The following is a 72089-nucleotide window of genomic DNA, read 5'->3' as shown; positions in this document are numbered from 1 at the left end:
GGGGGGGGGGGTGTGACAGAACACAGTGCAGTGGAGGAAGGGTGGCGGTGGGGGCGTGGTGGGCAGCGGGGGTGCAGCGGGAAGGGAGCCTGCTTGGGGCGCCATGTGCCCTAGTGCTGGCACTGAACACATAGGGCTGCCAAGCCCCTGGGCTGGGTGGGAAATCTCCTGCCCTGGAGGTCCCAAGCCTGGCAGCCCACATTGGGCCGGCGGGGGGAACCTCCCCTGACATCGCTGGTGCGATGACATCACCCAGAAGTGATGTCATCATGCCAGTGACGCCACACGCCGGCCGCTCTAGGCGTTTCTGGGGAAACTATGGTATTTCCAGACGCTCTAGCAATTTGGGAGGGAAAACTCTAAATTGTTCAGGGTGGTAAGAACCAGAGACGATTGTGCGGCACTCCAAAGGGATCTGTCGAGGCTGGGCGAGTGGGCACTAACATGGCAAATGAGTTTCAACATGGCCCAGTGCAAAGTAATGTACACTGGGGCCAAGAATTCTAACTATAAATACAAGTTGATGGGGTGTGAACTGGCGGAGACTGACCAAGAGAGAGATTTTGGGGTCGTGGTAGATAACTCACTGAAAATGTCGCGACAGTGTGCGACTGCAATAAAAAAGGCCAACACTATGCTGGGAAGTATTAGGAAGAGAATTGAAAACAAATCAGCCAGTATCAAAATGCCCCTATATAAATCGATGGTGCAGCCTCATTTGGAGTACTGTGTACAATTCTGGTCACCACACCTCAAAGAAGATATTATAGCAGGGGTGTCAAACTCATTTGTTATGAGTGCCGGATCTGACATAACCGAGACCTTGTTGGGCTGGGCCATGTTGGGTTGGACTGAGCCATGTTGGGCCAGGCCATGTGTGTACCTGTTTAAAATTAGGTAGCAGAGATATAAATTTTATAAAGGACACAAACACAACTAAATATATATTTTTAAAAAACTTAAAAACATGCTTAAAACATTAGCACTCGTTGGTCTTAAAGGTGCTTTCTTTGTATTTCTCCCATGGGATCCAGGGAACTGGGCAAAGGAAGCTGTGGCTCTTTCCTTCCTTCCCCAGGGGACTGGGGGGGAGCCTCAGCTAACAGAAGGAAGAGAGGCTTGGCTCAGTAGCTCTGCTTGCAATTGAGCAAGCCTTGCAAAGCAAGCTGTTATGCAGAAGGAAGCAAGCTATAGGGAGAAGGAAGCAGATGACAGCCAGTTGCTCAGGGGCCTGACAGGAGTCCACCAGGGGCCTGATTCAGCCCCTAGACCACATGTTTGACAGCCTTGTTTATAGCACTGGGAAAAGTGCAGAGAAGGGCAACTAGAATAATTAAAGGGTTGAAACACTTTCCCTAGGAAGAAAGCTTAAAGGGTTTGGGGCTCTTTAGCTTGGAGAAATGTCAACTGAGGGGTGACATGATACAGGTTTACAAGAATATGCATGGGATAGGGAAGGTAAAGAAAGAAGTACTTTTTTCCCTTTCTCAAAATGCAAGAACTCATGGGCACTCAATGAAATTGCTGAGCAGTCGGGTTAGAACAGATAAAAGGAGGTACTTCACCCAAAGGGTGAGTAATACATGGAATTCACTGCCACAGGAAGTGGTGGCTGCTACAAGCATAGCTACAAGCTTCAAGAGGGGACTGGATAAACATGTGGAGCAGAGGTCTATCAGTGGCTATTAGCCACAGCGTATTGTTGGAACTCTTTATCTGGGGCAGTGATGCTCGGTATTCTTGATGCTTGCTGCTTGTGGGGGGGGGGCAACAGTGGGAGGGTTTCTAGTGTCCTGGCCCCACTGATGGACCTCCTGCTGGCACCTGGGGGGTTTTGGCCACTGTGTGACACAGTGTGTTGGACTGGATGGGCCATTGGCCTGATCCAACATGGCTTCTCTTATGTTCTTAACATAATTTCAGGGTCCAGATAATTTCAGGGTCCAGATAATTAGGCTGAGCAAGTCATATTTTAGGAGCTTTGGAGGGCAGATCTCATCAGATCTCAGAAGCTAAGCAAGGGTCAACTGTGGTTGGTACTTGGATGGGAGACAACTTTGAAATATCCATTTGTGAGGACAGGAGGAGACTCTATTCAGCCACCTCTCTGAATATCCTCCAGGCCCCTAGTAGGGATCGGTCACCAGAGGTTGACATGACTTCCAGGTGCAAACACACACACACACGCATGCAAACACAAATATACAATTTTTTTAAAAAAGACTAGACTACTACATAGGTCTCCTCTCAAAGTCATTGTAGAGGCTGCAGTTGGTGCAGAATGCCACAACTCAGCTCTTACTGGGAGCTAAATGAAACATGCATATTATTCCAATAGAGCAGTCACTCTATTGGCTGTCCAACAGTTATTGGGCTCAATATAAGGTATTTGCTCTTACATACAAAGCCTTTCATGGTCTTGGTCCCTCATATCTGTGCAACTATTTCTCACCCTCTGCTGCTACACCACCACAACCAGAAATCTGAAACAGAGGTGAAGCAAAACATAAATATTAACATAATGCAAAAATTACATAGTTGGAACCTCCTTAAAGCAAGAAATATTATGAACCATACATAGTGGTATAGTCCACAGTCCCTAACCCTTTACCCCAGCCATCTTTCTGAACCATCTTTTTACAGTACAGCTCTATTTCCTGGGTAAAAAGCTGTCTTGAATAATACAGTTTTGCATATTTGATAGAAAAACCAGAGACTGGAAGCCTTGACCTCATCAGGCAGGCCATTCTATAAGGTGGTGGCCACAGCAGAGGATGCTCATGTACCGGCAGTTGTTTTGAACCATTCACCCGGTGGCATCATGTTAATACTTATGCATTGCTTCACCTCTATTTCAGATTTCTGGTTGGTTCCAGATTTCTACAAGTCTAATGCTATTGTGTTGTTGATTGGATGTCCCATCCTGTTGATTGTATTGATTTATTTGGTGCAATCCACCTTGAGTCATAGTGAGAAAGGCAGACTATAAATAATGTAAAAAATAAAATAAACACTACCCATCTTTCCATTACAAGGAGACCAAGATGTAATCTTTTGGTTCAGTGTGATTGCTATATGGAATAAAACCTGAAACCTTAGTAGCCTGACTTTGCTCAGCATCTGGGAATAGCCTTGATCCATCATGCCTCTTTTGCTATTGAGCTTTGACTTTGTCTTGTTTAGGGCCTGCACAGATGATACATTTTCAGATATGGGGCAGCGCTTTCATCCTTCTTGTGTTCTCATTGCACATTATTGCTTTGTTTCACATTAATATTGCAGGGCTAGTGCTAGTGGCTATGTAACAGTAAGATGAAAACAGCTCCTAGTATTTGGGGAGGGGGGGGAATCTATAGAGTCCCCAAAAGGTAGTAAAGTAGACTGTTTTTGACAAAACCTTGTGTTACTGACTCACTCGCACTCTTGGTTGCTCACACACACACTTCATCTAAAAGCGCTACTTCATGTACTACATGGATCCACATAATGCACACTTTTGGGGAAAACAAATCTGCATGTAAAAATGTAATGTGTGTTCCTAAGTTGCGACAGTCATGACTAGGGCTCCTCTGCCTGAAATGAAGCTGGCAAAGAATAGCTATTAGTAGTAATGGCACTAAGTAAGTAACAGCCATTAACAGTAAATCACTGCTTTAAATGGCTGTCTCCTTGCACTAGGAGCTGCCTGAAATAGATAGTCCTCCTGGCTTTCATCTCTAGGTCTTCAGTCTCTCAGGAGCTGGCTGTAATTGAATTAATCAGTATCTCACCTCTCACAGTGTAAACATATACAACAGCTTGTTCCTAGGACATATTTCATTGCAGTGGTTTTACTGTTGGTCTGTTGAATTCAAGGCTGTGCTTCTAAGTTCCTAGCACTGGTCCAAGCTGTCTCTATTCAAAGGCTCACAGCTGTTAAAATCCACTTATGCCTGGAGGTGAACTACAGCAGTGACTCCACCTCTGTTTCACTGATTTATTCTGAGAACAATAAGAGCTGGTATTATCTTTATAGATTTTTTTAAAGGGAGTCTTTCAGGGTAAAGGTATCTTTTATTCTGACTATAAACATTTCTTATGCTTTAAAACAGTAAGATCCATAAAATAGGTATTTAAGAATATTAGCTCATGTTTCCAAAACACATTGTTAGCCAAATTGCCCTCAAACGAGGTATGGGGGAATTATTTAGGTGGGTAAAGATGGCAAACTAAGTGGGATCAATAACCATGCCCTACTCAACTGATTTAAGTATGGAAAAAATGGTGTATTGGGTTTTACTGATAATTTAGTTAGTAAGATAGTACTGACGAGAGGACCTGTTTTGTCAGCTTTTGGATATTTGTGTATAGACGTTGTCAAAATCATAGTCTGCTTAATGCTAATATTGGCGGGCAAGGGGGGAGTAGGTTTTTTAATATTTGAAAACAGTTTCTTTTGGAACCTCTCTTTAACATAGGAAGGTTTCTATATAGGGAGTGCAGGGTAAGTTTCACTTACTATCACCTCCTATGGGTAGGGGTTTGGGAACCATACTCAAAATTTCTTGGGGTTAATGTAGGGTTAAAACATGTAGGTTTTTGAAACATATATCCACCTGACTCTTCTTCCTAGCACTTATTGTGGGTACATCTCAGAGCTACAAAGTTTTTACATGGAACTGTAGAGGGTTTAAAAATCCAATTAAAAAACACAGGCGACTCTCTAATCTCATTGAGAAGGAAAACCCCAATATATTATGCCCTGCAGGAAACCCACTTAAACAAACTCCACAAACATTAAATCAAATTGGTTCTGTCAGAATTACCAGGTTTCTGGAATGTCAAAAGCAAGGTGAGTGGAGATCATCATATCCAAAACAATACCATTTACCCGCCAGCTAACAAAAACGGACCTTGGGGGCAGGTACTTATTTGTCAAAGGAGATCCTGATCCATTTATGCACCAAACTCTGGACAACTTGAATATTTAGCTAATTCTTTAAAAGAGCTGCAAAACTTCTGCCATGGTGAGATTATCATAGGTTATGTTCTTAAGTGTATTTTAGATCCAAATTATGACAAATCTCATAAAACACCAAGGAAAAGAACCAATTTGATACCCATGGAATTAGAATCATTTCAGTTAGTAGATGTACGGAGGCTTTTAAATCCAGGAAGCAGAGAGTACACAAACTACTCAACAGCACATGACACATATACAAGAATAGATTACTTTTATCATCAAAATGTTTATTGAATAATATGGGATCAGCAGATATTGGTAGTAGAACAATATCAGACCACTCATGGGTGACTTGCAAATTTTTTATTCACGAAGGAAGTGGTTCTCTTTGGACACTGAATAAATTACTTCTGACTAAGGAATCCATTTGTGCAGACATTATGAAAAACAAGAATATTTTGATCTAAATTCCAAGTGTGGTGTTTCTCAGGAGTACGTATGGGATGCTTTTAAGGCAACCTTAAGGGGTAGGTGAATTGTCACTGCTTCAGCCTGCAAGAAAGAAAGAAAGAGATAAAACACTTTTAGAGCTACAAGCTAATATAGCATTGTGGGGGGGGGGGGCATGATATATGGGGGTAAAAAGACCATGAGGGCGTTAAAACAAGAAAGGAAAAAAACAGTTATTGGAAACATCTTCCATTCAAAATAATTTGATAATTTTAAAACAAGAATGTCAGGTAAATCTCTTAAACTCTTAAAGCATAGAGTGGCAAAGAAGAAGTCAGATACTTTGGTCCATGCTATAACAACACCACAAGGGAACACTGCCAGCACTTCTAAAGAGATCACTGAAACATTTTATAAATATTATCAGACTTTATATACTTCTGATAATCTGCAACCTAAATTGATACTGGAATACTTAACCTCAACAAAATTTGATACATTACTTACAAAAGAGCACTCAGATGTTTTTAGATCAACCTGTCACAGCTATTGAATTAAAAATTGTGTTAACCAACATTAAGAATAATAAGGCTACAGGTAGGGATGGGTATCCTACTGAATTTTACAATTAATTAAAAGACATTTTATTGCAACCCCTTATTACAGTTTGTAACCATGTAATGACCACCAGATCCCACAATCTTGGCAAGAATCAAATATAATTGTAATACCCAAACCGGGAAAAGACAAGTTAAACCCAGCTTCCTATCGCCCTAATCAGGATTTCAGGGTTTTTTCCCTTATTTTTTTTTAGCAGGATGATTAAATAAAATAATTACAACCTATATGTGTGAAGATCAGGCAGGCTTTATTCCAGGATGTACTCTGATAGCATCAGGAAATCTTTAAATGTAATCCATTATTGTAGAATCAACAAAATTCCTTCACTCCTATTTTCACTTGATGCTGAAAAGGCTTTTGACAAGATAGAAAAATCATATTTACAAACTGTATTGGAATATATGCAATTTGGACCTAATTTTCTGAGATTGTCTTCTCCACTGCCCCACTTGGTCACCAGGAGGGCCTTTTAGGTAGTGGCCAAATCCACAGGCACACTATGTAAGGAGGACTCAAAACATCTTTATTAAACTCCCGAAGTCACAGCAGGTTATTAACTCACTGTAATCTAACGCATCAAGTAGGACAATTCATGCTAAATCTCATTCTTAAATACTTAGCGTTGGAAAAGATTCTCTCATACCTGATACTGAGAATACTACACAATTGGAGGAAGACGAGCAATAAAACAATAAATCATGCTCTCCCAGGCTTATTATGCAACAGGAAAGACTCTTATGTGTACCAACAGGTTGTTTTTTTTTAAAGAAAAAGCCCAGCAGGAATTTGCATATTAGGCCACACCCCATCACCACCATTGTTTCAAACAGGGCTTTTTTTGTAGAAAAAGCCTACCAGTAACTTAGACCACACCCCCTGACACCAAGCCAGCTGGAACTGCATTCCTGTGCGTTCCTGCTCAAAAAAAGCCCTGCTTATCGATAAAAAAGGCTATTCTCAGGACATGTGACTTAGAGTACCAAAAACTACATATCCTATGGTTCCTACATTTAAAGGTACATAAATATTTTCCTACTTCATATATACTGCTAGTTATCTGCCCTGCAAAGACAGCACAGGGATCTATCAAAGCCATATATCAAAACAAATTAGTTTGACACCCCTGCTCTAGCCTTAGTAATTTTAGGGTTTCTGTCACATGCTCTCCATAGAAATGTGACACACTTAATTATTCTATGGGTGAGCTATTTGGCTTCATGCTATTTGGCTGAGCTATTTGGCACCCCCTTGCCCCAATCTGTATTATTTTATGTTTTAAGGTACCAACAGATGTTTTGCTGATTAACACAGCGACTTCTCTGAAATTCAAATTTATATTGATACAATATAAATAACACAATGACTATAAATACACATAAAAGACTACAATTTAATTTTTTAGTTAGGACTGTCAAAAGATAAAAACAAAATTAGTCAAATGCAGTCCTAAAGAAAACTCTCTAACTGCCTCATGAAGACTGAAAGTGAGAGGGCCAGGCGCACCTTCTTGGGAAGGGTGTTCTATAATCATGGGGGTGCCACCAAAAAGGCCCTTTCTTGTGTGCTTGCCAGGCAAGTGTATTTGATTTGTGGAACAGTCAGGAGGTCCTCTCCCTGTGAACTTAATTCCTGGGCAGAAACCCATGGAAGATGGGTCCTTCAAATATCCCAGCACCAAACCATGTAGGGGTGTCAAACTCATTTGTTGAGAGGGCCAGATCTGACAGAAATGGGACTTTGTGGGGCCAAGCCATGCACATCCTAAAATGTAATGCCAGATAGAGGAGATATAGACTTTATAAAGGACAGAGGCAAACACAATTAAATATATTATTTTTAACTTAAAATACAAACATGCTTAAAACTCTTGCAATAATTTGTTTAAAATGGAAAGATAGGGGAATAGTGGGATTTTACAATGCAATTTTAAAAATAAAACATCAAGGAAAAGTGCAAGGATCACACAGCAGAAAAAAAATGCTCTCAGCCTGGGAAAACATGAAATGGCAAGGCATTGCAAGCTCCCTCCTCCGTCTACTTAGATTAGCAATGGCTCTCCTGTGTAATATCCCTTTGGTTGTGGGTTCCCTAGTTAGCATACTCACTAGGCACTAGTTCTCACTCCACTAAGAAGAGACAAAGCTGACTCAAAGCATGGACACTTGATTTTCAAGCACGCAACTCCAGAAAGCTTCAGCTGGCCATAGGAATGTTAAACCTCTCCATTGAAACAAAGTTGCAAGGAAACATGGAGTAGATTTATCATTCCAGTCTCCTCTGCCAGTGGTCGGAATGGGAAATCCATTCCACATTTTCTTTGCAGCTTTGCTTCTGTTTTAGCCTTTGCAAAGAGAAGGCAGAAGGAGCTGGAAACATCGTTGGCAGCATCGGAACTTTGCTGGGTGAGGACAGGAGGGGGGGAGGGGGAGGGGACCTGATTGAAGTCCTTGGGGGGCCAGTTTGGCCCGTGGGCTGCATGTTTGACACTTTAAAGGACAAATCCCAAACCACTTTAAATTGGGTTCAAGAGTGGATCAATTGTCAGTGTAATTGCTATAGTATTGGGGTGACATGCTTCTGGGACCTGGCACCAACCAGTAGTCTAGCCTGAGCATTCTGCATTAGCTGTTCAAGGGTAGCCCCAAGCAGGGCACATTGCAGTAGTCCAGTCTAAATCCAGTTAAGGCATGGATCACTGTCACTCGATCTGACTTAACTACGAAAGGGTGAAGCAGCTGAAACACCATCTAAGCTAACAGAAGTACTTCAAGCTACTGCAGCCACCTGGTTTTCTAGAGTGTCAAGTAGCACTCCCAAGCTATGAACCTAGCTCTTCCAGGGGAGTACAACCCCATCCAAGACTGGAGATATCTCTAGTCTGTCTTTCTGTTTATCCAAAGTATCTTGTCAGGATTAAGTTTCAATTTCTTCACTTTCATGGGTGTCAATGATACAAATGGGAAACTAGTCATTTATTCATGACTACTTCATAGAAATTTATACAACTCTTGTCGCCATGCATAACAGTTCATGTGTGTATTATAATTTGAATTGTTAGTATCAGAAATGAATAAACTGAATGAGAATATTTGTTTTTAAGTTCAGAAAAGTTTACCCATTTTTAAATGAACATTTCCTTAAACAGACAATTTATTCCTTAACCTAAGGTGACCCCTTACTCCTTAAGTACCCTGCTATACTTCATCAAAATATCCAAAGGGGAGTTTCCCCCAATATCACATCAGTGTACTAAATAAGATAACAGAACAAAGTAGGAGCCCAGTAGCACCTTTAAGACCAACAATGTTTTATTCAGATTAAGTTTTTGTATGCATGCATACTTCTTCAGACAAGGAATGAGGTACAGTGAGCAGAGCTACATAGAGCTGGTGAGCAGTGGTTTAGAATGCAAAGCGGTACAAAGTTAAAATCCAATGGCAGAATAGTGTAATTAACAAACTGAAAGAACATTTGGTCTGAATAGCATTTGCATGGGAAACCAATAAAAGCCTGCTCTGGCGGGGAGGGCGGGATATAAATAAAATGTGAATGAATGAATGTGAATAAAAGGTAATAAAAGTTGTCTGTTAATTGCCCTCTTGCTAGCAAGTAGGGTTAAACTTAAGGGCACATTTTTTCTTAAAGATGTTCTTGTCCACTTAATTTACTTTTTAAAATGTAGCATGCATTATAAGCATCATTCTAGTTTGTCATAAGAAAAAAAAAAGAATACATTAAATATAGTGAAAATGGGTTTAGTATATGTAATGAGATAAACAGCTAATATCCCTTATTTGACCTCAGACTGGTACAATGTCATTTCTTCCTGAGGAGCCACTGGAGATCACTCAGATTTACAATTGCTCTCTAAATGGCAGAGATCAGCTCCCCTTGAACGGGGGTGGGGTGGAATCAGTGCCTTCACTTGGGTGGGTGGGAAGACAGCAAGGGTGGCGGGCACTCACCCAGAGCCTCTTTCTAGAGCCCGTTGTATTTTTTCTCCACAACGGGCCTTACTCCTAGTTTAGAATAATTAGATCGTTAACTTCCTTTTCAAAGGGGGACAAAAAAGATAGCAAATTGGCTATAAGCTGTGAGGCCTTTGCAAGCTATTTTGCAGATAACATCTTGTCACTCCGCCAAGACTTGCTGGCCATGATTGATACAGTATGTGAACTGGAGGCCCCTTGGCCGTTTTAGGGGGCCTTTGATGGACCACTTCAGTTGACTCTCCCAGGATGAGGTTGACAGGATCTTGGCTGCCATGAAGCCAACCACCTGCCTTCTTGACCTGTATCTGTCAGACTTTTGAGGGTATGTTTTTTATATGGCAAAGCTGAAAAATATGTTACCCTATTCACACAAAACAGTGACTGCCCACATTAAGATTGTGAATAACATTCTTCCAAGTAACCAAAATCTAAAAATACTAAAATCATAACTGAAAATGGCCAGCATCTATATCTAATCCTTCTTGCAACCTATTCTAAGAAATTGATGTAAAGATAAAATGCAGTAAGATGTATAAATCACTTTGTCCACTGAAATATTTATAGATTATAGTTACTAGATACTAGTGTGTTGGTTTGCTTTTAAAAAAAAACCCCTCAGTCTGTAACGTTACTTGTACTTCACATTGGGGTTTGAACATTACAGTATTTGGGAAACCACGTTTGCAGAATAGGCTGGACAAATATCAATCTGTCACATCAGAAAATGTGTATTTTCTAGTAGATGTAAAATAGACATGCGTTTTAAATTCAAAATATTCTAATTCTTTAGTAGGGCCTCAGTTCCCTCAAGGGTCATTAGACCCCTGAAAATGGTTAGTCCAGTCTTTCCTCTCCAGCTGTGAAGGAGTTTCTCCAGTGAAACACGTCCACCTATTTGCGGAGACAGTCTGCAATAAAGGACACAGGTGTAGGCCAGCAGAGCCCATGACGAGGCCGCGCAGGGGTGATTCCGTAGACACATTTTGCACAACCGATGCCTACCTTCTTTCCCCCATTGCTCGTGGTGGCCATTGATTCACCCTCCACCCCTCCCCCCCATTTTAGGTGAGGTGGTTCAGTCCCGCCTGCAGTCGCTGTTAGGTCTGTACGGTCAGCAGATGGCGCCCCGGCGCTGGCCAGCGGGTGGGTTTGAGGGTGGGGGGGCCACGCATGAGGTAATGGTGGCGAGAGGAGGAGGGAGCGAACGAGCGAGCTCGAGACGTTGCGTTCCCGGCGAGTTCGTGCTGCGGCGTCTATTCCAAAACGTTGCTAAGGCTGAGAAGTTGTAGCCGGCGAGGCTGTGGGTTCTAATAAGCAGAAGTGGCCAAGCCGCGCAATGAGGGTTTGTTTCTCAGCTGCAGAAAGGGGGTATCGCATGGGGTGGAGGTTTGCATTTCTCCTGCTGTGCTGAGAAAATCCCACTCACCCAAATTCCTCGTAAAAAGAAGACAGGCAGAAAAGCAACAGGGAGGTGGAGCTGGAGGGATTGCTGCATGCCTGCATCCAGTGCGCGGGGAGGGGAGGGGGGAAACTAGAGCATGAAATTCCGAGAAGGGTTTGCTCTGAAGGATCTTCCGTGCAATCGCTGAGAGAGAGAAAAAAGGAGTAGGAGGAGAAGCAACTGGTGTAACTGAGTCACCCTTTTTTTGCCGTGGAGAGACCGTGAAATTCCGCTCGGAGCCACTTTACAGAGCGAATGACGGAACCTGCTTTTCCAGCTCGCTGAGTGGATGGGTGCTTGTTATTTTTTAAATGCACGGATATTACAGGCAATGAGGAGAGAGTATTGAAGTAGGTGGGATGAAAGCTTTTAAAGGGCTTTGCTTTTCGTATGAAACAGCAACCAGACGGCTGAAGACTCCCCCTCCCCTTTACAAGACCCAGTGATTCGCCGCAAGAGGAGAAAGAATTAAAAGGAGAAAATCTGGAACTGATCCAAGGAACAACCAGGCAGTCAGTGGCCGTGACGTTGCAGAGTTTGGGGAGGGAGAGTAGATGAAACCGATCGGACACTGACCGAGCGAAAGGGGGCTCCCTCCAGCCGGGCTTTGGAGTGCTAGCTTCCTCGGCGGACACGGCTGCAAAGATGTTGCTGGCTTCCGCCGTTGTGGTTTGGGAATGGCTGAACGAACACGGACGGTGGAGACCCTACAGCCCGGCAGTGAGCCACCACATCGAGGCGGTGATCCGGTCCGGCCCAAGAGCCGGGGGAAGTGTGGTCCTAGGCCAGGTGGACAGTCGGCTTTCGCCCTATATCATCGACCTGCAATCCATGCACCAGTTCCGCCAGGACACTGGTGAGTGACCGTGCGTCGTCCCGACACTAACCCTGCTATGTTGTCTGTCAGCCGGCCTCTTCGTGTGCCGCCCCATCTCTCTTGTCATATCTCAGTTCCCCATCCTGACCACATAACAAAGGCCCTGAAATAGAGACGTGTACAAAAAATAAAGAAAGCTTCAAGTGAGGGATCAGTCTCTCGAGATTCTCAGTTTGGGCACATCCGAAATGGGGCAGAGATTTTGGCACCAGAGTTGAATACAGCTTCTCGTCCCCAGAGAGAAATTCCCAAGACGTGTGCATGGTGCGTTGGCATGTCACGTGTCTCTGGTCCGTAATTTCACTGTGAAAGAGCGGTCAAGATGTGTTTATTTGCCACCTGGATGTCTTCCCAGGTCCCCCCACTCCTCCCCTTGACAGTATTTTGCCTTTACTTAATAGCGCCAGCACTAGCGTGTGCACGTTTAGAAATCAATTCCTGCACTGCACGCAGCATGGATTCTCTGAGACCTAAATATAAGTGGACACTGTTTTATAAGGTCTTATTTAATGTGTGTGAATTCTAAGCATTTGCACCGGCAAATAGTGATATATGTAACTGAGAAGTTGCATATCTATCTTGCAAAAACTTGAAACAAGGAAAAAATGTTTCCCATCTTACAAAGGGTATCTGAGCAAGGAGGAAAACTGCAGTCCTGTGCCCACTGACTCCATTAATGTAGTGAGACTTGCTTCCAAGTAAACATGCATAGGATCGGCCTGAGAAGATAAATACATTGTTAATAAAGTGTGTGTATAGTTGAACAAATAATGAGTCATGAATAATAATACTGGAACTTCTGACGTGTAAATAAGAGCAACAAGATGCACCAGAATTTGACATTAGTGATTCCCCAGGGAAATGTTGTGCATTCATTACAGAGGCCTTAAAGTGCATTTTAAGTAATCTGGAGTTAATAACTAATGAAGAAGATTAGGATCTCAACCGCATGTTTGAGCATGGATTGAAAAAGGGGGAAATGTGCTGCTTACTGGTTAATAAAGCTTTGTGAAATGATCTTGAATTCTAGTGTAATTCAGCCCAGAGCCCTAAAAATGAAAGGAAATCATTGCCATTTGCAGTTATCATCTAGGAAAAACCATTAGGTCAGAATAGTAGCAGATTCTGTAACATAAAATTGTCAGAAATGCTCTCTAAAGTTAACCTAATAGCAAGTGCTGCAACCTAGGGTTTGGTGAGGTTGTCAGAGATTTGATTGGTGTTCCTGCTTTTGAGTTGCCCCCACCCCCCTGCCCATGCCTCAATTAAGATATTTATTGAGGCGTGAATGCCTTGAGAGAAAATGTTTCTGAATATCTTCAGTGAAGCAATTTCAGCCTTGGGGAGGAGCAAGTGTAGGTGGGGAGAGACAGACAGAAAGCTATCCTTGCTGACAAGAGGAAAATACCCTGGGAAGGCCGGCAGCCTTCTTGGCTGGGAATCCCTGTTTGCTGTTGCCAATGAGCTTACTTCAAGAAGGAATAAAGCTGTTGGATCAAAAGAGGAGCTGGGAGAAGATGGCAAGTGAATCAGTTTCCCGGAGTGGAGAAATAGGAATAGAAAACCTGACTCTTGCAGTGGTGCAGAGACTAAAAACTGGATGATCTAAATCAGGGGTGTCAAACATACGGTCTGGGGGCTGAATCAGGCCCCCAGAGGGCTCCTATCAGACCCCCAAGCAACTGGCTGTCATCTGATTCCTTCTCCCTCTCTCTTGCTTCCTTCTGCAAATCAACTTGCTTTGCAAGGCTTGCTCAATTGCACAGGGGCTATGGAGCAAATCTCTATTTTCTCCATTGGCTGAGGCTTTTCCCTTGGGGAGGAAGGAGGGTTGGAAGCAGAGCTTGTTGTTCCAGGCTCTCTCAATCGCACAGCAGAGCTACTGTGCCAAGCCTCTCTTCCTTCTGTTGGCTGAGGCTCCCCCCCCCAAGTCCCCTGGGGAAGGAAGGAAAGAGCTAGAGCTTCCTTTGCCCAGTTCCCTGGATCCCATGGGAGAAATACAAACAAAGCACCTTTAAGACCAATGAGTGATGATGTTTTAAGCATGTTTTAAGTTTTTAACAAAAATATATTTGTGTTTGTCTGTGTTCTTTATAAAGTGTACATCTCTGCTACCTAATCTTAAATAGGTACACACATGGCCTAGCCTGACATGGCTTGGCCCAACCCAACATGACTTGGCCCAACAAGGTCTCATTTATGTCAGATCTGGCCCTCATAACAAATGAGTTCAGCACCCATGATCTAAATAGAATTGTGGACATTGTAAGGATGTAAAGAAGAAAAGCACAAAAGAGGATAGAAGGAGAATCAGAATCAAAGGTGAGAAAGTGAACAGGGTATTTCAGAGAAGGATGTAAAGCAGGCAGGTAAAAGGAAGATAAGCCTGAGAGAGGGAGCACTGTAGTATACACTACAAAGAAGGCGGCCAGGCTGCTAGCTTTGGGGCTCATTCGGAAGTTGGAAATAACTATTCTGCCACCATCTCAGTATTATTAAAGAGAACACTGGTATATAGTCATATGATGAGAACAGACTAGAAGTGATGCTAACTGTAAGTCTGTAGTCTGTAGTCCTGAACTGATTATTTGTTCTTTGTTTTCCAAGAAGTGAATTAGAGGTTTTACTTCAATATTTTAACAGCAAAAGTTGAAAAGGGTTTTTTTTAATGCATATGTTACTTAAACTTCAGCTTAATGAGAATCAAAATTAACAAAGAATCCTGCAAAAGTGAAAGCCAGTGGGGTGTAGAGGTTAAGAGTGTCAGACTAGTGTCTGGGAGACCAGGGGATGAATCCTCATTTATGCCATGGGAACTCTCTGGGTGATCTTGGGCTAGTCATACTTTCTCATAATCTACCTCATAGGATTATTGCAAGAGACAATTCTTAAAATACCTAGGAGCAAGACCATTATGAATTGTTCTTGGAAATTTGCTGGTAATCAGTATGATTTATTTGAGAAGAAATGCTAGACATTCTGTTTGGCTGGTACCAGTCAGCAGTGTTGCTGCTACATTCTGGATCAATTCACATTTTTGCTCTGCCCTTAAAAGCAGTCCTGCGTATAGCGTATTGCAGCAGTCTGATCTTGATTATCATGCCAAATTATCAAGGCCAGATCTCTGTTGCTCAAGAGAGGCTACACCAGGCAGAGGTGGGGAAAGCTTGCCAGATAATTCATAAACAAAACTGAGTCTAGGAACAGTCCCAAGTTAGTGATGTGAACCTTCAAGAGAAATTGGCTGATGGGTTCGAGGCCATGGAAGATGATGTGGTAATAAATTTAGTAGTCTTCAGTGTGCCAGAAATCTCCCATTTTCTGTAACAGGACAGCATAGCTACCCCACTGAAATTCAGGAGGAGTGTGACTCATACAGAATAGGCCTCTAACCAGCTCCTAGATCAACAGTTCCAACCACCATGGACATATTGATTAAACCTTAGTTTTATGGCCTTTATCCAGCCCATTGCTAACTCTAACACACCTTTCTGGACAAGTAGTTTCAGCAATTGTTGGGCCTAGACTGCCTCTAGGGGGGGACTGGAGTGTCTTGATGAGAACCTGACCAGGAAGAAGAGGTTTGAAGACCCAATAGAAGTCCAACTTTACATCAGACAGGTTATATTGACCCCTGCCTACATGGCTAATAGTTATATTAGCCAGTAGACTTACCATCTATTCAGCGGGGTGAGAATCTGACAAGCCACCTCATGGATAACTAAGAGGTCAGGTAGAACAGCAAATTGAGCTTGATGGTTGGTGAAGTGGGGGGTTTTCTTTTTCCTCACCCATTGTAAAGTTTTTAGTCTTATGAGAGGGACGGAGGAACTAGTAAGTAGAGGGCTGGGTGGGGGATTTGTTAGTGTGATAGTTTGTATTGCTCAATTAGTTGAGTTATATTACTATCCAGTGCTGTAATTTTGTTAATTGTTGCTAATTGTGGATTCATCCTGCTGTATTCTGAGCGGCGGTGTTAGGTGGGGTGGGGGAGGCAAAAGGGGAGGGGTGGATTTTGAGAACATAATTGCAGGCGCCAGCCCCAGGCTGGGGATCCCAGTCATTCAGGGCAGGTATGGCGGTGGGAGATATGGTGTGGTGTGGAAGGGAGCAGAGATACGGGTATGCTCAGTCCCTTTCCATCCTTCATCCCATCCCATGAAACATTGTTGAGAGGGCTCAGATTGTTCACTCCCCTTTGACTCTGATACTGTGCAATGCTGAGTCCATAAATAATAAGACCAGGTCACTGCAGGACTATCTTGCAGCTCAGTTGGTGGACCTAGCTTGTGTGACTGAGACCTGGGTCTGGGAGGGTGAGATGGTTGCCTTGAAAGAACTTACCTTGTCAGGTTTTTCAGTCCTCGGTTTTTCAGTCCTCCATCAGTCCCAAATTCGGGGATGGGATGACCTTGCTCATCTGGGAGGCTTTCTCTTTAAAACCACTTCCCATCCCAAAGATCACAAAGATTGTGTTGGCCAGGTGTGTGGGATGTAGAGGTGAATTTGCCCAGTGCACCAGCAGACGGCTTTCTGGGCCTGTTGAAGGTGGTGGCTGGGTGGGCCTTGGAGTTTCCTTCCCACAGCTACTTGTCCTTGGGGACTTCAACATCCATGCAGATGGACCCACTGGCTCTGCTCAGGCCTTAGACCTGGTGTCTTCCATGGTGGAACTGGGATTCTATCAAACTGTTTCAGGTCCCACACATCAAACAGGCCACATACTGAATTTGATTTTTGGCATGGGGTTGAATCTGACCTCAAAAGAAGAGGTGCCATGGTTGGATTGCTTGGTTTTGAAGGCCTGGCTGGACATTCCTATTTCTCCCTGTTTAGGAAGTGAGCTGATTTTTGCTTGCCCACAAAGACTAATGGACCTCAGTGGTTTCCAGAATGCCATGTGGGATATGCAGCCTTCCAGTGTCTCACTGGATGAGCTGATAAGAAACTGGAACTCCCATCTCACTGCAGCCATTGATGAGATTGCACCTGGACACCCTCTGTGGGAAATCATCCCCCTGGAACAAAGAAGAACTCAGGAGCTCTGATGACTAGAGCAAGTCTGGCAGCATACTTGTGATGAGGTGGCATGAGCATCTCACAGGACACTTATGAAATCCTGTGAGATGGTGGTGAAGGCTTCAAAGAGGGAATTCTGTTCAACCTCTATCACATCCACAAGCTCACACCAAACTCAGTTGTTTAGGCTGAGTTGGTTGTTAACATCCCTCACACGAAGAGGCTCAAATAGATATAGTAATTCAGCTATTAGTTCAGAGGCATTTATGAGCTTTTTTTGTGGATAAAATCATGTCACTCTGTACCTGCCAACTTTGATATGGTTAGTAAACCGAAGGCTCCTTGGCTATCTTTGGTTCAGTTTATGACTCTTTCAATCTGCTCTCCTCTTCCGATGTTTACAGGGTCTTGAGTGCCATCAAGCCAACCACTTGCCTATTTGACCCATGTCCCTTTTGGCTGCTTGAAGCTGGTGATGAGAGAATCAAGGCCCTATGAAGGAAATTAATGACCTGCCCTTGGAGATAGGGGTGTTTCCAGAGGGCCTCAAGGAAGCAGTGGTTGTACTGCTCTTGAAAAAGCCATTGATGAATCCTTTGGGTCTGGCCAATTACTGCCCAGTTTCAAATCTACCATTTCTGGGTAAGGTAATTGAGTGAGGGGTAGCTGAGCAACTTCAGGGCTTCCTGGAGAACACATTGGTGTTGGATCTATTCCAGTCTGGATTCCGCCCTAGCCACGGGACTGAGAACTGTACTGGTCACTCTAACAGACCATCTCTGAATACAGCTGGATCGAGTGGTTGGTGCTGCTGCTGTTCTTAGATCTCACAGCTGCATTTGACACAGTCAGCTATGATCTGTTGACTTCCTTGCTGATGTGGGAATACACAGGGTAGCTCTACAGTGGCTTTCCTCCTTCCTCCACAGTTGGGGACAGAGGGTGGCTCAAGGGAAGGATGTGTTCATTAGATACCCCTTGGTGTGTAAAGTCCCTCAAGGGGCACTCATTTCCCTGATGTTGTTTAACATCTATATGCACCTCTTGCCCAGCTGGCATGGAGTTTGGGACAAGGGTGTAATCAATATGCAGATGACATCCAGCTGTATTTGCTGTTGGGTGACCAGTTGGCCACTATCCCGTAATACCTGGCCAAGGGATTGGAGGCCATGGTGGGCTGGCTAAGAAAAAGCAGGTTGAAGCTGGATCCATCACAGATGGAGGTTCTGGGCTATGAGGAGCAGGGTTGGAGCATGGATTACTGGCCCTTAACGGGGCGCTATTAACACCAGCTCCATCCATCAAGAGTTTGGGAGTGACATTGGATACCTTCCTGTCAGTGGAGGCCCAGGTCAAGCACATTGCTAAGGTGGCATTTTTTCATCTTTGCCAAGTTTGGCAATTGCTCCCCTCCTATCTCACTCTGATCTGGCCATAGTAATCCATGTGACGGTCACCTCCAGACTAGACTGCTGTAACTCGCTGTACACTGGCCTACCCTTGGGTTTGACACGGAAGCTCCAGTGGGTCCAGAACGTGGTGACACAAGTCCTGATGGGAACACCATGGACAGAATATATTCAACATGTGCTGTGCCAGCTACACTGGCTTCCAGTCGAATATCAAATAAGATTCAGGGTTTAGGTTATGACATTTTAAGGCCTTGAGAGGTCTGGGACCCACATATCTATGGAACTGCCTCCTCCACTATGTCCCTTGAAGAGCACTATGCTCTACTGGTTGAAGTTTGTTGGTGATCCCTGCCACTAACAAGGTCTGGCTGTCCTTGATGAGGGCCAGGACTTTTTTGGTTCTGGCCCCGATGTGGTGGAACTCTGTCAGATGACACCAGAGCCCTGTGGGATTTTATACAATTCCAGACAGAGATGTTCTACCAGGCTTTCGATTAAGGACAGCAACGGTTACTGAGTTGGCATCTCCTTTCTCTGCCCCTCTGAGCCCTCTCCCCCCAGATACAACATCCAGCAATCTGGACCAGAAGAATATTAAAGGTAAAGATAGTCCCCTGTGCAAGCACCAGTCGTTTTCGACTCTGGAGTGACATTGCTTTCACAATGTTTTCACGGCAGACTTTTTACAGGGTGGTTTGTCATTGCCTTCCCCAGTCATCTACACTTCCCCCCCCAGCAAGCTGGGTACTCATTTTACCGACCTCGGAAGGATGGAAGGCTGAGTCAACCTGAAGCCAGCTACCCTGAACCAGCTTCCGCTGGGATCGAACTCAGGTCATGAGCAGAGGGCTCTGACTGCAATACTGCAGCTTTACCACTCTGCGCCATGGGGCTCTTAAGAATTCTTAAGAAGAATGTTAGTAGGACGCTATCAGAGTTTATAATCTGTTTTTAGCTTAAATGGTTTTATTCGTTTTAAATGTATGTATCCACTATATTATTGATGTACATTGCCCATAGCCAGGATGGGGCATTTCATTAAGTCAAATTAACAACAATTCAGAGAATCCCCTTACTCTATAGGATTCAAGGAAATAAAGAGATATGATTGAAAATTATCAACATACTTATGACCTAACTTCAAAAGCTATCGCAGCCTCCCCTAAAAACTGTCTGTTGACAGTGTGAGAGAGAACATGGAGCCTTGTGACATTCCACAGCTTTGCTCCCATAGGGTGGAGCGGCAGTTCACCAGAATCCCTTCCTGTTATATGTCTGTCAAAAAAGAACATAATCACTGAGGAGCCCTCTCAGGAAGTCCAGAAGGATACCATAGTCAGGTATCAAAGGCTGCTGAGAAGTCCAGAAGAATCAATATGGTTGTTTCTTTTCTGATGAAGGTCATAAACCAGTGCTTCCAAGGAAATTTCCATTCAAAAATGACACTCCAAACCAGGCTGAAATGGGTCTGGAAGCATTAGATCCATTATTCCTACCTGGAATAATGTAAGTCAGTGTTCTGGGACCTATCTAAGAGGAGCCCGAGTACAGTGTATCTTCTGTACCTATCAGAATTAGCCCTTAAGGCAGGATGATGGAGGAAATATTCAGCTCTTCAAAGCTGAAGCTGCATCACTAACTGCTGTAAAATGGGGCTTGGTGCACGTACTTCTGCTCTATATGAAAAAGGGCACTTGTAATGCTTAGTGTGTGGCTAAATCTGTGCTGCAATCCAGAAACAGGGTATGTGTTTTTGCTGTGGAGCTGCACTATAGCTTCATGGAGGTATCTGTTGTTTGGCTATTCTAGGAATTAATAGATGTGAGATTTTTGTTAGCCCAGACAGAAATTCTGATTGTCGAGTAGCAGTGGTGTAGAGTAATGAGTTGAGAGCATGAACTATGAAGTGAATGTTTTCAGTTCAAAAATCTCAATTCTCTATTAACTGGGTAGTTTTAGGCATAGCAGGTTGTGCTGCCTTCAGCTTCCCATAATATGTGGTAATAATAGTAATGGCTTTGTTTGTTGTGGGGATTGATGATGTAATGGATATCAAAGACTCATCCCACCCTCCGGTGTCCTCAGAGCAGCTCAAAAAGCTACCACTTTCGAAGTCGCCCCAAGCCATTTCCGGCCTTTTTGGTTACAAAAATATATTGGTTTCAAGCGCATGGGTGCTTGAGCGCCCATGCGCATAACCATAAAATGAATGGGGAAAAAGGATCCTGAACCATGCTACAGGGGGTGGTGCACAATAGCTGTCCAATCACACCAAGTCACCCCACAGACAGGCTTGTGGTGGAGCGTGTGGACACTTTGGGACACTTCTTTTTGAGCTGGCCCGATTTGGGATGCCTCCCATTCGCCCCAAATTGGTCGTCTGTTATCAGCCTATAAGTGCAACATTACTGCTATATTGTGAACTGGCTAGCAGGGGAGCCCCTAAGGGTTCTGTGATTAAACCAGCCTCCTATATAATCAACAGATTTTCATTGAAATTTATAAAGTTCCAGCTGCCATTTTTCCTTATGATGTGACAAACATGCTGTGTTGTAAGGCAGCATAACAGTTGATACTGGAGAAAGATGTTTGGGGCAGCAGGAAAGAACAGTGAGAAGTAAAAACTTGGGTTGGTTTTGAGGGCTTGATACAAGCTGCATGCTGCCTATTACAGAATGTAGACTTCCCATTGGCTTAACTTGTTACCAGCCTCCTTAGATAATCAGGTCACCCATTCAGTGGTTGCTGCTGCTGACTGAGTCTGTTGGAGTGCAACTGTTCCATTCGGCTTACTGGAACTTTCTTCTGAGTGTGGGTGCTTATGGTAACACTATTAGTGTCATGAGAGAGAATGTCTTCTCTATTCGCCCTTCCTGTGGCCTTCATGATTTCCCACTGTGTCCATGAAGGGAAGATTTGATGGGAATGCCAGTGACAATAATATTGTTGGTAGATCTTCCTCAGTCCAGAATTTGATTATGGATGCCTATACTCTAGCATCCTTACTATGCTGTTTTTCAATTTGACAGATGTGGGCCTCATTTTATGATGTCATTACAGCTGCAGGGCTGCTTTTTCCTGATTGGACATAGGGGAGTTTATATTCTGAAAAGGGCTTTTGCTGCTTCTAAGAGAGCCATTAGTATGCACACCAGCTCCTTGTCTGTGTGGTGATGACTGACCCTCCCTCCCTCCCCCAAACCTGGTCCTTTGCTGTGAATAAAAGCACTGTCCTATTAGTCTCTTCAGTGGTTGCCACAGAGATAAAAGCAATGTGTCTGCCAGTCCTCCCACCCCCACCCTTGCTGAATTTGCTGAGGCAAAGTCAAGCTAATTTTGAAGTCTAACCTCGTCCCAACTTGGCTCTAGAGCCAGTGGGTCAGGATAAAAAGTGGGCTGGGCAGGCTGCCTGTCTGTCTCTATCCCTTTGTCAGCTCCAAGACAGGCTGAGAATAATGTTTGCTTTACTCTTGGAGAAGGAAAGGCTGAAAAAGAATAGCAACAAAAAAAGTTTCCTTCAAGCCTAGGGGGTCCTGGGAGTTAGTGGAGGCATAAATTAAGAAGCAAGATTGAAGAGTTTTTTTGTTATTAATAGTTGATCCTGTTTATTGTTTTACTGTTTTATCCTGTTGTTCTGAGCCCATTTTTGAGGTAGGTTGGGGTATACATTGAAAAAATGTAATGAAGAGTTTCTGCTCTATGAGTTTAGAATTTTATCTAGACTAATTTCTTTGCCATGTTCTGTTGCACTTTTAACAGTCACTGTACTCTACAGACTTTAGCTTTTTCTCTTCTCACAATAATGATGAAGTCATCAATATTAGCAGTACATTACTGAGACTGAGGTCACATATGAGCAATAGATGTTATTGCAAAGGCATGTGCAGATGTGCCACACAGACTGTAGAGCTGATAGCGGCCTCTGGTAAGCTATGTGGGTGGAGAACAAGAGCAAATTGACGTTTCCATGCATGTACCCTTCAAGAACTATGACTGAAACTGTATCTTGAGTGATGTTGCACGATTTTATATCACATCAAATTTATATCTTGTCCTTTCATGGAGCTGGGTTATCCATTTCATCTAACACAGTAGGCTCATGGATGTTCTACATTTATTAGTCCTTTAGGTGCCACAAGACTTTGTCATTTTGACTGTGAAGTAGGTTAGGCTGAGAGATGTTGACAAGCCCAGGATGGTGATTGGAGCTTCATGACAGAGTGGAAGTTTGAACCCAGATTTCTCTAATTCACAACCAAGCATTAAGTCCACCATGCCATACTGGCTCTCTGTTGTTGTGCTGGGCCACAACTGTTCTAGTATTTGTACATTCTCTCTCATGTTTTGTGTATTGGGATGCACTTTTAAATTTAGGACGGCACTCATAGCCCCATGAAAGAAGAAGGTAACCCAAATAAGTTTCATAGCTTCATAAGCTTTTGTGTGATGGGTACAGAATGCGTAGCTGCTTGTACTTCACATTGGGAACATACCCTTTCTTTTGCCTTGCTGTGGCAAAATAAACTAGGAGATGTAATAAGTTCCACAATCAAGAATGTGGCTTGTGACTTGACAATGGAAAAGATCTTTGAAATGCTGACTAAGAGGGTATGATGTTGGTTAAAACATTAAGGAACATGTCTGTTTGTGTACATGTGTACATGCAGTGTCTTTTTGTGTACATGTGCCCACTTCTTGCCTAATAGAGTTACAGTATTTTATTAAGTGTATATGTTGCCATGAACAATTTTTATTTATTTGTTTATTTTATTATTTCAATTTATATTCCACCCTCCCCAAATGATCTCAGAGTGGATTACAATAAGGTTTAAAACATGGGATAAATACAGTTCATTAAAATTCAGTTTAAAACAGCATGATTTTAATATATAATTGCTTGGTTCCAGCTGTTGTCACTGGGCCTGTAAGGAACATCAGATCTGGGCCATACATGATGAAAGTATACATGATGAAAGTCTCCCTAAAGTATGCACAGTATTGATGTGGTAGAAGAAAAAGGTTTTGTTTTTCATGTATCAGGAGAACCCTTGAAGGAATTATCCAGTATACAAATGGGAGCCTGCTTGGCCGTAATGTGGAAAGTATTAATTATTTCCCCCCATGATTGATACAAGGCCATCCTAGTACTAACCTGAATTAACACTTCATGTAGGGGCACATAGACTTTCCATAGGAAGCCATCATTCTTGTTCCCTCTATACTTTAAAGCTTGTCAGTGAGGATGGTTGGAAGAAAAAAAACGCATTAAAGATTAATTAAAAATGAAGTAAGAAGGCAGGTGAAGGCGAAGTCTCACTGAATGTAAGAAAGGGAGCTCAGAGCTCTAAAGTTAGGATGCTCACACAACTTTGGCAGAGAAGGATCTTTGGACTCCTTTAGAAACCAAGAAAGCTGTCAATATCCTGTTTTGAAGCCCCTTCAAGGAGGGGATGGGCAGCATTCCCCTCACACCCCAAGTGGCCTTGCTGAATGAATGATTGTTCTGCATATCTCTCCTCCCTTCCCTCCCCGGTTGCTATGAATGTTGTTGTTTTGGGTCACTAAGGCGTTCTGATGGTGGAGGGTCATGACCCTGGCAGGGCCTTGAATAGCTATTGTCCCTTTTCTTCCCTTCTTGAATGGAACGCTGATGGTCTGTCTCGAATGACCCAGGGAGCGAGGGATGGCAGGAGGATTTTCCCACATAGTTGATGGATAGAGCTAGATGGGGCCAGATGCTGAAATTCCAGCATCCCGCTTTACTGTTGGTTCCTTCCCCTTCTTGTGATGGATTATAATAAATTACAGAGAGTCTCTGCTAGTGGGACTTGGGTTTGATTGTAACAGGCTTTTCTGTTTCAATGCCTGATTATTTCTTGGAGCCCACTGCCCACATAGTTTCCTCAGAAAATCCCCTTTCTGTCTGAAAAAACCTGTGTTGGTGTGTGTGGTCTTCTCTAATGCAAGATTTTAGCTTTGCTCAAGCCTAACAAGTCAAAGAATTTTTGAGAGAACAGAAATAAGGGTAAATTTCCAGGTGTTACCTGTAGAAAGCTGATAGTCTTTATTTAGTCATCATGCCTACTTTCTCTTGTTCTGACCAATAAATTCTTCAACAGTTTATGGAACAGATCCAAGTTGGCAGCCATGTTGGTCTGAAGCAATAGGACAAAGCAGTAGACAAGTATCACCTTTAAGACCAACTAAGTTTTATTCAGAATGTAAGCTTTCGTATGCTCTAAGCAGACTTCATCAGACAAAATGGAGTGGCAAGCCATCTTTAAGTATAGAGAAAGTGGGCAGTGAGTTGGTATGTAGAGTCATTGGAATGTTTTTAGCAGATTAAAAGAATCACAAATTGGGTTCTGTGTTTGTTTGTTTAGTATAGTTAACTGGGCTGTAACAGCAATGGAGGTTGATAAAAAGCAGACATGTCATAGGTCTGAAGTGCCATAAATTTCAGTGTCATTCTGGCTTCTTAGTTGTGGGTTTAAATGAACGGCATTAGTATCTCAAGAAGTTATAGCAATGTTATAGTTTGCCATTAGAAGAAAAGAATACTTTCGAATATAGTGGAAGATGGGTTAGTATATGTAATAGAAACAGCCAATATCCCTATTTGAGTATGTCAATACAAAACCCCAAAATATTCCGATACACTGTTCTAAAAGAGAAATACATTCTAGTTTGCCATTTGAAAAAAAGGGTACATTAAAATATAGTGGGAGATGAACCAGTACATGTAACGAGATAAACAGCCCATATCCCCTATTTGAGCATATCAATACAAAAACCCAAAATATTCTGATATATTGTTCTAAAAGAGAAATACATTCTAGTTTGCCAGTAGGAAAAAAGTTACCTTAAAATATAGTGGGAGGTAGTTTAGAATATGTAATGAGATATAAAGTCCATATCCCTTATTTGAGTATATCAATACGAAAAACAAAACAAAAAAACCCAACATTATTCTGATACACTGGTCTAAAAGAACATGAATCCAATAGAAGCAGCATCTGTCACAGTGCCACTAAATCATAAAGGATTTCATATAATTCTGGCCGAAGCAACAATCACTGGAAAACATGATCCAGGTTTATCCTTTGCTTTCTGTTGCTGATTCCAGTGGCTGAGCCATCTGTACCAGGTACCTGTTCCTCATGCTGGCTGGCAAGCCCCTGATGCTATTAATCTCAGAAGGAACCCCTGAAATTTGACAAATCAGGACCTCCACCCCCAGGACTTGCCGCTGCTGATTTCCTTTTTTGTATTGTAGAAGGATCTGTGGAACATTGTTTGACTGTTTTTAGAGGTGGATTGACAGATTTTGTCTCGCACTGAAATTTGAACTTTGAATAAGGAGCTTTACTTTTATATTTGACAAGCATTATATGTTGAGCTGTTGCTGCACACTTCCTCTCCTCTCAGGAAGACCTGGCCTTGCTTTGAGATAAGTGGGATTGTTATCACAACAAAGGGACATGGAGGAATTAGATACTCTTGAGAATTCAATAGGGGAGCTTTATTTTGTGCCACTGGCTTCATTTGATTGTTATGGGAATGAGTTTGAGAACTGCTTAGGTTTATGTGTTCTTCCTCCAATATACAGTGTCTGGAGACCAAAATTCTCTGATTCCCAATAACCCATAATAAACTATGGGACATTTTCATGCATACAAAGAAGCAGTACAAACCACAATCCACTCTGGTTTGGGGACAAGAAAACAAGCACATAGTTAGTGAGGAATGCCTTCAGTCTATAAGCTGCATGGAGAGGGGGAAGAGGGAAGGGTGGGGGGAAACATAAGACTTTCATCATTAAACAAATTAATTAAATACTGCTTCCTTTCCTCTGGAGACATATACATGACATTAACATTCCTCCCAAAGGGAGTGATAGCCTTTACGGCATTATTAACACTATACCTCATGATAGGAATTAAACATGGCAATAACATTAAGCCTCCAAAGGAAATGCCAATTAAAAATAAAATACGTTTCCAATCACCCATTATCTGTCCAAACCATGATACATCCAAATTCTTTCAAGTCTGCACTGGTACATGAGCAATTTTGCGAATTTCAGATGCAATATTCTGTACAGCTTCTCCATTGTCATCAATATTTAAACAACAATTTGAAAGATCGAACTTTCCACAGACTCCACCTTCCTCGGCTAACAGATAATCCAGAGCCAATCAATTCTGATAAATTGCAGCACACATCTGGGTCTGTTGTCTAGCTAACAACTTTAATGCCATGGCTGTTTGATTTGTTATAATTTCTACCACAGCTTGCAATCTAATAATTTGATTAAGCATATGCACAGGCATTTGATATTCCCAGGATCCATCCTGCGCCCACATGGCTGGGCCATAATATTCAATGATCCGTTGTGGGGGCCATTCATTTCCCCACTGTGTACCTCCAATGCCCAGAGAACGTGTTGATCTAACATAATCATCAAACACTGGGGTTCCTAGAGCTGAACCCACATTTGAAGGCAAAAGGAAGAAGCGGGGACGTATTGTTCCGATAATGCAAGTCCCATGCCATCTCTTGTGCAGGAGAGTATAAGCCATTTTACCACATATCCAATATAACCGTTCAGGAGCCATCCATTGATCAGAGAACTCTGAAGCAGCATTGGAATATCTGCTTATGCTGCTAATATTTTCCCATGGCTGAAAATCTTCTATAACAGTGCCATTCGCTTCTACCCATTTTGGCTTCTCCTTAGTGGAGCTAACTAGCAGGGTTCTGCGGCACAGAGAATGCCCAACATGTTTTCCATTCATCCACAACACAGCTCGAGAAATGCACAGTTCTCCATTCACAACTGCTTGTAACTCCCAGATTTTTCTCTCTCCTGGCCTTGATTCCGATCTAGGTTTATTCCATCGGACCAAGTTTGAAGGCAGAACCTCTGTACCAACCCAAGGCCACCTTTCACTCATGAGCGGACCTCCACACACCCAACAGTTTGAAATATTTAGGGAGGCGGCTATCTGTTCAGCCTGGGCTACAAAAAGATCACTCCCAGGCTCTGGAATAACAAATTTTTCATCCTGAGCATCATCAAACACAGGTCTATACAGAATTTTCTTAGTCTCCTGGACAGGTGCTTTAAACTTAGGGTTAGGCTTTTTGATTTTGTAAGATTTTAAATTAACTGGCCAGCATACCCACGGTGAAATCGGGCAGCGGAAACTCCCTCTATAGAGTATTGTCCCTCCTGAACTGGGATATTCCATTTTTGCCTGATAATATGACACTCCACGTTCTACACAAACTATTTTTATATTTTGTTCTACGCAAGCCCCATACACTTCCCTAGATTGAACACGCATCATACATTGTGAACTCTCTCCTTCCCAACATTTAGAACATCTTACAACTTGAGAACTACTCACATAAGCAAAAGCACAGCAAAAGAACACAGCAATAAAAGCGCTTATAGTATGCATGATTCTTTGGTTACACACTTCAACACAAAGAATTATGATGGAGGCTCAAGAGATTCAGAATAACTAATACAAATAAATATCTAACTGTTGCTCCAGATAGCTTCCTCAAAGCTTCGACCATGTGTAGACCAGCCAGCTTCTGGGGTGGCTGGGGCAAGGCTTGCCGATGAAACTTGGGAGGGGGGGGGGTGGACCTGCTTTCAAGCAAGTCCCACCAATTTCAAGTTATTGACTTAACGGTCTTTACTAGATGGCTTAGGGCTGGATAGAGTCTTTAGTAAGTTTCAGAGTCAATGGCTTCCCCAGGACTGGCTGTGCCTTCCAATGGTCTGCAGCTGGCTTTAAATGAGACCAGTGAATCCACGTTGCGATTCCTTGGATCTTGACAGCTGTAGGGGAACTTAAAGGGACAGCAAAAGGGGCCCTTCCATTTGGGCTGTAAAGTCTTAGCCCTCCAGCTTTTAACCCACACACTGTCTCCTGAGTGGTAAGCATGTACAGGAGAATAAATCTGGTATGGCAAAGTTTGAAATACATACTTATTCACATCCCTTACAGCTTTGCCCAAGGCTTGCAATTCCTCATTAGTTATAAAGCTTTCCAATTGTGAGGGGTCGCCCCGAACTCCTTGGACTATAGCGGTTGGTCTTCCATAAACGATCTCGAACGGCAACAGTTTAAGGCGTTTGTGTGGCAGGTAGTGCAATCGGAACAAAGCAATTGGCAACATTGTAGTCCATGGTAAATGGGTTTCTTGACAGAGTTTAGATGGCATTTTTTAAAGATCTTTTAGCTCTCTCGACTTTTGCTGAACTCTGTGGATGGTAAACGGCATGCAATTTCCAAGTAACTTAGACCCACTTTGTACAGTTTTCTCAATAAATGACATCCCATTATCACTTTCTGTGGTTACAGGTTAACCGAATTTCGATATGATGTCTTTTAATAGAGCTTTTATAACTTCATTGGCTTTCTCAGTGCGGGTTGGGTAAGCTTCTATCCATCCAGACATCGTGCAAATGAATACAAGCATGTAATGGTAATGTCCAGCTTTGGGCATCTCAGTGAAATCAACAACTAGGGAGGAAAAAGGTGTTGCTCCCACTGGCTGACTTCCAGGTGGTTACGTGGGGCCTGACCTAGGATTATTGTTTGCACATGTAAACACACTGCACAGAGGCTTGAGCTGTCGGTGAACTCATACGGTTGATGTATGCCCATTAACTCACAGAGAGTTCAAGAGCAGTCTTTCCATAATGTGTTCCCTTGTGCAGATTCTGAATCACTGGCCATGCTAAAGCTTCTGGAATATAAATTCTGCCATCTGGAAGAATATACCAGCCATCTCTTCATTTGGTTACTGCCCCTTGAGTTTGAACCCACTGCTCATCAGCTAGTGAATACCGAGGACTCCATTCGGCTAAGAAAACTTGAAAGATAGGCAGAATTTCTGTGCTTTCCTGATAAGGGTTTAATGCCGCTTCCTTAGCTGTTAAATCTGCCTTCTGATTTCCTTTTGCTACTGGACTTAGGGGCTTCTGATGGTAATGACAGCTATTTACTGACGTGCCCAGACAACTTCCAACAACTCCAAAACTTCTTTACCATTTTTAATTCCTTTGCCACTTGCAGTAATTAAGCTTCTCTCTTTGTATAGGGCTCCATGGGCATGCAGCATCATGAAAGCCTATTTAGAGACTGTGTAAATATTGGCTTTCGGTGCTTATGCTAACCGGAGTGCTCAGATAAGGGCAATTAACTCTGTCTTCTGTGCTGAGGTTGATACCTGCAGCGCTTATGACTCTATCACTGTTTCTATCACCGCATATCCTGCTCTGCGCTTCCCATCCTGAATAAAGCTACACCCATCAGTGAAATATTCAATATCTGGATCTGAAAATGGGGTATCTTTTAGATCAGGCTGACTTCCATAGCTTCCAGGCAGTCATATTCTAATTCTTCCCCAGGAGTTGGCAACAGGGAAGCTGGGTTCAGAGTTGACACAGTCACTATTTTTACACGGGGATTCTCACACATAAGAGCTTGGTATCTGGCCATGCGGGCATTAGTAAACCAATAGTTCCCCTTGTGCTCAAGAAGCGCTTGCACATAATGAGGCACTCTCACTTCTTGGCTGGCCACCGAAGGTAAATTTATCGGCTTCCTTCACAAGTTCTGCCACTGCAGATATGGCACGCATACACAAAGGCCAACCTTTGGCCACATTGTCCAGTTGTTTAGACAGATATGCTACTGGTCAGGGCCAGGATTCCAGTAATTGAGTAAGTATGCCTGCAGCTATTCCTTCTCACTCATGCACATACAGAGTAAAGAGCTTGTCAGTATCAGGTAGTCCCAGAGCTGGTGCCTGCATGAGCTGACGTTTTAAGGTTTCAAAGGCATTTCGGCATTGCTCTGTCCATTCAAAAGGAGCTTTTTCTCCCCCCTTTGTGGCTTCATACAAAGGCTTTGCTGTTACCCTGCTGCTCCTAAAAATTCTCTCAGCTGGCGCCTAGTAATGGGCACAGGGATGGCACACACAGTCTCTTTTTGCTCCCTGCCTAGCTGCTGTCTTCCCTGGGATATATGGAAGCCTAAAAATTTCACTGTCTCTTGGCATAGCTGAGCTTTCTTTCGAGACACTTTATACCCAATCTCAGTCAGAAGTGTTAGCAGGGCAGCAGTGGCACCTTGGCAAGTCCGTAAGTCTTTGGCTGCTATCAGAATATCATCAACGTACTGAAGGCACACAACTTCTCCTGGCACAGTTGGGAACCGGCTCAAGTCTTTGCTGAGGGCATTGCCAAAGAGGATGGGCGAGTTTTTGAATCCCTGGGGTAAACGGGTCCATGTATATTGTAGCTTTCTACCAGTCTCTTCCTCTTCCCACTGGAAGGCAAACAGTGGCTGACTTTCAGGTGCCAGTCTTAAACGAAAGAACGCATCCCTGAGATCTACCACTGAGAAATAAGTGGCTGAGGCAGATATAAGTCCCAGCAAGACATATGGGTTTGGAACAACAGGATGCAGAGTTTGTGTGCAAGAATTAACAGAGCGTAAATCCTTTACCAGTCTGTAATCATTGGTGCCCGGCTTCTGGACTGGCAACGGGACTGTTCCATGAGGACTGGCATTCAATAAGAATCCCATAATGAAGGAGCCTGTCAAGGTGCTTCTGGATGCCAGCTACTGCCTCCTTGGGAATCGGGTACTGGCATTCCCGGATTGGAACGACTCCTGGAATTAACTCTACTCTGATAGGTGCATGGTTTACTGCTAACCCAGGTGGGTTTTCCTCTGCCCATACATCTGGAAATTGTTGAAACCAGACTTCTGACATGGCCATTACAGGAGCTGGTTGGTAAAGCTGCCACTTCATTTGGACGTTCATTTGGCTCTCTGACTCAAAAGTCAATCGGGCCCGCAACTTAGAAAGCAGATCTCTTCCCATCAGTGGCACCGGGCAGTCAGGTAAATGGACAAAATTGTGGTGGACTACATGGCCTCCTGTACAAGTTCGTTCAGCTAAAAGTGGTCTGGTCTGTCTAAGTCTTGTAGCTCCAATTATATTGATGCGTTGGCGGGTTGAAGGAGCAATTTTAACAGGCACTACAGATCGTGCAGCTCCAGTGTCAATGAGGAATGGAATCTCCCGACCCTCAACATCAACTGTGACCATAGGCTCCGCGGGATCAGGACTGTCGGTGCCCGGTCTGTCCTAAATTTCCCATCCATCCAGTCCAGCCAGACCATACACAGGCTCTTCTTTGTTCCTCCGATATCTGCCACCCTGGACTTGGCCTCTTCCTCTGCCCCTTCCTCTGGTCCCTCTGCTCCCATGGCCTCTAAACTCCAGTCCTGTCATCTGTTTAGGAGCGCTTTGGATTTCTTGTGGGTGAAGGGGGGATCGTTTAGGGCACAAATCTCTCCAGTGTCCAAATTCTTTACAGTACCCACACTGGTTTGGGTCTAAATTTGTCATTGCAGATCTTTGATTCCCTCTATTCATTCCTTGCCCCCGAGCAGCCTCTCTGCCTCTCATAGATGACTGCCCTGCCAGCATCGCTGCCAACAGATCAGTCTTCTTTTTCATTTTTCTTCCAGCCTCCCGTTTCTGGTCTACATCCCAATTGGCATAAACTTTCTGGGCAATCTCTAGCAATTGGGATAAATTCATGCCTGCAAAGCCGTCTTGCTTCTGGAGCTTCTTGCGAATGTCAGCGTAGGATTGGTTAATGAATGCTATATTCACTATGCGCAAGTTTTCTGTAGCCTCAGGATCGAATGGAGTATACATTCAAAATGCTTGCATCAGGTGCTCAGCAAAAGCTCCTGGGGTCTCATCTGCTTCACTGACTTTGGACATATTAATAGGCTTCTTGCCTGCCTATTTCATTGCTTATAAGATTGCCTGCCTGTATTCGGGTAGATGCTCTTTGGACTCCCGGCCATTGGGATCCCACTTTGGGTCTGTTGCAGGAAAACGGGCCTTTATCCACTTCTCTCTGTCTGCAGTTTCTGGGGGAACTTTTCCTTCTATATGCTTTTGGGCATGATGCAGAATGTGGCTTCTCTCCTCTGTTGTAAAGAGGGCCAGTAAAAGCTGTTGACAGTCTGCGTAAGTGGGCTGATGTGTGACAATAATACTGGTTAGCAGATTAGTCATTGAAGTAGGATTGTCAGAAAATGCTACAGTGCGAACCTTCCAATTTACTAGATCACTTGAAGTGAAAGACACGTACATATATTGGGTTTCAATGCCAGTGCCGGGCTGTAGTGGGACGTGAACTTCTCAGAGGGGAGCTAACAAAGAGCCCTCTGCGCTAGATATAAAGCCCGGAAAAGTTGAGGGGAGACAGTGGAGGGGCTGGAAGTTTGCTCAGTCCTGGGAGAGGGTTCAGTGCTGGAGGAAAGCTATAGGGGTGAACTGAAATGTGCAGCTAACCTCTGGCTCTTAGACACAGGCGTGGAGTATCGGGAAGCTGTTGCTTGGAACGATCGTTCAGAAAACAGCTGCTGGATTGGATTTAAAGATCGCACTTTCACAGCCCCGGGTCCCTTATTTGCCTCTACTTCCTGGTTCTCCTCATCAAAGGATTCTGGAGCGCTTTTAACTAGCTGCGCTTGGCTCCCACCTTCTGCCTCGCCTTCCGCTTCCCCGGCACCTCCTTCAGCTGGCGGCATCAGAAGAGGCGGATACACTGGAACATATCGCTGGGGACTGGCCAAGGGGTCTTCTGGTTTGACATCTAACACTGGGGGCTTTTCCTTCTTTGAAGGGATTGTTGTTTTTGTTAACACGTCCTGGCGCAAAGCCATAACTTGACTTGCAGCTTTTGCAACAGCCCTCTGAGCCCATTTCTTCTTCATCTTCTGCAACTTTTCTGGCCACCAGTAAAAGTTCTGTACTGCTGTTGCCCAGCTGTAAATGTAGGGAAACTGACTTGCGGAGTTCGGGGATTGTGCTATACTCTTATAAACATGATGAACCAAGCCTTGATCAAAGCTACCCTTGGGTGGCTATTCTATCCGTAAGGCCACCCAATCTTACTGATATAATGCTTTCAGAGTTCTGGGAGTCAATTTGACCCCATAATAATCACAGAAACGTTCCTTGAAGTTTTTACACATGTATTCTAGCGGGGGTTTTGACTGATTTCCACCCATGGCACCAGATGTTTAGACAAGACACTTCTAGGGAAAACACAAAACAGCAGCTGCCAGTATGGGGTCTGGCAGCCAGGGAGCCCTGAGGGTTTTCACTTCCTCTCTCTTGTGACCCAGTGAGGTCGCCCTACTGGGAACTGCACAATTTAGAGTCCGCTCTCACTTAGAGGCTATGCCTCCTCTCATTTACACATGCACACACACCACAGAAATTCTCCCAAATCCTAGCTTCTGTGCTTCAGCTCCAAAATAGAGCCTAATAGACAGAGCTTAAGGGGTGATCAGACCCTTCATCTTTCCTAAGGAGTGGTAATCAGAATTCCCAGACAGTTCATACTTACAATCCTGAAGCTCTTCCGATTCCCTGGACACGTCGGTTCAACCAGGTGTGGGATCTTGGTTGGCGGACCGGACACCTTCTCCCACCAGGGTGGAGAGAGCTGGACTCGATCAAAAATGTGACCGTGACGCCTACTTCGGTCTTCCCGCTATGTGGGTGGAAGGCGGATGGCTATGCAGCTACCCAAGGGGAAGGAAATATCCTACCCTGTTATTTTCCTGGACAGTGCACCAAAATGAAGCAGAGAAATAACAAGGTCCGCACAGACTTACTGGTATGAAGCGAGGTTTTTATTTTTTTATACCAAAAGGCAGATCCTATTTCAGGCAGAACATCTCCACAGAACTGAGATGCATTTCCCTGAGTACATACAGTTTTTCTAGCAAGCAAGAAAGTGAGTAGGCTGGCGTATCTGATTTCAAACAATCCTGCCTCACGGATCTCTCCCCAGTAACTTTCCACGACATCATTCCCTTATTTATCTCATTATAGCAAGTTGCCTCTAAGAGGCCGCTTCTCTTATCTCTCTTGCCAGCTTAGGCATACATCCACTTTACTGTGGCCAGTGTTTTAGCAGAATTTTACATCAGACAGTCTAGATTAGAGGCAACTCATGCTCTTATTCAATATAGCAATTATTACTGTTATTATTATTGGGGGTATTAATTATTCAGGGGCTGCCCCTTCACCGCAGGGGTCAGAGGTCATTCAGTGGATTTCTGAATTGGTTGGTTGTTGTAGATTTTCCAGGTTGTGTGGCTGTGGTCTTGGCATTGTGAGACCTGAGATTTTGCCAGCAACTGTGACTTGCGTCTTCAGAGATGTAACCTAGAAAACACCTGCAAGGATGCCAATCTCAGTTGCTGGCGAAACCTCAAGTCCCACAATGGCCACACAGCCCAGAAAATCTACAACAACCAAAGGACTCTGGCCGTGAAAGCCTTCGACAACATATTAATTTCTGAATCTTTTCAGAACTTTTATGCAGACATGTATCATACTATATTCACTGCCCTGGTATAGACCTTGCATACATTCCAGTATGAACACAGAGCTCCAGTGGAAGCAGTCTTCATCATTCACTTGAATTTAAAATGGCACTTTGTACATCTACATTTTGTGTGTATATGTGAATCTGGACCTATCCCCTTTACTGAAACTGTTTTGGAAGCCTTTTAGCCAGGAGAACTCCAGAAACCTTTTTTGAAATTCTATGCTAGTAAAGAATCATTATATAATAACTCATAGGTTTGTTTGTTACAGCTTTACTCTTGCTAGTCAATGGATAGTAATAAAGCTAGAAAATTAATGTGTTTACCTTCAAAGGACACTTTGGCTGCAGCCCTGACCGATTTCACACTCACTCTATGCCGCTCTGACATTCCTCTTTTCAGTGCAGTGCCCTTCCGATTTCCCACTATCTGCCCCGGGGCTTCAGTTTGCGTTGCCGTTTTTGCGAGACAAAGAGAAACCACTAAAAACCAGTTTCTCTTTGCATGCAAAAACGGCGATGCAAGCTGAAGCCCCGGGGCAGATAGTGGGAAATGGGAAGGACGCCGCGCTGAAAGAGGAATGTCAGCGGTGTAGGGTGAGTGCGAAATCGGTCTTTCATGGAAGTTAATCCCATTGAATAGCAGTGCTTCTTATAATTGCTTCCTTTGACATTTTTTTTTTCATTTGCTATTAAATGCAATACTTTTTTTTAACAACCAAGGAAAATAAATGCCCAAATATTTTAATTTTAGCCCAGGAACACTATCTTCTTCACAGTGAGCATTTTGTTTTTATTAACTGCAGTTTAATGTAGAGTCTGTACACTTGCCAAATTAGTATTTTCAGCAGTGATTTTGTTCCAATAACACCTTGATTTTCGCAGTTCGTCCTTCTGGACAGGCTATTGGTAGAAGCAGGTTGTAACAGTGTATGTATCAGGATTTACTTAGTGCCTGTTTTGGAACTAGTTTTTCTAGGGAAATTGCCAACTTTCCATTCATTAACTTGCACAAAGTAAAAAAAAAATCAGTAAATAATCCTTCTCTGTTTTTAGTACTTTTTTTTTTTAAAGGAAATCCCTGATCAAAATATTTATTTCCATAGAACTGAATATATAGAGATAACTGTCTTAACTGTAAGTCTCAGGATTGATATTACAGTTTGTATTCTTCATATCATTCCAGTTCTGGTTCTGTAGGGTTAATTACCATGCTGTTCAGTCTTCTGTATCCTCAATACATGATTGACTCTTCATTGAGGTGAAGTGAAATGCTGGTCTTAGGTGGTGAATTTTGTGGGGTGGTAGACCGTGTTGCTACACTCAGCAAGCTCCAGTAGGTTTATGCAGTCTTCCACATGGCATTTACAAATGCCTGAAAAACAAGGAGAAAAGAAACATTATCTCCTTCAGCTCCTGAATGAGATGGTGAGAGATAGTGGTGGTCTGGCCAGAGACAATAGCACCCTTGTTGATTTGCCCCCGTCAACATGCACGGCAGTCATTAGTTACCATGTAGCAAGATTTCCAGAAATTAGATGTACAAAGTGCCTAGTTCAGCATTTTAGCCACATTATATTTAAGTTTTCCATCTCACAGTCCTGGAAGAAATCATTGTGTTTCCCATATGAATGTCTTTCATTCTGTAGAACCATAGGTTCACATTTTAAGGATAAGTATATATGATTCAATTTGTAGAAACATGGGAAGGGATATTCAAGTATTTCCTATATGAACCAGTCAATTACTGGTGAAGTTTTTCTGTCTGTTGTCTTGTTTCCTGTTGATGCTGACTGCAGGCTGAGGGCTCTCCAGCAAAGTGCTTTCTGTGTATAGACCCTCCTTTTTCTTCTATTCCATCTGCTTGCCTTGCCTTTGTGCAAGGGTCTTATAGCCTTTGCAAGGGTCTTACAGCCTTTGAAAACCACTAAACTGAGGCAAAAGGAGCGTTGTTGTAACAAAGGAAAGAGATGCGGTTATTGCTTTTGATGGATGGCTAGAGTGATCTCCATGGTTCAGTACACCCAAGCCTTTTCTATGATGTTTTTAGGACTGAAACCTAGTTCAGTTGCAAGTAGCCTCTGAAATAATTGTAGTACCTTCATTATGCTTTTACTCTTAACAATTCCATGAGACCCTCTGATGATAACATGGTGGATGTTGTGAATGACGCCCTGTCTACTCAGAGTGATGCGGTAGAATCCTGAGGTGGAATGGGTTGTTCAGCTTTGTAATATCAATGGGTTGTGCTGCCCATCTCCCTGCCCTGTGAAAACTCCCTGTAAATTAACAACTAGCACATTAGGGAGAAAGGTTCTAGCATAGCTTTTTGCGTGCTGTGCTTGTTTTCCGCTTCCAAGTATTCATTAATATAAGAGAACTTCCATTGCCTGCTCTCTGAGGTAGTTCTTGTGGGTTAGTGTAAAACTATGCTGGACGGAGAGATTAAAAGCCTACAACATAGGAGGCTGTCCCATTGGTCGTCTGTAAGATTATTATCACAAGTGGATGGGAACACAGCCTGTTCAGCTTCTACTTCCTGGCCTACTTGACAAAAGCGCATGTGACCTTGGCAAACATCAGGCTGCATTTGCTGAAGTAATACAGGGGCAAGGATATTCTTAGGGGAAGAATGCAACGAAGAGAAAGAAATGCTTAACTCTTTCTACTGTTTTCCACTTTCTCCACCCAGTGTGTGTGTGTGTGTGTGTGTGTGTGTGTGTGTGCGTAGCTGCAGGAGACAGCTGATAGAGTACTCCTTGCCCCTCTTGCTCATTCTCTCCCACAAATACTCCTAGCTACAAGGGAAACATGATTTTGGGAACTCTGTGTGTTTTCCTTGTTCCATTCAAATTCTGCCCTTACACGTATAGGAAAAACTAGGTTGTGGGAAAGGAGAGAAGTTTGCACTTCCCTTAACTGCTCTCACCTCCTGAGGGAACCCACTCCTCAGACATGAGAACTGTGGATTTAGTGCTTCAGAATGTAACTAATCAGATTATATTTAAGCCTATTAACTTGACTGGCATAGATTTTAAAAAAGTTCCAAGATCTCATTAGTAATTTCTGTGGATAAAATGAGGGTACTGTGTCAAGAAACCCAAGCCATCTTCTCCATGTGGCGGAATGGTTGCTGAAATATCCCCATTCAGCTGTAGCCTCCTGAAAGGATGTCTGTATTGCCTTCTATGGTAACCTATGATTTCATTGCTGATTTTAAAGGTTATTTATTTTATTTTAAAATTTCTGCCTCCACAGATAATAACCCATGGATGTCCATGTGTGGTTATTAACCCTGTGTAAATATTTGTCACTGAGTGTGATTCCCTTATCACCTGTGGTATGGCAGTTAATTTTTTTTTGTGGTCTGTGAATAGTTGGCAAGGTTCTTGGCCATGCAAACACATTGGCAGGAGGAAGTAAATAAAGGAAGAAATAGGGTATAGTCCACAATAACTTATGCTGCAATAAATGTTGTTAGTCTTTAAAGTATCTGAACACCTGAGTATTTTTGTTGGTGTTATAATTGTAATATGATAATGGTTGTGTGCTTAAGGTAACTTTAGCCAGGAGGGGTAAGGTATATTTAGTAGGAGGGTTGTTTTCAGAACCACAGATAATAATTACTTTGTTTACTATCAGCATTTTTTTTTTTGCTTTTTCAGCACTAATTTCAGTAGCTCCTACAATCCTGAATCAAGACTGGAGACTGAAGAGAGTGAAATACGAAAGTAGGGGTTGGATCCAGTCAGCTTTTTTAGTCAGTCTCATCTAATTCTCCTTCTTCCTTTAGCTCTTGTCCCACATATCCTTTATCCATGCAGCATCCATGATCCCCAACATAACCTTTTTGATAGTAAAAAGGAATCCCTTCCTCACTTTTTCAGCAGTAGAAAGGATGGAGTCAGAGTAGAGTTATGCAGAAAAGGTATTTATTTCCTTATTTTCCATAGTTGGTTTTTAAATAGGGTTTAGATATTCATAGAATTTGGCAGGTATATGATTATTAAGACAGGACAGAAAAGGCAGATGCATTGGGGGAAGGGGATGAAATAGCAATCATAAAAGAGGAATGCAGAATTGCCCATAGGTTTATTTCACTCAAAAACATGTGGGCAGCTGGGGTCAGCTGCAATATTCAGCAGCACCCTTTTGCAGTGGGCATATGTTGAAATAAATGCATGTAGGCCCCTTTCATGTAAAGAGTTTTGCCCCCAAACACAAAGTGAACATATGCTGTGTTCACTGATCAGCAACATACGAAACAGCCCTCAGATCACTGGAAATCCTTTCTACCCCCTTGCACCAGGCATAGTTCATAGTTAAGACACTTGCATTAAGAACATAAGAGCAGCTATGTTGTATCAGGTCAATGGCCCATCCAGTCCAACACTCTGTGTCACATAGTGGCCAGTATACACACACACACACACACACACACACACACACATTGTGGCTAATAGCCACTGATGGACCTCTGCTCCATATTTTTATCTAACCCCCTCTTGAAGCTGGCTATGCTTGTAGCCGCTACCACCTCCTGTGGCAGTGAATTCCACATGTTAATCACCCTTTGGGTGAAGAAGTACTTCCTTCTATCCATTTTAACCTGACTGCTCAGCAATTTCATTGAATGCCCATGAGTTCTTGTATTGTGAGAAAAGGAGAAAGTACTTCTTTCTCTACTTTCTCCATCCCATGCATTATCTTGTAAACCTCTCTCAAGTCACCCCGCAGTCGATGTTTCTCCAAGCTAAAGAGCCCCAAGCGTTTTAACCCTTCTTCATAGGGAAAGTGTTCCAAACCTTTAATCATTCTAGTTGCCCTTTTCTGCGCTTTTTCCAATGCTATAATATCTTTTTTGAGGTGCAGTGACCAGAATTGTACACAGTATTCCAAATGAGACCGCACCATCGATTTATACAGGGGCATTATGATACCGGCTGATTTGTTTTCAATTCCCTTCCTAATAATTCCCAGCATGGCGTTGGCCTTTTTTATTGCAATCACACACTGTCTTGACATTTTCAGTGAGTTATCTACCACAACCCCAAGATCTCTCTCTTGGTCAGTCTCAGCCAGTTCACACTCCATCAACTTGTATTTGTAGCTGGGATTCTTGGTCCCAATGTGCATAACTTTGCACTTGGCCACATTGAACCTCATCCGCCATGTTGACGCCCACTCACCCAGCCTCAACAGATCCCTTTGGAGTGCCTCACAATCCTCTCTGGTTCTCACCACCCTGAACAATTTAGTGTCATCTGCAAACTTGGCCACTTCACTGCTTATTCCCAACTCCAAATCATTTATGAACAAGTTAAAGAGCATGGGACCCAGTACTGAGCCCTGCGGCACCCCATTGCTTACCGTCCTCCACTGCAAAGACTGCCCATTTATACTTACTCTCTGCTTCCTATTAATTAGCCAGTTTTTGATCCACAAGAGAACCTGTCCTTTTACTCCATGACTCCATAAATGAGATGCTGACATTTGTAACATAAAAATGCAAAAGAGGGGGAGGTATAGTGAATTTTAAAGCTGCTAATCTTTAATAAATAAAAGGCCTACCGTGGTAGCAAATCTAAGGATTTACAGCAGGGAGTGACTAGTTCAACAGCAGCAGATAGACTGACACAATATAAGTGTATCAAGACCCCTTTCCACCTGCAAATACTCTTCACTCTTTCTATTAAAATTGGGCTACAGTAGGTTCATAGTATAGAATGGTACTCTATTCTGTCTTATGGGCCATTGGACAGATTTTTGTCCATTCTATACTAAGGGGCCCATTGGACAAATGGACTCCATTGTATCATATGGGCCCATAGGATGGAATGGATTCCATTCTGTCCTATGGGCTCATAGGATACAATGCAGTCCATTCTGCCTTGTGAAAATGCCATAGAATGGAGTGCGTTGTGTCCTATGGGCCCATAAGATAGAGTGGAATCCACTCTGTCCTATGGACCCATGAGATGGAATGGACTCCCTTTTGCTTTCCCACCACCTGCAAGCGGGAGGGAAAGGGAGGCTTGCAATGGCTCCTTGCCTCTTACATCCACCCACAGAGCGGGTCAACCTGTCAGCTGCTTGCTTTAAGAGGTGGGGAGCCATTGGAAGGCTCTTCACTCTCCCCCTTCCTGCAAGTGGGAGGGGTGAAAGAAAGGCTTCTAATGGCTGCCTAGTAGCCTGCCTGCCTGTCTTCCTGTCATTTTCTGTCTCGCTGTCTTCCTTCCTTCCACTCCTTTCTCCCCAACTTTTCCATAACCACCCTTCCTTCCTTCCCTGTCTTTTTCTTTCATTCTATCTTCTCATTTTTGTTTTTCTCACTCCTTTCTCCCCCTCTTTTCACCTCTCCCTTTTGTTCTTTCATTCTTTTTCTGTATCTCGCGTCTGTCTTATTTCATTCTGTCTACCTTCCTCCCATTCATTTTTCTTTCTCGCACTCCTTTCTCCCCATCTTTTTCTGACCATTATTTTTCTCATTCTTTCTCTGACTCTCTCTTTCTTTTTCTTTCATTCTGTTTGTCCAGCTTCCTTCCTGCCACCTATACATTCATCATCCTCCCCCCAATATTTTTCTAGGTCCCGTATTTCTTCCTACAATGGGCTTCACTGCTAGTACATACATAAAGTGTCACCAGAGTCTGTACTAAAGCATTCAATGAGTTGTCAGAATATATAGAAATGAATACCTTCAATTTCCTGTTACGTAGTAATGTAGAGCTGACAATAAATAATAAAGTGGTCCATATATCATGGAGAGAGTCTCAGGATCACATGACTGTCAAACTTTGATGGCATTCTAATAACCATAGTACAACTACAATGACTATTTCTGCTGCATGACAGAGGCTGAGTGAAAGATCCAAAGAGAGGATCTGTTTGTTTGTTTTTTTTACTTTTCGGCTCTGAAAAGAGTCTTTGCGTTTTTGTTTTTGCTTTTTTTCTCCACCTCCTCGCGAAGCGACAGTCCGCTTACTTGGAGCTGGTGTACTTGGTGACGGCCTTGGTGCCCTTGGAGACGGCGTGCTTGGCTAGCTCCCCGGGGAGCAGGAGCGCACAGCCATCTGGATCTCGCGGGAGGTGATGGTGGAGTGCTTGTTGTAATGCGCCAGGCGGGAAGCCTCGCCGGTGATGCGCTCGAAGATGTCGTTGACAAAGGAGTTCATGATACCCATGGCCTTGGAGGAGATGCCGGTGTCCAGGTGGACCTGCTTGAGGACCTTGTAGACATAGATGGAGTAGCTCTCCTTCCTGCTCTTGCGGCGCTTCTTGTCGCCCTTCTTCTGGGTCTTAGTCATGGCTTTCTTGGAGCCTTTCTTGGCGGCAGGCGCAGACTTAGCCGGTTCAGGCATCCTGCAGGAAACGCTTCAAATCACAAAGACAAACAAAGCTTCCAAACCACAGCAGCTTCCAAACCACTCCCAACCTCAGCGCGACTGAGAGGAGGTAGATCTGTGATCCATTTGGATTTTTAAATTTCCCGAGCACAAAGTATATTGAAATGAAACTAATCCTGTTGCTGTATTTGGACATTATGACAACTAAGGTTTATACACTGGGGGATGATTAAACCCCTGTTAGTTGGAATGTATGAATGGTTGTTGGATTTTTTTTTTAACATTCCCAAACTGTTCCCCCTCAGGGTACTTGGTGATATATCAGCGTAGGCCTGGTAAGTGTGGGGAGATGATGTTGTTGTAATCAATTGGAATTCTGTGTCCTTAGCTCAGTGCTCTATCCAGTACTCCTCTGGTATTGAGAATGTGTACTTAGTGTTGGGACTGTGTGACAGGACTGGATTCTCTTGGTGTATTGCCCACCTCGCTGCCCAGCTGTGTCCCTGCCTGAGTTGACAAAGGTGGAGGTGGTGTTGAGGACTCCTAGGCTGGTTGTTTTTGGGTACTTCAGCATTCATGCCAACGCTACCTTTTGGGAGCAGCTGAAGATCTTTCTGTCTGTCTGTCTATCATCTGTCTATTTATCATCTATGCTCTATCTAATTTATATCCCACCCTCCACTGACAGGCTCAGGGCGGCTAACAAGAATTTAAAAACTAGCAAACATATCATATTAAAAATAAAATATATAATAAAACATTTCCATACATAGTAAAAGTCTAAGATGGCAAGTTTCTGATTTTCATTATATTATATATTTGATGGTCTCTTTGCAAATGATGTACCTGTCTCAGGTAATAACAGACCCCACACATTATGCAGATCACACACTTGTATTGGTGTCCTGCTCTGGGCAGGAAGAAGGTGATCTGAAGGGGACAGATCACTGCTTGCTGGGATTTAGACTTACTGGGATACCAAGACTGTGGAAGGGTGGGGGATCAATTAAGATGATAGATGGATATAACTGGTTTTCAGGGAGATTTTCCTGCTGATATGGTTAGTATTCCTTGGTTGCCCTGTGGAATGGGGAAATTAGCCAGGCAATTGACATGATTGTTCCTAGACGCCCTCTCTTAGGTCTGAGAATCTGGGCAGCCTCTTGGTTTACCAAGGGGTTGTGGATGATCAAAAGACAAGGGAGAGAAGACTCAGTATGACTCCAACAAGACACAGGTTAGAGCCCATTTTAAAGTCTACTCGGTAGTGGTAATGGCAGTGAAGAAACAGTATTTCTCTTCCTCCGTTGCATCCACACAGTATAGGGCTGCATAATCCTTCTGGGTGGCCAGAGGCCCATTGGGTTCCAGCCTACAGGGGTAGGTGGACTGCTGTGTAGCCACTGCAGTCATTTTACTAAGCACTTTGTGGATAAAGTCTCTCACATACTTTCTGACTTGGACTCTACATGGATGTTCTCTGGCTGCTGATTTATCTAGTTCCAGCTTGCAAAGTCTGAGGAAGTAGAGGAGATTCTTTAAGACCTACTCCCACTTTGTATGACCTTTGCCTCTCCTGGCCAACTGTATCCAGGAGACAGTAGATGCTTTCCTGAGAAAATAAGTGATTGTTCCTGCCTTGAAGCAGGTACTGGTGCCTGCACTCCTAAATAAAATGTTCTTATCCCCAGGAGAGTTGAATAACTACTGCCCAGTGTGAAATGTACCATTGTTGAGCAAGGTGACAAAATGAGTGTTGGCTAGGAACAGGCTTCCTTGGGAGGTGGTGGTCTCTCCTTCTTTAGAGGTTTTTAAACAGTGGCTAGATGGCCATCTGACAGCAATGATGATTCTCTGAATTAGGCAGATCATGAGAAGGAGTGTGGGAAGGGCTGTATCAGTGCTTAGGTCTCATGGTCCTTTCTTACATGTCCAACAAAATGCTGGTTGCCACTTCGGAATCCAGCAGCAGTTTTTCTCCAGACCAGTTTGGCCAGGGATCCTGGAGGGTTTTTTTTTTTGCCAACTTCTGGGGATGGATACTCTTGCTGATGTGTGGAAGAAGGTATTTGTGAATTTCCTGCATTGAGCAGGGGGTTGGACCCTTCCAACTCTATGATTCTGGGATTCCTGAATGAAGTAGATCAGGGATCGCCAACGGTAGCTCTCCAGATGTTTTTTGCCTACAGCTCCCATCAGCCCCAGCCAGCATGGCCAATGACAGGGGCTGATGGGAGTTGAAGGCAAAAAACATTGGAGAGCTACCGCTGGCCACCCCTGAAGTAGATTATTTGCATCCATTCTAATTTTTCTTCAGACCAGGTGTTGAGACTGAAACAGGCTTGGTTGCCCTGACAGATGACCTATGTGAACATGTGAACATATGAAGCTGCCTTATACTGAATCAGAACCTCGGTCCATCAAAGTCAGTATTGTCTACTCAGACTGGCAGCGGCTCTCCAGGGTCTCAGCTGAGGTTTTCTACGCCTATTGTCCTGGACCCTTAGTTGGAGATGCCAGGGATTGAACCTGGGACCTTCTGCTTACCAAGCAGATGCTCTGCCACTGAACCACCCTGTGAGAGATGCAAAGGGAGAGTGTGGTCCTGTTAATTCTCCTGGACCTCTCAGTAGCTTTTGATATCATTGGTCATGGTATCCTTTTGGGCTGCCCTTTGAGGTTGGGACTGGCACTGTTCTGTTTCTCTGGAGATCCAACAACAGTGCATAGGGTTGAGGCCTTCCCTTCATGTCACCTCCTAGTACTGGTATTCAGAAGTTGACTGTCTGTGAACATAGAGGTTCCCTTTAGTCACCATGGCTAGTAGCCGCTGCTAAACCTATCCTCCATGAATCTGTCTAATTCCCCTTTAGAGCCATTTATGCTTATAGCCATCATTAAAATCTTCTGGCAGCAAATACCACATTTTAATCACTTGTTATATAAGGTATTTCCTTTTGTCCATTCTGAATTTACTGCCCTTCAGAGTCATAGATGTCCTCAAGATCTAATATTTTGAGAGAGGGAGGGAAAGTTTTCTTTGTCAGATCTTTCTGTCTCATGTTTTAATTTTGTTAGTATTTGCCACCTTGAGTGGAAAGGTTGTGTAGAAATGTTTTAAATAAAAATAATAAATAAATAACTGAGGGTTGTTTGTTACCCAGACTTGGGATTTCAGGCTCACCAACTACAGTTCGTTGCCTCTTGCAGCTCCTTGATCACAGACTTACTTCAGGCTACAGAGTTTGCGCCTGTAGATTTGAACCTGGGATGTCCTGGTTTTAATATCAGGCCTCTTTATTAGTTAGGTCAGAGGTGTCAAATGTGCGGCCTGTGGGGTGTATCTAGATTCTGCAGGGCTGGTATCTGGCCCAGGAGCAACTAACCATCTTCTGCGTCCTCCTGGTGGCTGCTGCTGCTGCTGTGTGGAAAAGTGTCTCTGAGGGGGAAGGAAAAAGAGTGCACATGCACCAGAGAAAAGCTTCCCCCGCTCTCTTCTTGCTACCTCCACTGGGGCTGCTGCTTTGCTAAGCCTGTCTTCCCTCGTTAGGGGAGGAAGCACAGGGGAAGGAAAAAGAGAGTGCCCATCCATGCACCAGAGAAAAGCTCCCCTGGCTCTGTTCTTGCTTCCTGTACTGGGGCTGCTCCTACATTGCCAAACCTGTCTTCCCTTGTTTGGAGAGGGAGAGAAGAAAGTGGAAGGAAATACACAAGAAAAGGGAGTCCTATGGCACTTTCAAGACCAGCAAAGTTTTAGTCAAGGGATAAACTTCCCTGTGCATGCACACTTCAGGGAGGGGGAGATTCTTCTGACAAGCTCTGTGTCATTAGCCCTGACAAGGAGGAGCTGGAAGGGTTAACAGACCTGGAAGAGTTGCCAGCCAGTTCCTCAGCTGAACAAACAGCAGCTGGCCCATCAATCACTCTCCAGGCACCAGTGTCAGCTGTTGACGATCAATCTCCTCCAAGCTCTCCTCCTCCCATCTCAAGAGTTCGAAGCAGGCTCCGGAAAGAACTTTCAGAGCGAAGGCATGAGGCACGCCGATGCTTCAGATCTCTCAGCCCTGAGTTCTAGCAGAGTCACTGCCACCCAGGGAACAGGCTGATTGAGACTCCCATATAGCTCCCACCCAAGACCTAGTAACCTTGTGGAAGCAACAAGTCTATTCTCTGGCTTGCATCCACGCTCCTTCCTGATCCTGACCTGCTTGATTTCCTTGGCACCCTGACCTTTTGGCTTTTGGACATTGATTTCTGATTCTGGTTTGTGATTCTGCATTGGTGACTTGGCTCCTGCTTGACTTCCTGGACTTTGATCTTGGACTGGCTTTGGACTCCTGCCTGCCTGCACCCTGAGAATGTGACACCCTGCTCTGCTGTTGTATTTAAATCCTGATAACATACGTACACATATTAAAAAAGGAATGGGGCAAGAAAGAGATGCATCTGGGATAAGGGGAATAAAAGAGAAATTATTTTGACATATTCTGAAAAGTTTTTTTTAAAAAAATGATTAGATTTCTATATGCATAGCTTGTTTATTTTCTTTCAAAAAGACCCTTTTTAGGAATTACATCTCTTGGATTAGATTCCATAGTTTAATGACTGAAAGTAGATGGCTAAGTATTTGAAAGATACATTTCTAGTTCCATATATTCTAGTTCAACAGATGGTCTCCCTCTCTCCTCTCCCACCTCACTGGCTGCCTTTCTTCACAATAAACTTTTTATTATCATCACTAGCAGTGAGTGGATTTTGTCCAATCTGAAAGCAATACGTTATTTCACTTGGAGAGATCCCCCTGTCCAGTTCTAACAGATAAAATTAATAAAAGAAACCTAACAGTAACGCTTGCAATCTTCATTAGTAGAACGGAGCAAGAGTCCAGTAGCAGCTTAATGACTAACAAAATTTGTGGCAAGGCATGAGCTTTCATGAGTCACTGCTCACTTCTTCAGAGCCAGCTAGAATGTGAGCCCATCTGTTTTTATTTCTTGGGGAGTGAAGTGATTTCAGATGCCAAATAGCAATAGCAGCCATTGGTCATGAGAACAGAAGCTTAGATCTCAGTTCAGCCCAAGAGGATGCATTGAGCTTCATTATCAGTTGCAGTTCAGCAGTCTCTCTTTCTAATCTCCCTTTAAAATTCCTTTGAGGTTGGGACTGGGAGGCACTATTCTGCTACTCTTAGGTCAGCAACTGAATGTCCTGGAAAGTTAAAATGTACCTCCACTGGTTTTTGTAAATGTTGTGGTTTCTTACAGCTGTAGAAAGAGTAAGAGTCCAGTATCACCTTGAAGACTAACAAAATTTGTGACAGGGTATGAGCTTACGTGAGGCACTGCTCACTTCTTCAGACTTATGTCCATTTATTTTGTGCATCCTTCCTGAGACCTAGGTTTCATGTTTCATTACCAATGATGATATCTCCATGCCTACTACTCCTTTGCATATCACACCTAATCCAGTCAAGCCTATTGCCATTTGGCATCTGAAATCATCTTTATAAAGTTTATATCTCTGGTACCTCATGTTACATTTTATGGCACACATGGTCTGGCCCAACAAAGTGACATTTATGTGACATCTGGCCCTTGTAACAAATGAGTTTGACACCTCTGAGCTAGACCTTCTAAAAGGGGTGGTTTTTTTTGTGCATATGCTCCTGTGGGCCAGACCTATAATTTCAATCCCTACCTTTTAGCACCATTTGTTATCTTTTTTCTATTACTTTCTTCACAGGCACCATTCGCCCTGTACGACGCAGCTATTATGACCCTTCTTCAGCACCAGGAAAGGGTGTGGTATGGGAGTGGGAGAATGATAATGGTACCTGGACACCTTACGATATGGAAGTGGGTATCACCATCCAGCATGCCTATGAAAAACAACATCCTTGGATTGATCTCACTTCCATTGGTTTCTGCTACATTATTGACTTCAGCACTATGGGGCAGATCAACCGCCAGACCCAACGCAAACGCCGCGTCAGACGCCGCCTTGACATGGTCTATCCTCTGGTCACTGGAACCTTACCTAAATCGCAGTCATGGCCAACAAGTCCTAGTGTGGTCAACACCCCCTCTGCACCAGCATGCACTTGTCCACAGTGCCTCCTTGTCATGAGCATCAAGGCAGCAGTGGCAGCTGGAAACAATGGGGGGACTGGGGTTACAGCTAGCCAACAGCAGCTGCAGCAGCAGGTACAACCTCTGCCACGTAAAGCCGTATCCCTGTCTGGTAGCACCAAACTCCCCATTCCAGCATCAGTGCACAAGGCCCAAGATGGAACAGCAGCTGTGCGGAGTTCATTGAAGACCTTGGCATCTCAAGTGAGTCGGAGGCAGGCAGCAAGCACACCAGCCCTCACCACAACTGGCTCCCCTGCCAGCCCACCCAGTGCCAATGGCAAAGTGACTCGTGCCAGCCTTAATACGTTGAACCGTACCAACCTGCAGCGCCTAGCCATTGCACAGTCTCGTGTGCTGATTGCATCTGGGTGAGTACTGCCCAATGGAGTTCTCTGGAAAATCAGAGTTGAATTAAGTAACTATGGACCTTGATTCCCCCTCCTCCCCCTTGCTGGGGAGAACACAGAGATCATGCTTATCCTGAAGTTGTTGTGTTTTACCCTGACATATTGGGGGGGGGGTCATTATATAGAATAAGCTCTTCTGAGCATTCCCCTTTTGTTTGGTCTTCAGAGACGGCCACCCATCAATAGCCTTTGGTTCTGGACTATTGTTGACAGATGGTGAATCAAACCATCTTTTCATATTAAAAATGTTGGGAAGTCAAATTTCAGGTCAACATAAATTTGGGAAATGATTTTACACCAGATGACCATTCAGTATACACCTTTGTTATGATCAGTGGACACAATTATCTTAAAACATTTTCTTAAAGACTGATCTGGGGATTTTAAAGGCACTTCAACTTTTAGCTGTGATCTGGATTGGGAGCAAATCAGGCATCTCCACAGAACCAAGACACCAGTTTCCATGAACAGGAGGACAGGTTGGCTGCCTGATGATAGATGTTAGTTGCTAATAAATATGTACAACCTAGCATGATAGAAAATCCCTAATAAAGAGTTAAGGCTGCCTGGGGCTGACACTCCCATATCAGCCGCTCTTTGCTCCCCCCCCCTTCATCAAATACCACAAACCACTTTAACCATAAAATGGGGGATGCCTGCAAACCCCTTTTGAATTTTAATGAGGAAGAGAATCATTCTTTCCCCCCCTATCCTTCAGATCTGGGAAGCATTCCTATCAAAAGAGCCTATAGAAAGCTTTATCATGCTGCCGCCTGATCTGGAGGACACCCCATCTTCAGTCCTCCCAACCCTGATCAAAACACTTTTTCTTGGCCTTCTAATTAGCGTGTTTCGTCCCTTTTGTCTGACGTTATTATCAGCCTTCTGTTGCCGGTTGCTCCCCCTCCCTGACCATGACCCTTCCAAGAGACTTTCCCATGGAAGAGCGCAAGGGAGGAAAGGGCCAAGTCAACGTTTCCAAGAACAAAAGGCTGTGTGAATAACTTGGAGACACAACCAAGGTTTCTAAAGAAACCTTGAAGAAAGGAGCAGCAAGAAGGGTGCTTATGAAGAGGGGAGGGGGGGGGGCTGCGGGGGAAATGCCCCTGTCTTTAGATTAGACAATTGTCTCCTGTTAGGTCTTGGTCTGTCACTACGGCAACTACCGTCCAGTTAGAAAGGTTCTTAGCTCTGTTTGTAATTCAGCCTCACTGTCTGATATTTACTTCACCCATCCCTGCCCCAGATGCTTCCATAATGATTGCCCTCCCTTTTTTTGTCTCAGGAGTGAAATCAGCAAATGGCACTCAATAGTTTTCAAGCCACAATCAGAATTTGACCATGGAGCATTATTATTGTTGTAATCCTCCCTGAGCCTTCAGGAAAGGGCAGAATAGAAATCTAATAAATGAATAAAAATGACAAGCAGAATTGTTCAAGCTGGTGTAGCTCCTTCTGGGCTTGCAGGGCTGACAGAGGCTGGCACGGGTTGTGCTGTCCATGTGGCTGGCTCCCTACACTCACACTGATGCAAAATGAGGAAAATATTCCTCCTTTTCTAGGTCACTTCCAGAAACGCAGTAGTGAATCAGAAGCTGCTTTGTTGACAGGCTCTTGGAGGATTGTAGGACTGTCGTGTTGTTTTTTCTTGCCACAGTCCTGTTCCTTAACTGCCTGTGATATAAATGAGACTTTTCTCTTCAAAGACAGCATGATGAGGTGCCTTGTTCAGGTGTGTTTATGTGTTAATCATTCCCGTTGAGCTTCCCCAAGTGTCATATTATGCATAATTATCTGCCAATTTTTCCATTATACATTTTCTAAAATAGGAGTACACTTGTGAGCAGGGAAATGTGTATTCATCTCTCCCCACCCCAGCTCCAACCCCAGTTATGAATAGGAGCTAGATAGCACATAGCACCCAGTTACTTATGAATAGGAGCTGGGTAGCACATATTGGGTAGATATATGACTCTCACAGCTTCCCGCCAATGTAGTTATGCACAATTTCCTCCTTGCAAGTTTACTTGTTTTTAGGTAATGTGTATTAAGTGAACTGGGCCTTGAATAGGGTCTGAAGGTGAAATTCTGGTGACTTGGTGCAAGGTCCCAGGTAAGCTCTGTCAGGGATGTTTTATGTAAACAGTATGCCATTTGGGACAGAAAACTGAATTACTGCAGACATTGTCTGCCCCCAGCTTCATGCAACACTGGTTTCCTATCTGGCTGCGTCAATCCCAGCAATAGGTGGTGACCATTGCAGGACTGATCTGAGCTTGAGCCCACAGAAATGATGTACCTATCCAGTTTGTTAATTTCCTACACCTACATATCAGGGAATAAATACTGCCACTACCTGGCAGTAGTGAAAGCTGCCACCCAGATATCTAGCCTTTCTTGCTGGGTGAGCTGGCACTTTTCCAGGAGGGACTATAAGTTCCAAGAAATGAATGGACGGTGAGTGATTTTTCTTATTATCAATTCACATTAATGTTTGTAACCTAAGAGTATATATGTATTTAATGGTTAACATGTGAAACATAAGCTGAATAAGAGCTTTTTAAAGTTAAGATTTACTTCATAATCAGCAGTTTCCTTAAACACACAACACATGCATCAAATAAGCCCTTTAACCACCTTATGATGCTCAATGATAATATCAAAAGGGATATGTCAGGTTTACCTCAGCATGATTAAGGTGATAATTACCTTGAAAGATTCACCCTGAAACAAGGAAGATCTTGAGCTGGGCAGGTAAAGTTTGAAGCATTGATAAATTGAGTGGGGGCACCAATGGCAAACAACCCCATAAAAAGTCTGCAGTGAAAACGTCGTGATGCGATGTCACCCCAGAGTCAGAAACGACTGGTGCTTGCACAAGGGACTACCTTTACCTTTTAACCATCAGCACTGATTTTTTTTTAAATCAGAAACTTTCCAATTCTAAAAAACAAGGTCTTGCTCTTTAAATGGTAGTTGTCATGCCACATTTTTTTTTAAAAAACATATCTTTTGAAATTCTTAGATTGGACAAGGCACTGTTCTAGGTGGGGTAGTGCGTGTACTAGGGGTGGCTAAACTTGCTTAATGTAAGAGCCACATAGAATAAACTTCAGAAGGGAGGGAGGGAAATAGATGGATGGAGAGAGAGAGAGGCAGAAAGAAAGCAAATGTAACTTTATATACATTTTCCAAGCTGTTGGCTGGCATGGCTTGGAGAAGTGATTTAAAGAAACAGATGTGTTCTCCAAGCTGGCCGATGGGGTGGTGGAGGCTTCAAGAGCCACACAACATGTGTGAAAGAATCACACGTGACACCTGAGCCACAGTTTGGCCACCCCTATACTAGTCCCACCCAGAGTGCACCCTTCTTGCAGATATACACCTATGATTTTTAAAATTAAAATACGTGAGACTTCTAGTGCATGATTAATACAGTAAATGTTCGGAAGAGAATTTAATGCAGATTATGCATAGTTTTAAAATCAAAGTGGTAATTAATTTTCTCATGCATGTTTATTTAGAAGTCTCAGCTAGCATGAGACTTCTGCATGTTTATTTAGAAGTCTCAGCTAGCATTTGAGTTGCATCCTCAAGAGACTGATATTGCAAGGACTGAAGTTCTTTATTTCATTCCTGAATGTATTATGTATGTCAATTTTTTTTAGTCACTTATATGTTTCTTCTGAAGGCAAAAGGGGGAGCTTATCTAAGATGGCACACAGATGTGCTTTTGTGAACTTTAGCACTAAGCTGGAAATGCAGGAAGCATCCCTGAAAACAGCAAGCATCTCTTTTCTGCAGGGACCAGCATCACACACTGCCCTCTCCTACCTGCCAGACAGAGATACAAGGAAAGCCATCCAAAGCTGAAAGCCATGCCCCACTCACATCTAGTCCTCTTCCCATTCCCTCTACAGATACTCTTGCTGATGATACAGTGCTTGTCATAATCCCTGATTTACGCTCTCACTGAACCAGTCCTCTTGTTTCTCTCTCACACACCTTAATTCACATGTTTGCAGGCTTACTTGCCTCTCCCAGACTGGGTCTCCTTGCTCAGCCAGGGAGTGTTTGTGCCTCAGGCTGCTAGCAGCCAAAAGCAGTAAGATAACCTGCCAGGCTGGTTCCATGGGAACATGCTGGGTTTTTTTCCTGTTTTTTTTGTCACTGCCAGGATTTTAGCAGGCATCATTTGGGATACGAGAGGAATTGAGATTAATGTGCCACATACCTAGTGTCTGTGAAAGATGGGTTCATGTAACGCACCAACTTCCTTGACTACGCAGTGCATCCAGCCCTTTTGTTTAGAGGCATCTGAGGTGTTCACTGAAGTCTGTGCCTAATTTCCTGCTGTGTTTGCTTTGTCTTCTTGGTTATGGTGCAGTCACCCCATAGCCATTTCTAAACCCTGTGTTCCTTCCCCACAGGGTTCCTACAGTTCCTGTCAAAAATCTCAATGGCTCAAGCCCAGTCAATCCAGCACTGGCAGGTAAGGAATGGTGGAATTGTTATGGGACCAGGATAGGGATAGTTCCAGCCACCATGTTGATTCTAATTCAGCTGATGAATAATCATAACATTGATTTTTAATGTTGGACAGGGGAGGGGGTTGCTACACGCATTTAGGTCATTGAGGCTTATCAGCCTTTTCTGGCCTACTTGTTACTTTGTGGAAGAATGAGAGTTGGAAATGAGCAAAAAGACTACCTTGCTGACTACCCAAAGGGTGAGTTGCTCACACAAATGAAATATAGGCTCAGATCATAGCAGGACACAAGCAGGAAGCTGATATGCTCCAAATAAATACTTACAGAGGGAATACATTGATTTATAGGACACTGCTTTCTCCTGGCGGTTGTGTAGGAAGTTTCACTCATTGCCAAATAATTCTGAGATGGAGTCCATGGTGGGGAGGCTTTCAGTTAACCTCGGGAAGTTGTTTGGCTCGGCGGGGTGGGGAGGGACCTGTTCCTCAAACGTCCCTCTTGTGTTCCTCCCAGGAATCACAGGGATTCTCATGAGTGCTGCAGGGCTGCCTGTCTGCCTCACTCGACCCCCAAAGCTGGTGCTTCATCCGCCTCCAGTCAGCAAAAGTGAAATCAAATCTATCCCTGGGTTCTCCAGCACTTGCCGCAAGACCACGAAAAAACAGACAAAGAAAGGTAAGAAAAGAAGGTCCTTCCTTCCCATTCTCCACCATCCACAAACTGCTCTAGAGGACTCTTTATTTCACCCTGCCCTGGCAAGACCTTGATGCTGTCTAATCAACCCAGCATCATCCTGTACAGTCCAGATCATGGCGTGGCATTTGCAGGCATATTATAGCATATGCCTCAGTTCAGATATCAGGCCAAAGCCTGGGCTGTTGTAAGCCAACTCAGATCTATAGTCCCAGATTTACAGGCCTGCCATATTTTAGCTTGCAATGCAAAGCTCTGCTGTTGCACTACCTCATCCTTTGGCTTCCTTGTCTCTTTGTCCCTGGATGCTTTCCTGACTTCTGCAAAGAAAGACCATGTGTCCTGCTGTATTAGCATTGGCTGGCTGCTTCTAGAAGGTGGGGTAAGCTGTGGATTTGCTCTTAAGGCTTCATATTACAAGTTCCTGCCTTTTGGGGCAAATTTTTTAATGCCCCTTTTTCCGACTTCTCTCACAATCCCTTATAACTAGGATCCATATACTGTCCTGAAGAATCATGTTGCCCCCCTCTACTACTCCCTTCCAGCTTTTTCTTTCCTGTGCTGTTCTGTTGCTGCACCCGCTGATAGCTGGATGATGGCAGATATTCAACCAGTGTCATCTGCCAAGTGTTTGTCCTGAATGATTCCCAGCTGTTGCATTGCCCAACACATGTTCCCTGCACATAACCCACCCCCTTGTATTTTCCAGTTCCAGCTGTGGTGTGCATTCTGTGCTTCAGAAATGCAATCCCTAACTGGTGTGGTTCCCCACTACTCTTTCTGCTGAGTACATCATATCTGCTTGATACATAGTTCTGCATGCTTGGGGAGGGGGCACTAGAAACCTATCCAGGACTATAGCATTTATTTGCATTTAGCCGTAAGCCATTGCAAACCAAAGATAAAAATCTATATAACGTTGTATAAAATGTGATAAAATATAAAATAAAATAAAACCATGTATCTGTTATCAAGTCTGAGTAAAACATCAGAAAATAACATCAAGAATCAGTGTTAGTTAAGTCCGCTATTAACATCGTTAGTGAGAAACCTGTCCCATTCATTGGTTCCTATTGTGCATCTTGCAGAGGAGGTGGGAGCACAGCCAGGAAATAAGGAAGACCCCAACCTCTTATCCAAAATGCCTGCCTCCCAGGGCCAGGCTTTTTTGCAACCTAGGCAAGGCTATTTGCTCCCACCCCCCACTACTAATCAATTTTCAAAAATTTGAACCCCTCTTGCTTTGATTGCTCCTTAGCTCTTTCTGCCTTTCATTTGTGGAATGGAGCTCCAGATGGCTGCTTTTTATCAGCCATAGCTCCCTAGATAAATGACCATATTTTCTAAAGAAGTTTAATATCAGTCCAGGAATAAGCCAGGACTATAGTTAGCATAAACTCACTTAGGCCAAGCCAAGCAAGACCAGGAGGCAGTTGGGTTTAGGGTGGAGCATGCTGCATGGGAGTGAAGCTAGGCAATCATAAGGTGGTCAATAGTGAGGTTATGGTATGTCAACCCATGTCATGTGACTCTTCACTCCAGGCTGTGCTGGTGGAGAACAGATCACTTTATTAGATTTGTATTCCGCTCCTTTCCTTGCCAAGCAGGGAAGATAAAATAGAAACAGAGCTAGAAGGTGCCTCAAGGGTCATCTAGTCTTACCTCCCCCAAGGCAGGAAATTCACAACTACCTTCCCCCCGCTCCCAGTGACCACCTTCCAGGATCCCTGGGCCAATCTGGCCTGGAGGAAAATTCCTTTCTGACCCCACATATAAGAAAGGACCATGAGAGCCAAGCACTGGCTCACCCTTTCTTGTGCTCCCTCTCATGAAATGTCTAAATTCATATTGAGTCACTGAATCAGCATTGCTTCAGATGGCCCTGGAATGGAAGAGGGAAGAATGCTGTAAGCCATTTTGTGTCCTCATTGGGTAGAAAAGTTGGATGTACTTGAAGTAAATAAACTAAAGCAGAGGGAAATGAAGAGGACCTAGGGACTGAAGCTGGGAATGGTGCTATTTAACTTGTTCATCCAGTATCTGGAATCAGGGGTGACCCAACACTGCAGGTGACACCAAATTACTCCTAATAGTGTGGATATGGATAGTATTCTGCAGTCATGATTGACAGCTCAATGAAACTGCCGGTTCAGCATGCAGCCACAGGAAGGAAAACAAATTCTGAGCCAGGGACGAAAACAGTTATTGTACAGTCCCCTCTTGGATCTATGAAGCACTGTTACAATCAAGCCACTGCAAAAAGGGCAATAGTGAGTTAGGGAAGGCCTTGAAAAGAGCAACCAGAACAACGGGCTAATGAAAATGACCCATGTAGTGAAGTATTTGGAGAGATATTTTCTGCTTCTGAATAAACTAGAACTCAAAAGGCCACCCAATGAAAATGACTGTCAGTAAATTCAGAACAGACCAGAGGTTCCTAACCGTTAATCCATTATCATGCCCTCCCCCAGTACACAATCACCCTTTAATTCTCAAATACTTACATGCCCTTGCCAGACTCTACCCCCAAATCTTCAGTTGGTAACCTTAAGTAAGTATCAACTAACAACTTCCTTCCACTGGCTGTCCAGAATTCATGACAAGTGGAAAGAGAGGGCTGGATCCAAGTGTTAACCTTCCACCTCCTGGATTTATCATTGCTCTCTGAGAGGCCCATACAGCACTAATTAAAAACCACAAGTATGGAATCATGTACTTCTTCATACAATTAACTTTGCTGTCACTGGTTTAGATTAAAAAAAAAATAAGAGGTCCAGATATTTCACCGAAGATGGATCAATTGCCATTACCCAGAACAGCTAAACAGAACCTCCACATTCAAAGGTAGTGTACCTGTGAATACCAGTTTCTTAAGAGCCAAATAAGGGACAGCATTTTCCTTCATGTCTTCCCATGGGAGCTCCTGAGAGCCAACACGGTGTAGTGGTTCAGAGCAGTGGACTCTAACCTGGAGAACTGTGTTTGATTCCCTGCTCCTCCTCCGCATGCATCCAGCTGGGTGACCTGGGGCCAGTTCCAGTTCTCTCCAAACAACCCCACCTATCTCACAAGGTTTGGAGGAGAGGAAGGGAAGATGAGAGTAGGCCGCTTTGAAACTCCTTAAGGTACATAAAATGTATAAACACCAACTCTTCTTTTTTTCTTCTGCTGAGAACTGGATGCTTAGACCAGGTAGCCTCCCTTGGTCTGACCCAACATTCCTCTACCACCAAGTGGGCCTCTCTGGGAAGGGAGTTTCACAACTGAAAACAGCCCTGGCAGGGACATGTCGTGCCTCAGTTAGCAGCTGCCTTCCCCGGAAGAGCCTCCTTCAGTTATAATCAAAGGATGGTGAGGGCTACTTGGAAAGAGGCAAACAGGAGTCGGACTTTGGTTTGATTCAACCTTGTGTTGAATCTCCTGCTAACTGCTAATTCAATTCAAGCCAATTGCATAAAGAATTCACCCTTGGAAGATTTATGACAGACTAGAAAATCCACACCTGATAGACCTGTGACAGATTTCACATCCTAATGCTGATTGTCAGTTTTGTGCCTCGCTGAGGTGTGCACTCCTGCCGATTGCCTAGTTGGCCTAATGGTAGTACCGGCCCTGCTCCCTCCCATCCCATTAGAATGCCAACAAAGGTAGCTATGTCCCAAGTGAGGATTGCAGCCTGTTAAGAATACGAGAGTTAAGACTTCAGTGCCCGTTGGCAGGTGCAGAGTGAATTTCTTTTCCAGAGTTAACTAGAGAATTCCTCATAAAAGGATTAGGGCAAAAGTTGTCTTATCTGTGAGTGATATTCCAAAACATGCTTGAGAACCCTCTTTCCTTAACAATCTTTAAAGCTTATACTTTCCTACTAAATCAGCTAACTGAGGATTCCACTACTATATACACCCTCCCAAGAATCATTTTAATTGATCACAGTGTGGTCTACCTCCAGAATCAGACTGCAGTAATCCCACCCATAGCCAAATGTTTGGTGTACTGTAACTTCAGTTGTGCAATTGCAAATTGGGAGTGATTTGCCTTCTCCCAGCTTACATTTTGTAGTGCTCTGTAGAGACATTTTCTACACCTGATGCCTTCTGCTTAGAGTAGAGGTGTTGATCATATGGCCTGCAGGCTGGATCCAGCCTATCCAGGGCTTCTATCTGGTCCGCGAGCATGTGAGGGAGGGAACATGATGTATGAGGGTGGGAGCAGGAAGCTGTTTGGGGGAGCAGGCAGGCAAGCCAAACCAATTGTGACCAGTGTGTGGTAGAATAACCTCCTCTGTAGCAGTTTACTTCAGCGTGAGTCTCCCTGTTAAGTTGGGGGCTGCCGGAACTACAATCATGCTAGCCTCCTTTCCTTCTCTCAGCACCTGGTGAAGCAGTTTTCTCTACCCAAGCAGGACAACGCCCAGCAAAAGTGGCATACCAAGGGTGGGATGGGGCCGGGAAAATGGACCACCTTGGATCAATGAGGGGTGCCCAGAAGCCCCGTGGAGAGGCTTTGCATTGGGGGAGAGGAGGAATGGGCTGTGGGGCAGCCAGTCTGCCTGGCCTGGATTGTGATGCTGAAAAAGAGAGTCGTTCCATCTCCCCCCCCACACCCAATACAAAGCCCTAGCCTCAGATTAATCTCAGTAGAAAAGATGGGGGGGCATTCTTTTCTTGCTCAGCAGAGATAAGAATACCTTGCTGAGCAAGAAGAGAATGCATTTTTCCCTAACTTTTTTCCCCCTCCGCAGACAGGGATGGATGCCCAAGAGCCAACAACTTGGGAGGAGCTGCTTCAGAATCCAAGGGCAGGCTCCTGTTCTTCCCTTGTGACAACTCTGTGCGCATCAGAAACCACAGAGGCACTGCCCCAGTTTGGATCCTGGAAAGGATCATTCCTCCTTTCCCTGCAATGCAAAGCCTGCCCCTTGAGGAGAGCTTCAATCCACAAGAAAAAAGTTAAAGGGGGGGGGGATTCTCTTCTTGCTCATTCTTAACTGTGGTGAGCAAAAAGAGAATGCATTTTCCCCCTTCCACAGAGTCATGGATTTCTGTCCCTCCTCCCATTTGAAACAGGGCAGTCCTTCACCATAAGAACTAATCGAAATACATGATCTAGTTGCTTCATTTCTTGTCCTCCCATGGGGTTGTGAGGTTCGTAAAAACTGAATTGATTTGATTAAGCTGGGTAATTTTCTGTCTGTGCCCTAAGGATTTTACATGAAGTTTCTTTTCCTGGAAGGTTTCAGAAGGCCTTTATATCAAAATTGTCTTTAAAGCATGTTTGTATTTTGAGTTAAAAATAAAATCGTTAATTGGGTTTGTTATCGAGTGGTATAAAGTTTTATATTTGGTATTACATTTTATGGCACATATGACCCAGCCTAACTAACTGACATTTATGTCAGATCTGGCCCTCATAACAAATGAGTTCGACGCCCCTGGTTTAGAGCATTCTCTTCCTGGCATACTTGAAATATTCTCAGACTCCACCAAAAACTAGGCTGTAGGTATTGCTTCCTGACACACCCCAGTTTGGAGAAGTCATTCATGCCCTCCATTACCTTCTTACAGTAGCAGTTGAGCCATTCTTGTATAAAGAGAAGGGCCATTCCCCCAAAAGAGAATTTTACTGTGCGTCCATACTGCTGACTTGGTTGGATTCCCATGGATAGAGTTAGAGTAGCAGATAAGAAGATATTGGATTTATATCCTGCCCTCCACTCCGAAGAGTCTCAGAGCGGCTCACAATCTCCTTTCCCTTCCTCCCCCACAACAGACACCCTGTCCCCTCATATTTCATATGGGGGGATTTGTTGCCAGGAAGCACCATTAGAATCTAGATGCCAAAATGACAGAATGGTAATTGCAGCTAGAAGTGGATAAACATATTAAACAAGAACAAAAAAGCTGCAAGTTTTGAAAGAGAGATTCTCTAGTTTGATCTAATGTTCTGTTTGTGCCTAAGAGCCCCGTGGCGCAGAGTGGTAAAGCTGCAGTATTGCAGTCAGAACCCTCTGCTCACGACCTGAGTTCGATCCTAGCAAAAGCTGGTTCAGGTAGCCGGCTCCAGGTTGACTCAGCTTTCCAAGGTAGATAAAATGAGCACCCAGCTTGCTGGGGGGGAAAGTGTAGATGACTGGGGAAGGCAATGGCAAACCACCCCGTAAAAAGTCTACCGTGAAAACGTTGTGAAAGCAACGTCACCCCAGAGTCGAAAACGACTGGTGCTTGCACAGGGGACTACCTTTACCTTTTTTACTGTTTGTGCCAAAGGCAATAGCATGGTGGCACTGGTTCTGCTTGGGGACATGGCACTGCCTGTGGGGGAGAGGCCCCTGCAGCTGCCCTGCAGATGTGGGGGGCTCTCCCTCAAACCCTCTGCTCCCCAGAATCGGTTTTCCCACTGTTATTACAGTGGGAAAACTGACTGATTGCTTTTTCCCGACCATTGGGAGAAATGGGCCTTTTTGGGTGCCCCTAGAATGGGAACCCCTGGTTCCAATCTTTTTGGAACTTGGGGGTTATGTAGGGGAGAGACCCTTGCAGCTGCCCTGCAAATGTGGGGGGCTCTCCCTCAAACCCTCTGCTCCCCAGAATCGGTTTTCCCACTGTTATTACAGTGGGAAAACTGACTGATTGCTTTTTCCCGACCATTGGGAGAAATGGGCCTTTTTGGGTGCCCCTAGAATGGGAACCCCTGGTTCCAATCTTTTTGGAACTTGGGGGTTATGTAGGGGAGAGACCCCTGCAGCTGCCCTGCAGATGTGGGGGGCTCTCCCTCAAACCCTCTGCTCCCCAGAATCGGTTTTCCCACTGTTATTACAGTGGGAAAACTGACTGATTGCTTTTTCCCGACCATTGGGAGAAATGGGCCTTTTTGGGTGCCCCTAGAATGGGAACCCCTGGTTCCAATCTTTTTGGAACTTGGGGGTTATGTAGGGGAGAGACCCTTGCAGCTGCCCTGCAAATGTGGGGGCCCTACCTCAAACCCCCTCCCCTTCAGCTGCCTTTTATTATACCCTATTTTGCCATTGATTTCAATGGCTCATAGGGTATAATGGGGCTGTAAATTTGGGAGTAGGCGAATATCTGTGGAATCAGATTCGGCTACTGAATCTGCTATTAGGAAATATACGGTTTCCCAATTTTTTTAGCCCCAAATACCCCCTAATCCAAATTTTCCTGATTTTTTTTCTTTTGCACACCTCTAGAGCAAACTACAGCTTGTCAATTTGGATATGAAGCCAAATCATAGCTTCATCATCAGGCACCTGCATACTCACTTCAGCTTATGGTTTTAAGGAATTTCGTTTGTTGGCCAATTGCAAGCTGGTTTGTTGCTTTGGAGGCTGTGACAAACTATGGTTAAGTGCAATTAATTGTGATTTGAAGACCTATGAAGAGCTATCACTCCAAGTGACTCTGGCAACAAGGCAAGTAACACAGAAAAAGGCAACAAATCGTATTGTGCAGTTCTGCAGTGCCTTTAATAAAGCTATAAGAGACTCTGCCCCATGAAGAAGAAGAAGAGTTGGTTTTTATTCCCCTCTTTTCCTCTGCCCTAAAGAGTCTCAAAGCTGCTTGCAATCACCTTCCCTTCCTCTCCCCACAACAGTCACCTTATGAGAGGTGGGGTTGAGAGAGTTCTGAGAGGTCACCCAGCAGGCTTCATGTGGAGGAGTGAGGAATCAAACACAGCTCTCCATATTAGAGTCCGCTGCTCTTAACCACTACACCACAAGTGAACTCCCATTTCCCATCCAGCTCATTGAGAACCTGCACATTTTTTATGTTTCTGAAATGCTATTCGGTCCTCTTCTTTATCCAGGCAAAACTCCTGAGGAAGTGTTGAAAAAATACTTACAGAAGGTGCGCCATCCCCCAGATGAGGTGAGTCTGCTTTTTGCATCTTGCATGTCTGTCTGTGTTCCAGCAAGAGTGGAACAGTTCTCAGTGCAGTTTAAAAAACAATAATAATAAGCACAGGCTACAAACTGTTTGGGCCTTAATTCTCTTACTGCGCTGCTAATAGTCTGCTAGGCATTGTTCAGGACACAGAAGTGACACAGTCTTTATTCCTATTTATGATGTATACAGCAGAAATGAGAAGGGGTGGGGGGTTATCCCTGGCCTAGGGAGCAGTGTGGTAGAAAGAAGGAAAGTGAGCCACCTCCAGCGGGACTTTGAAGTGGCAGTATAAAAATACTCTTAAAATATTTTAAATAGATGATGGAGAAGGAGAGTGCAGAAGAGCATATTTCTGCCATTAATGTGGTTGAACCTTGAGTTGTACCTTATATCAAAGCATGTATTTGCTCATCTGCTTAACATAATTTACCATTCCTCTTTAGGACTGTACCATTTGTATGGAACGCCTCTCTGCTCCTTCAGGATACAAAGGTCCTCAGCCAGCAGTCAAACCAGACTTGGTGGGCAAGCTGTCCAAGTGTGGCCACATATACCACCTCCACTGCCTCGTAGCCATGTACAACAACGGGAACAAGGTATGTTACTGGGGAGAGGTGTGGATCCACCCAGCTAGGGGGTGATCCACCTACAGCCTCTCAAGTTAGTACATGGATTCTGTTCAGCAATGAATATATATTTCATATAGAATAACAGTCCAAAATTATTTCTGAGGTAGCTGTTGCTGGTGGGAGAAGTCACCATTAGGCCCTTTCCTCTGCAATTTTAGCATGGTGAAATGATCCTCAGATTAAAAAAAAAATAGCCTCATAGAATGTGCTGTGATCTCACTGTGTGGGAAGTCACATTGTTATGAGATTTGCTCTCTTAAAACATAAGAACAGAACAAGAAGCCTGCTGGATCAGACCAGGAGTCCATTTAATCCAGCATTCTATTTTACACAGCGGCCGGCCAGTTGCCCTGGAGGACTAACAAGGCCAAGGCTTCACCCTGATGTTACCCGCCTACCATAGATATTCACTCTGTATGTGGAGGTTCCCATTAGTCATTATGGCTAGTAGCCATTGAGAGACCTTTTTTTCTTATCTCCCTTTAAAGCCCCCTCTTCTAGTGTATAATATCACTATGTACACTGGTGGTGAATTCCACAATTGCGAAGCAGTACTTCCTTTTTTTCCATCCCCTTCAAAATATAATAAATGGTTGTGTGAATCAGGCTTTCTTATAGTCAGGGCTTTTTTTGAGCAAGAATGCACAGGAACGCAGTTCCGTCTGGCTTGACATCAGGGGGCGTGGACTAATATGCAAATGGATCGTTGCTGGGCCTTTTCTTTTAAAAGCCCTGCGTGAAATAATGGTGATGTCAGGGGGTGTAGCCTAATATGCAAATGAGTTCCTGCTGGGCTTTTAAAACCAAAAAGCCCTGCTTATAGTATAGTAGAACCTTTCTAACTACTTACTGAATTGTGGCTATTTTAAAATTAAGTTATCAAAAATGTTTATATTCTGCCTCCTTCCTGCCCCACCCAAGTAAAATCAGAGAGATTTCAGAGTGCCTTACAAAAACCGATACAGTACAGCATAATTAAAGTGCAATAAAATGTCAGCAGACAACATAACCATCAGGCAGCTTTAGGTGGTGGAGTTAAAACAACATGCCTAGTCTAATCTTAAGGCCAATGCCCACATTACAAAGTCCTCTTGTCTTCCACACAGACTTTCAGCAGAAGCTTTAATTCCCAGGGGTGTGTGGATCTGATTCTGATCAAGACTGTTGTGCCTGGGGAGAAAGCTAAAGTTTCCCTCCTACACCAATATCCAAACTTAAAACAGCCTTGGGGAGCCACTATTTGCCTGTTGGAGAAGCTTGTGTGTACTGATAGCTACTTGTATGTTTACCCAAAGGGACACACAGTGACTTCTGGGAGTGTTTGGGGGTCAGGAAAACAGTGTATGATGGAAGAAGAGGTGTCTCAGTTCCTCTCCTCCATGCATTGCAGGCTGATTCAAATCAGGTTGACAGGCTTCTGAGAATTGGGTTCCCAGCATGGAGCTTCAGGGGCATACATCTGATCCTAAGTCCTTGTGGCAACCTAACGTCCCCACAGGGACTTTTGTAACATGTGAATTGGCCCTCAGAAGCCAAAGAACCTGTAATAGGGCTTCAGTGTTCTGCATAAGTCTTCATCCTTTTCTCTTGTCTAGCATAATCAAAAGAATCATTATGTGAATATTTATCATTTAATAAATGCAGGATCTGGCTGCCTTGGCTCAACATGTATTTCTTTTTTTAATATGAGAAGTATACACATGAGCCAACTGGAAGGCCATGGTTAGAGAGACTTTATCTTTAGACTTGCATCTTGAACAGTTTGCAATAGCTGCCGTTTCTTGACATGTCATGTTCTTGAGATGTATGCAAGGAATTATTGTAACCAATGAGCTCTGACTTGAGTGTATATTCTCCCTTAGGCAAAGCCATGGCACTGAACTACTATTCCCTTCTAAGCTGAATTCAAAATGTTGCTGAACCCAAAGGGTTACTGTTAAGAATTATAGCTTATCCACACCATGTTTCCTATCTTACTGGGCCTAACGTTTGTTCACATGTCTCATTTTTTAAGATGACTTAAGCCATGTTAATTGGGCAGCTGCAGAGTATAAGTGTGAGGAACACATGTTTCATACAGACACCCCTTGAAAGGAGCTAAGATTGGTTGCAGTTCACTTTTGAATATGCTTTCAATAGCAAACCTGGTTTACTATAAAAATATATATGCAAGTATCCTTAGTTGCCATTTGAAAACCAAGCTCACACTGGTTAAGCACAGGAATAGGGAGAGAAGAAACTTGGTCTCTGGCCCTGTCTTGAGTGGTTATATTCCTCTCCTTCTCTCTCTCTGCATTTTTGCATTTTTAGGAAGGTGTGTGTGCATTTGCACGTATGCACCTGGAAGTCATGGCAACCTCTGACTGACCCCTACTGAGGATATGGAGAATATTCAGAGAGGTGGCTGAATAAAGTCTGCCCCTGTCTCTGACTCTGGTATTCCAAGGAGGTCTCCCATTCAAGTACTTGCCAGAGTTGACCCTGTTTAGCTTCTGAGTTCTGACAAGATTGAGCTTGCTTGGGCTTTTCAAGTCAGGGCAAGTGGTTATATTTCTCCATGTAAGAATGGATGGAATTGTGACATGCTTCTGATATTTCTGGAGAGTAGTCCTCATTGATTCCCCGCCTAACCTTTTATAGGGCAGGGACAGACTTTTCTACTGTCAGCCTGCTTTGTTGTGTGCAATTTGAAGCACATTCCCTACTCTTACTGTTTGTCCATCTTGCTTTCAGGATGGGAGCTTGCAGTGTCCAACCTGCAAAACTATCTACGGGGTAAAGACTGGCACCCAGCCTCCTGGGAAGATGGAGTATCACCTTATCCCCCACTCACTGCCTGGACATCTTGACTGTAAAAACCATCCGAATTATCTACAACATCCCACCAGGGATCCAGGTAAGACCAGAGCTTCATGGGAGAGAGGTCATTAGCAGACAACCTCAGTTACAGCTGGTAACAAGATTTTGACAAATTATTGACACAATAATTCTTATCTTCTTATCTTATCAATAGTTCTTAATTCCCAAAGACACAGTATGGTCTTCGGGAATTAAGAAGGCTTCTCACACTGTTTGAAACGTCTCTAAAGGGTATTTTAAAAGTTTAATTAATTTGCCTTTCTGTCTCTAGGGACCAGAGCACCCAAATCCTGGGAAGAACTTCACTGCCCGTGGTTTCCCTCGGCACTGTTACATTCCAGGCAGTGAGAAAGGCAGAAAGGTAAGTGGCAGCCGTTCATTGTAGGAGTTGAACAAGCTTACTGAAAAGTTGGCTTTAAGATGGACAAACAGTCTCAGTTGCTGTATGAGTTCTAACCTGAATTAATTTGTTCTTGACTCTGCTGCTGACTTCTTGAGCAATCCACTACAAACTGTATCACAGCTCCACATCTCTATAAGAAAATAATTTAGTAATATAAAGTACCAGTGCTTGCTATTTATGTGCCCTTCCAAAATTGGGGCATCCCAGATCATGTGTATCCAGTTTCTTTCTTTCTTTCTTTCTTTCTTTCTTTCTTTCTTTCTTTCTTTCTTTCTTTCTTTCTTTCTCTTTCTTTCTTTCTTTCTTTCTTTCTTTCTTTCTTTCTTTCTTTCTTTCTTTCTTTCTTTCTTTCTCCCATCCTTCCCGTAGGACAGGCTCAGGGTGTGTTACATCATAAAAACAATCAACAGTAAAAACAATAAAAGACCAATTTAAAATATATAAAATCTAAAACTACAGAGTGGCAATAGAGATTAAAATGGCAGGTTCTGCCTCAAAATCATGGCCTATTGTCCAGGTCCAGCAGCTCTTATAGCACTGGGATGGAATGAAGGGGGGAGACCAGTAACAAGTGATGTCCAGTGCCTCAGCTGAAAGCCTGACGAAAGAGTTCTGTTTTACAGGCCCTGCGGAACTGGAGTAGATCCCGCAGGGCCCGGATCTCCAGGTGGAGCTCATTCCACCAGGCAGGGGCCAGGGCTGAAAAGGACATCTCTGGGGCTGGGTAATACCAATAGTAATTGGGTCGCTGATTGCAAAGACCTACGAAGCTCACACAGGGAGAGGTGGTCCGAAGGTATGCTGGCCCCTGGCCGTATAGGGCTTTAAAGGTAAGTACCAACACCTTGAAACCGGATCCGGTACTCAGTAGGTAGCCAGTGCCCGTGCAGGTGACGATGTCAACATCCATGCAGCAGCGTTCTGCACCAGCTGGAGTTTCCGGAGGAGGGTCAAGGACACCCCCACGTAGAGAGAGTTACAATAATCTAGCCTGGAAGTGATCATTGCATGGGTCACTGTGGCCAGGTCGCGGGGGACGAGATATGGGACTAACTGTCTGACCCGCCTCAGATGGAAAAAGGCTGATCTGGCAGTGGTGGTAATCTGGGCCTCCATAGTCAGAAAGGCATCCAGGAATACCCCCAAGCCGACGTCACCCCAGAGTCAGAAACGACTGGTGCTTGCACAGGGGACCTTTCCTTTCCTTTCCTTTCCTTTCCTTTCCTTTCCTTTCCTTTCCTTTCCTTTCCTTTCCTTTCCTTTCCTTTCCTTTCCTTTCCTTTCCTTTCCTTTCCTTTCCTTTCCTTTCCTTTCCTTTCCTTTCCTTTCCTTTCCTTTCCTTTTCCTTTCCTTTTTCCTTTCCTTTTCCTTTCCTTTCCTTTCCTTTCCTTTCCTTTCCTTTCCTTTCCTTTCCTTTCCTTTCCTTTCCTTTCCTTTCCTTTCCTTTCCTTTCCTTTCCTTTCCTTTCCTTTCCTTTCCTTTCCTTTCCTTTCCTTTCCTTTCCTTTCCTTTCCTTTCCTTTCCTTCACCCTTAGAATCATAGAGTTGGAAGGACCTCTAGGGTCATCTAGTCCAACCCCCTGCACAGTGCAGGAAACTCACAAACACCTCCCCCTAAATTCACAGGATCTTCATTGCTGTCAGATGGCCATCTAGCCCACCCTTGGCGTGGGCATCAATGGAGTCCCATCAAAGGACTCAATTTCAGCCGGCTCTGTTGCAACCAACCAGCCACGGCTTGCAATGCCCTACCCAGTTTCTCCAGGGCTGAGTCGGGGCGGCCATCCATCAGCAGATAGAGCTGGGTGTCATCTGCATATTGATGACACCCCAGCCCATACCTCTGGATAATCTGGGCAACGTGGCGCATGTAGATGTTGAATAACATTGGGGAAAGAATTGCTCCCTGTGGCACACCACATTGTAATGGGTGCCACAGGGATAGTTCATCCCCAAACACCACCCTCTGTCCCTGACCTTGGAGAAAGGAGACCAGTCATTGTAGCGCTAGTTCTTCCACATTGAGGCTGGGATACAGTACGGAAGAGGGAAAGGACAAAATAAACAGGTTTCCTGAAACTCCTGCTCGCTGACTCCAGTGTAGACTGCACAGTCTTAAAAGACAATGTATCAATTGGTGCTGAAGGGAGTAAGCTTGGTGTTTGAGTTGTGTTACTGAAGACAGTTCCCTTCACTGTTGGTTGTATGAACTTGGCACAGACTGAAAGCGTGGGAAACATTGACCCCCTTCAGCTCTTCAGAAGAGCAAAATTGCTTGATCTTAGGATATTAAAATGGACTATGAACATGTAGTGACTCACTGATCTTGTGGTCTATGTTTGGACCGGCGTGGATCAGCATGAAGATGGTGGTCTTTGTGTGGTTTGCAGGTGCAAAGTCAACTGAATCAGCATATCTGACATCTCCACATCTTCCTGAGTTCTCCATTTAAGAATATAGAACTTGAAGATTGCCTTGAATCTCTTCTTTCCCCTGTTTTAGAATAGGGAAGGAGTTGGTGAAAGCACGTCTGCTAGCGAGACATGATTCTGGAGTAGGCAGCAGCAGCTCTTGCTGTGCGCTTTGATGGGTTAATACCATTCAAATACCAACATCTAGGTATTTGAAAATGCATTTTGTGTACTAAATGAAATAGTCCATGGGGGAGATCGCTGTTGTTTGGGCACAAAACTCTTCTAACTCATGAATGACTTCCTTCATACCTTTTCTTCTCTCAGGTGTTAGGCTGTTGCTCATAGCCTGGGATCGGCGTCTCATCTTTGCCATCGGCACTTCCAGCACCACCGCGAGTCGGATACAGTAATTTGGAATGAGATTCACCACAAGACCGAGTTCGGCTCCAACCTGACTGGCCATGGCTACCCTGACCCCAACTACCTAGACAATGTGCTGAGTGAGCTAGTGGCTCAGGGCATCACAGAGGAGAGTGTGCTTCAAGAAAAGGACTGAGAATGTGGGAGGAAAGGGGAAGGGCCTTGCCCTGGGGGTGGAGCTACAACCATAGTGGTATTCCGTGGATTATGCTCCCTTCCTTCTACTGTGCCTTCTCTGTCCTCTCCTCCTCCTCCTGCCACTGCCACCGTCTGCCTCTTGCAAAGTTCAGTTTTGCTTGCCCCACTGTCTGCTTAGGGATTTGTTCGGGTGAGAAACCACTGGCTTGCGCTTCAGTGGCCCACAGCACTTGGCTAGTGATAGCAAACAAAGCTGGAGTTTTTTCCGGCTCATCTTGAGCATGGGGTGAAGTTATCCCAATGAAGCCCGAGGTTACATTAACCTTGACATGCGAAGCTGCTCTCTGTCTGTAGCTCTGAGACATGGTGGCATATTTGTGTGGGGAGATTAGGAACCCACTATACATTCAATGAAAAACAGTAGTATGTCTTGGGACAAGTAGCCCCATAGGGCATCTCTGTGGTACCGCTCAGGAACCAAGAAGAAGCCTCCATTCCAAAGGTACTGAGGATTAAAACCAGCCCTGGTCTTTTTTGCCCAGCTAGGTGCCTGGTTTTATGTTGTCATGTCCCTGCTGCTTTCATGTTGTGGGTTCAGTGTGAGTCAGAAATGTGCTGGTCTGATCCTTCTTCCCTCTGGTGACCTGATACATTCCAAGGCTGCCTCCCCAGTCTCCTTCTAAGAAGCAGGTCTGCTTACTGGTGGGGTCTGACCTGCTTCCTAGGGGGAAAGAAGCTGAAAATGTTGAATTCAAGCAGAGCCAGTAGACTTCTTGCTTCTTTGGTTCTTGGTTTCACAGAATTTGGCCCACTCCTCCTTCCAAGCAAAGATAATCTATTCCAAGCCAAAATGCTTTATTGTTCTTACAGAAGATGTGGCCATACCGAGCTGGGTTCTTTAATACAGTACTCACTTGGCTAGAGTTTAGGTCAGTTCCCTTTATCTCATTGCATTACTTAATGCCAGACCAGTGCAGAGCTGTGCACTCAGATCTTTCTCTCTGTTTGTGAACTGCCTCTCTGGGGACTGTTTTTATGTCTGCTCTGTTTCTGTAGTGGGATAAGATGAGTGGAGTAAGGGGGTGAAGGTAGGATACTTGGGTTTTACTCCATATATTCCAAGGTGGGTTCTTTGAACTATTTGTATGGGGGAGTCCCCTAGATACTGATTTGAATTTTATTACCTCATGTTTGGAGGGATTTGTCATATATATGTATATAAATATATATATATATTTGTAACGTATGAGAAGGATTTTGAGGCTAGAATGTGTAACAAAATGGTACTGAAGTTAGACCTGGAGGCTAAGTGCCGCAGTTTTTCACAGTGCTTCACAGAAATTTGAAAATGGTTGCATTAAGGCTACATTGAATTCTCCCCATCCCACAATTTGTTTCAGTCAATACCTTGGAGAAACTGGAGAGCCAGTTTGGTGTAGTGGTTAAGTGTGCGGACTCTTATCTGGGAGAACCGGGTTTGATTCCCCACTCCTCCACTTGCACCTGCTAGCATGGCCTTGGGTCAGCCATAGCTCTGGCAGAGGTTGTCCTTGAAAGGGCAGCTGCTGTGAGAGCCCTCTCCAGCCCCACCCACCTCACAGGGTGTCTGTTGTGGGGGAGGAAGATAAAGGAGATTGTGAGCTGCTCTGAGACTCTTCGGAGTGGAGTGGAGGGCGGGATATAAATCCAATATCTTCTTCTTCTTCTTCTTGGCTTTTTTTGGACCTTAACAACCAGTGTGATTTGTCATTGGGGAAGGCTAGAGAAGGTTAAGAGGTAGATAGGGTTAGAGGAAAAGCATGTGAGAACAGAAAGAAGCCTGTTTGTGGTACTGACTGACTGCATGCTTGTGTCAGAGTGGTATTAGAGTGTGTGTGATTGAGGAGAAGCTCAGAGATATCACAAGGGTTGTTAATACTACAGTGGTCCTTTTTTTCCAAAGTTCTTAATAGTATTGGTGCTCCTGGATTTATACAGTCAGCAGGATGGGGGAGAGGGAACAGTCCAGATTTTTGTTGTTGCCACTGCTGTTAATGCAACCTTATGTACTTATCAGAAGTGCCTACTGAAAGTAACAAAGTATAACTCTGTGAATAACTGGAAATGCTGTGATAAAACCGTAGAGTTTCTGGTAATTTCCTAGAGCTACAATTTGTCACTTAATAGTACAAATTTCTGTAAGTAAATGAGAGTATATTTTCTTTCAACCTTGGGGCAGGGGATTCTCCACAGAGGGCTTGACAACCAGCCATACCTCTTCATCAACTCTTCCTAATTAGTGTTCTAATTCAGGATTAGAAATCACTCTTATCCAGATTTTTACAGAAGAGCTGAAACAATGTCACATAGGGTGAGGTCAGACGTTCATAAAATCCCGCTACGGGCATGAGTGGAGTCCAGAAGCATGTCGGGTTTTAAGCGGTTGTCCAAACGCCAGCATCTGCGAATGGTGGTTAGCTCGTTCGAGTCCCGTGTTGAAACGACTGGGGCACAGACTAATTTGATACTGCTTTAAATCCGTAACAAAATTCTTCTGACAGTTCCTGAGCGGAATTTCTCTGTTTGAACGCTCCATCGTTGGCAACTTGTTGGAAGCGCACCACCGCTTCCCTCCCAAAGCCCCCTGCAAGTGATATCACTGCGCCAGTGAATGAGCGAGCGAATGTTGGCTCGATAAATCGTTTACCCGCCCCTATGTCCGGAAACAAAACTCACTTTTGAAACTAAATGTGAACTAGATGTAAACTGATTTGAATTCCTGGGTTTTTTTCTGCACGCGTAGTGCTCGTGCTGGAAAAGTAGTGCCAACGGACTAGCAAAACTGTTAGTGATCCGACTCATTTAAAAGCGACGCGCTGCAGATAGTGGGCATCACTGCGCCTGCGCTAATGCAGATTGACGTCTCATGAAACGAGGTCCAGTAGAGCACTCTGATCGACCAGCGACGGGTCCCACATGGACTAGAACGGGAGCCTGACTGTTGTCTGATCGGAAAATTGGTTGTGCGGATTATAATAGAGGCGCGTTGCAGATGGATTT

The 72089-nt window shown here is 44.0% G+C and overlaps 1 protein-coding gene and 1 pseudogene across 1 annotated transcript; one reads left to right on the top strand and one right to left on the bottom strand.

The window, feature by feature from the left end:
• Positions 1-11983: 11983 nt before the first annotated feature.
• DTX4 (deltex E3 ubiquitin ligase 4) lies at positions 11984-69417 on the top strand. Its single transcript, XM_060261934.1, is given in 11 exon segments — positions 11984-12302; positions 48308-49064; positions 53534-53595; positions 54107-54268; positions 62108-62169; positions 62631-62783; positions 65550-65669; positions 65671-65712; positions 65947-66040; positions 68817-68882; positions 68885-69417. Coding segments are annotated over 11 exon segments (1893 nt in total). The 5' UTR covers positions 11984-12091; the 3' UTR covers positions 69049-69417.
• On the bottom strand, positions 42184-42580 carry LOC132589237 (histone H2B 5-like; annotated as a pseudogene).
• Positions 69418-72089: the final 2672 nt, after the last annotated feature.

Source organism: Heteronotia binoei, chromosome 21, assembly GCF_032191835.1.
Source record: "Heteronotia binoei isolate CCM8104 ecotype False Entrance Well chromosome 21, APGP_CSIRO_Hbin_v1, whole genome shotgun sequence".
In the NCBI taxonomy this organism is placed as follows: Eukaryota; Metazoa; Chordata; class Lepidosauria; order Squamata; family Gekkonidae; genus Heteronotia; species Heteronotia binoei.
The sequence above is the reverse complement of the archived record's forward strand: the minus strand, read 5'-3'. Positions and strand labels throughout refer to the sequence as shown.